General features: G+C 35.3%; 3 protein-coding genes and 1 pseudogene across 4 annotated transcripts; 2 read left to right on the forward strand and 2 right to left on the reverse strand.

The window, feature by feature from the left end:
• Positions 1–10,909: 10,909 nt before the first annotated feature.
• Positions 10,910–19,988, forward strand: LOC143569672 (putative sulfate transporter 3.4; annotated as a pseudogene). Its single transcript, XR_013141775.1, has 13 exons — positions 10,910–11,226; positions 13,457–13,505; positions 13,772–13,979; positions 14,899–15,070; positions 15,789–15,854; positions 15,948–16,061; positions 17,707–17,823; positions 17,911–18,037; positions 18,312–18,598; positions 18,705–18,895; positions 18,980–19,065; positions 19,169–19,245; positions 19,734–19,988. The product of XR_013141775.1 is annotated as a putative sulfate transporter 3.4 (transcript).
• Positions 19,989–20,104: 116 nt separating this feature from the next.
• LOC143569690 (uncharacterized) lies at positions 20,105–23,702 on the reverse strand. The gene is made up of 3 exons (XM_077055544.1): positions 23,251–23,702; positions 21,318–21,544; positions 20,105–20,374 (listed from the first exon to the last, which is right to left on the reverse strand). Exons 1-3 carry the CDS (start codon positions 23,472–23,474, stop codon positions 20,367–20,369), a joined length of 459 nt encoding a protein of 152 aa, XP_076911659.1. The 5' UTR covers positions 23,475–23,702; the 3' UTR covers positions 20,105–20,366.
• Positions 23,703–24,419: 717 nt separating this feature from the next.
• LOC143569674 (MAR-binding filament-like protein 1) lies at positions 24,420–28,157 on the reverse strand. The gene is made up of 4 exons (XM_077055528.1): positions 27,879–28,157; positions 26,549–26,589; positions 26,319–26,459; positions 24,420–26,108 (listed from the first exon to the last, which is right to left on the reverse strand). The coding sequence occupies exons 1-4, from the start codon at positions 28,141–28,143 to the stop codon at positions 24,435–24,437; spliced, it is 2,121 nt and encodes a 706-aa protein (XP_076911643.1). The 5' UTR covers positions 28,144–28,157; the 3' UTR covers positions 24,420–24,434.
• An 11,862-nt stretch (positions 28,158–40,019) lies between these two features.
• Positions 40,020–50,965, forward strand: LOC143569691 (regulator of telomere elongation helicase 1 homolog). Its single transcript, XM_077055545.1, has 24 exons — positions 40,020–40,204; positions 43,441–43,682; positions 43,960–44,108; positions 44,203–44,284; positions 44,369–44,516; positions 44,611–44,767; positions 44,955–45,131; positions 45,277–45,395; positions 45,525–45,570; positions 45,725–45,866; positions 45,948–46,102; positions 46,547–46,638; positions 46,718–46,822; positions 46,901–46,969; positions 47,087–47,173; positions 47,319–47,378; positions 47,474–47,589; positions 48,339–48,396; positions 48,751–48,856; positions 49,067–49,119; positions 49,498–49,968; positions 50,071–50,216; positions 50,609–50,699; positions 50,785–50,965. The coding sequence occupies exons 1-23, from the start codon at positions 40,103–40,105 to the stop codon at positions 50,691–50,693; spliced, it is 2,967 nt and encodes a 988-aa protein (XP_076911660.1). The 5' UTR covers positions 40,020–40,102; the 3' UTR covers positions 50,694–50,699; positions 50,785–50,965.
• The last annotated feature ends 21,124 nt before the right edge of the window (positions 50,966–72,089 follow it).

Consider the following 72,089-nt stretch of genomic DNA (forward strand, 5'->3'; position numbering starts at 1 on the left):
ATTAAGATCGTAAGTCGGGTTTAGTACCATATCCCTACATGCGCCTTTTAAATATTACTTAAAATGCTTACTTAGATGTTTGATATAACTATCTCACTTAGAATGAACATCATTTGTCGATCAAATGGTGTGATGATTATACATCGCTTGTGGTGGTGTTCATAATTCTAAGGTTTTTTATATTTTAAAGAATAAATGTTTTCTTATTACCAATAAACATGCGATGTCAAAAGGTAAATGAAAAAAATTGTAATCATAATAAATTTGATAACGTTATTTATATGTGTATACAACATATACAAATATACGTGTTTAAATAACGTAAAGTATGAGGTAAATTTCACTTCATCTGTAATACGAGAATGGGTGTATTCATTAAGTATATGCGGCCAACAATTTTATCAACGTGTTTTAAATGTTTCACTCATAAATGATAGAACTTAACATTTAGACATGTTTGGGTGAATGTAGTGCCATGATTAATGAACTCGTGCTTAAAGATGTACAAGTTGAGCCCACAAGAGCTCGTCAAAACTTGAGCTTGCCTCGTTTAATTTACAAGAGGCCGAGCACAACTCGTGATGATCTATATTTTTAAAGTTCAAGCTTGGACACTTGGCTAGTAGTTTTTCAAGTTCAAGCTTGGTTTATTTATATATTGAAGTTCGGCTCTTTTTTTTTTTTTTTTGAATTGATATAGACCTCACACTGCACGCCCGATAGTTAAATAAATAAAGTTAGAACCTTATGAATTTTATTTGACCAAAGTAGTAATTGAGTTTATGGCAGCCTTGATGTTTGAACACGAGTTGTATTTATATGACTTATATTTGTTATTTGTGATGAATAAAGCAATCCTCAAAATTTTAAGACCATTCAATTAAGTTTGCTTTTGTGGGTGGGTAGTCTTACATGCCACACCTAACACGAAACGATTTTAGTGTGGTTCGGGAATCCAAGGTTAATGGTTAAATCATATAACAGGTCCAAGGTATGGTTAAAGAGTCGCTAGGCTAACCCTAAGCATGCGACTGGGGAGTTGGGCGTACTTGGGGAGTACTCGGAGAGTACTTGGACATGGTAAATATAATAAAAATTCATTTTTGAATATTATACATATGTTAAATATCATTAATTTACTAGATTTATAACAAAATATGTGAATATCAATATAAATAAAAGAAATAATTTTTAAATAACAAAATATTCTAAAAATTGTTAAATCATTAGTTAAAAAAATGATATTTGTTTTTAATATTATATGAATACAAATTATATTTTATTTTTAAGTCAAAATCAGCACAAGTTTACCGACTATAAGTGATTATTGTTGAGGTTTACCACCTCCGATCGATTATTAATAACTAGGCGGACTTAAAGAAACTCCCCTCGGCAACATACCTTGTAGCGAGTACTCGGCCTTCTAAACCTACTTTTACAATATTGGTCCAAGGTTCGTCACTACTTAAAAGTAGCATATGATATGTATTACGTGTAAAATTATAAAGTCTAATAGTTACATGAGGATGTGATCGTTACCATAACGGTGGGAGTTCAAGGATGTGATGCTTCGATTTTGGTCCAAGTTTAAAGGCGGTCTTTGATCTGATAGTTGTATTAGAGCATACTTGATCAACTCGTGTAGGATTGAAAATGGGAATTAACAAGGAGAGATTTTTTTTATTGTCTAAATACGTTGATACGTTACATACGTACTTTCTGTATATACATAGATTTTTTATAGTTTGAATCAGTGTATAGTTTATATAACTTTATTAAATATTAGTTTACAAAAGTATAAATAAGTCACTCTTTTTAGTGTCGAAGAATGCCACAATATGAGAACATTTCAAGCCACTTAAGTCGTTTATACTACTTATTGTGAAAAGCTTGTTTATAATCGAAAAATTCATTGTAATTGGTGTCTTCATTTTATAACAAAATAGATGTTGGATATTTTAGTGTTATTGGATTAACTTGTCGATGGAGGAAATAACGTTAGAGATTAAACGAGTTAGGTGACGCGGGAGTGCGGGCTTGTTTAACAATAATGTTATTTGGGCTTTGTTATTTGGTTTTATATTTGGGCTTGAGTATAATGATGAGTGGGCTTATGATTAATTTTTTGGGCTCATGTGAGATATGGGGATTGATTTATATATGTCGATGATTTAATTCTCTGGATAATAACATATCATCTCATCGAATATTCAAAGAATAGATAAGACGGTTACTTCTCTCTGGTTCTTCATCATCACATGGAATCATCAAATCCAATTTCATCTACAGAAAATCTCTGTCTTATTCGATAAATCACTGCGTGTAACCCGCAAATAGGTTTATCTGAAAGTGATTCACGATTCAGAGATTGATCCAGACAATTATTCAAGAAACTAATATTGAAATCAAGATTACAGGTTTGCATCATTGATTGAATTCATCCTCCAGGTACGCAATTTATACAACAATAGATTTGTACAACTTAGAATCAAACTGATGCATAGATTAGAGCTGACGAAATTTGTCGCGTTATGTTAAATATGCCGTGTTTAACATGACATGTTTAACACGACTAATAAACTCAAACAAGACACGTTTAAATAAACTTATCATTTTCTTAAACTCTAGGACGAATATGTTAAGCAAACATATTAAATAACACAACACGTTTAACATGATTAAATATGATTAACATGACAAGACAAGAAACGTTTAACATGATTAAATACAAGCATTTCAATAACACGAATCACAATACACATTGAACATAACTATCCACATGATCCACTAAACAAGGTTAAGAAATAATAAGACATAATTAACACGATAAATAAAAGTTTCAAAAATTACAACTAAATAAGTATAATATATTTAATTATTTATAAAACTACACACCATGTCATTTTGACAAACATACCATAAATGTATCGTGTCAATCCATTAACCTAATCAACAGCTACAACAACAAATAAAAAAAATGCTAAACGGGTTAAAGCGAGTTGCACCCGTCTATACACGTTTTTAATTGTGTCATTAACGTGTTGACTCATATAAGACTCAAACCTATTTAACTCTGGTCGAATCATGTTGTGTTAACCGGCCATGTCATAAATTTTCTGGCCTAACGCAATTGCTTGTAATCTCGTTTTCTCTTTGGCTAACATTTTTTGTATCCTGTTGATGTAATATAAGAAATTTAGTATATGAACATCTTATGTTATTATGCCAAATCAAATTGGTTGCATTTGGATGACATCATCACATTTATAAATTGGCCCCACAGATTAAACGGTGTTTCTTAGAAGTGTTATGTATAGATAGGCATTTGCCAACTTTCAATTTAGTACAACAAATGTGGAACAGTCATAGGTTTGGTGGAGCAGGAAAGTGGAAGTCAACTACACACAAGGATTACACCATGTCACAAGTCAACCTAAGGTTTCCAAACACAAATGTATTTCACTGTTTAATGTTTATGAAATATTTTATATTTGTTAATTATACGTTACAATTATACATGCATTTTCAATGTTATTAAAATTGGGTTTCTGTTGAAGTTGCGGCTTTGATGGTTTATTGTCTAATCATAAAACCGATCAATACTCGACAAGAGGTTGGGGGTCGTGATGTAGTTTCATATGTTTTAACTCGAAACATATTGTTTTATCTGTGTACCGTTTGTCTGTAGCATGACGCCTCTCTTCTTCAAGTCGGTGCCACGTCTATTATGAAAATTCAAATACACCTCCATTGTTTCATCATGTTGAGAATTGAGATGCCAATTTGTATATTTATAAGAAATATTAAGAAAACTTTTATTTAATAAGTACACGTTTAATTAATTAATAATGACTTTCTGCATCTCATACGATATAAAAGAATAACTCTTCATGGTTACTTTTCCACTTTGGTGAGGTGGTCAGGAGATTTTCTTAAGGTTTCTTTATGGGGTGGTACTCAAGTTCGAATCTTGGTTCATGTGCACGCCCTGAAATATGGCAGCACCACTGTAAGAGGGGTTCAAACATGGATAAGGTGGGCTGCAAGCCTTTTGAAGTCTCCCGATAACCAGTTGCACGCCGTGTTTATTAAAAAAATTTATCGGTGGCTAATTTCGATTATTGGTTAAAGTGGTTGATGACAACATGAAAAATGTTTGACCTAAGTTGAAAAAAAAGTCAAAATAGGGATAATGAGTGATTGGAAAACGGCGTCGTTGCATGAATGTGAAGCACAAGTATCAAAAGAAAAGGTATATTCCATGGAATAAACTTCCACTCAAAAGCCCACGTGGTTTCTTCCTAATTACGTAATGGGCCTCATCAAGTACACATAGATGGACTTTTTATAGCTCAGGCCCATAAAGTTAACCACATTCCACCAACACCACTCAAATTCTACTTGTAAAAGATTAATTAATGATAAAACAAAAGCAGGTTCATACTTCGTAGTAAGAGCATCCACAACAACAAACTCGTACAAACCGATACCTCATCGCCATATCTGATTTCAATATTTTCTCAAAAACCTCACTTTTTTCTCACAACAACAAACCTCTACAAACCAATTAAAAAAATATTAAAATATATATAGTGTGTGTGTATATATATGTATGTGAGAGAAAGAGAGAAAGTGGGCCACATTTTGAAGTCCTTTACAAGTTTGCAGAATAGGACTTCATTCACAACTTTAATTGCTACAATGGTGAAATTACTTTTTTTATTAGTTTGTAGTGGTGCCATACTGCCATGTAGATTCAGACAAGGGGGGGGGTTTCCCCTTGTTGTAGATGCTCTAAAGAGGTGTACAAATAAGCCTGTCTGGGCCCCCAACTTGGTTTAAATTATAACCCGACCTGCTACACCAAAAACACCGGTTTGGCTCAAACCGATCAGGACCCGACCATACCTTCTAGTTCGTATATTGATTCGTAGTCTGGTTCCCTTAAACCGGTTTGGACCCAGACCTGATTTGAAAAACATGTCAAAAACGGGGTTTTTTCTAAAAAAAACTGGTTTTAACTTGATCTGAACCGGTTTGATTATATTCTTGCCTCCAAACCGGTTTTAAACCTAATCTGGTTTCTTCCAAACCGGTTTTGACATGCCTTGACTAACCCGGACCGGTTTTTAACTCGAACAGGTTGGGATATAACAAGTTCTATACATATCTATTCATAGTTAATCACTTAATCATGTGTAATGTTGTTTGAACATAACACATACTATTTGTATTTTCTAATCATGTGTAGTTTGGAAATTAACTGTCTGATTTTTTTTTATTTGAAGTCGTAAATAATCAGTTTCTTATACTTGAATAATCGAATATTGTTTTTGACCATAGATACAACTCTAGCAAAGCTAAAATATAATAATCAAAATCCGAATTATTATTTATCTTTTGTTTTAACTTGTTTAAGACGATTTACTCATTTCACAAGACCTACCCATCTATGTCATCTTGTGTGCAACTATAAACTATCTATTTTCGGACCCTATTAGTAGTTTTTTTATAACTAATATTTTACTGGGTACGTTGTTTGTTACAAGATGCTAAATTGTCTAATCCATTGTGGTGTTAACTTTCATATACGTGACATAACTATATATAATTTTTTTTTAAATTATTATTTAATTTTAAATCGCTAAAATGCAAAAATATGATGAAAATATAGTTTTGTAACCATGCCTTCTTGAGACTAGGCAAGTATAGTTTTGTACTTTTTTAACCGTTCTTCCACTTTGTCAATTGGTGATTCGAATATGTTTGTTTGTTTGCTAGAAAAAAAAACAGACACGTCACACGTTCTTAATCAATTGCTAGAAAAGATATAAAAAGCGAATGATGTTTTTATCGAACAACTAGTGTGCCGTTACTCATATTCGGTTCACATTCAACTTGAGCGAGCTCATAATTAATCGTTTTAACTCGTTTCCCTTTAATTTTGATGATTTTGTGTACTTTTAGTTTTCACACGCAAGTCTAAAGAGCAACTTAATATTTCTATTTCCGCATAAAAAATTAAAAGGCCACTAGTAATCAATGAAAACAAAAAATTTTGAGTTATATTTTATTTCCGGGTATAAGAAAAGTATAATCCATCAATGGTGCAAACAAGATAAACATATTTTCTTCATCTATAAATTGTAATAATAGCAACCACATAAAATGACTGATCAGGTCACACCACAACCACCAATCGCCGCGTTTGTTACTTGCCTAGCTAAATATCTAATCGACATGAAAGGAAATATATTCTTTCGGTTTTCGACAAGAAATGACTTCTCATGTTGTGTTGGAACAACACGAATCATCTATATTTTTAACGTCTATAATAGCTTATTTGACTATCTTCTATTAGTGATTCCTTCTCCACTTGCTATGATCCCTTTATTGTTCTTATTTTGAAAAGTTTATAAAATTCATTTGATATATGGAAGCTTTAATGTATGAACGAATCTATATAATTGTCAAGGAAACAACAAAAGTTTGTCGGCTGTTGTTTTAAAACGCGAATCACTTACTTACCATGTGCTCGATTGCAAACCGTATATGCAATTTCATAAGTTCTTGGTGTAAAGTCCCTTCCATCGTTGCATCCTCTGTACGGAATCTCCTTACTTTACACATTTCCGCTCCCCAACTAAAAAAAAATTCTTGACCAAATTACAATGACGGCTTGTTGGATCTTGTGGAAGCCAGGGAATGAATCCATCTACGATAATAAGGTGGCCACAATCCCAAAATTTTTTGGCGTACTTGTGAATAAGAATAGACTGTTATTTAAAAATTTAATCGGCAAAAATTGGTGTAATTTTTACTTTTCATTTTGTTTGTTTGTTGGCTCTAGCTTTTGGTTAGTCTCGCCGTTGTTAAATGAAAGTTGTCGTTTGAAAAAAAAAATAGATATTTCGGGTGTTATCGCTATTTATAAACATAAAACATGATTTAAGCCAAAAGAAAATAAGAAATGCTAAAGAGTTATGAGAAATAATTGTAGGATGGTATTATTTGAGATCGTTTAATTAAACGAGCTATTAAGTTAACCTTTAAATGGGTGGTGCATTTGTAAATATATGATTCTCTATGCTTGAGGTTTCATGTATTGGTTTTCTTACATAATTTCTTGAATATCATTTGTCATAATCTGATCCTATTGATTAATATGGTATTAACAAGTCATGTAAGTTTTCTAACTACTTGTTCTAATGGTTAAAAAATAGTAATCTATATATCGAATCTTTTAAGGGGCAGGAGGTGGCTCCCCCACCCACTTGTTTTTTGGTTATAAATTTATTTAAATAATTTTATGTCTAAGAAAAAAAAAATTATATGATACTTTAAATGTTCGAGTTCCGACCTCACTACCAGAGGGGCCGTAAGGGGTGTCACACACTATCCAGAAGGATGGAAAGAGTGTGGGCGGATGTTGATTAATTCTAAAAGGGGCAATGTGGCTCTAACGTGGATGGTGGTGACGTTCCCGACGTTACTCCACAACGTTCAGCCTTACAATGTCGTTTGGATCAATTTATGGCGTCAATTCATCATGGTATGTGACAACCACGGTTTATAGCATTTTTATAACTTCCAACATTTATGTAAAATTAAACACATTTATAGGACTATTTCAATAATTGATATAAATAGTTACCAATTTGTGTATATTTTTGACAATTTATGTAAATGTAAAAGTAATATGCATAATTTTAAAGTTTTAGTATGCCTATCATTGATTATTAATTTTCAAATAAATGTGTGTGTACATTTATTGGTGTTCTTGAACATCTTCACTAGAACCGTTAATTTATGGATCACTATTCACCACCGTCTATGCTTACTATTTTGTTGAATATGGATAATGTTTTATTTTCTAAAATTTAAATTATAATATACACAATCCTACACTATATAATTTTTCTTAACTAACTCTATGCCCAATGATTAAACCCTGACTTTCTATCAAGAGATATACACCTCTATCATTGGACTAACTACCCAGCTACACGATTTTTATGCACTACGAAACTTGAACTACCATATCTTATAATTCTTGATTATTTGAAAGTTATATAGACAATTTTTGTTGATGTGAATGATAAAGGCCTCTTTGATGACTTGGAATATATTTTCCAACAGATTTAAATATAAATATAATCTCTTTTAAATAAATTACATGTACTTGTATATTGAATAAATTCAAAGAATTTAACATAAGAAATTTGGGCTGTGATCTTTTTTTACAAAATAAAAATTATCTTGTTTTTAATGTATTAATATAATGACAAATATCATAAAATACCAACCTACTTTTTATTTATATTCTTCATAAAAATGATTCAACAGTTGTTCCACGTTAAAGTCTCTCTACTTGTTATATTTAAATAATATTCTGAACTTGAAACCGTTACATCCGGTTGTTTTCCTTACATGTCCTTTTTTTTCTTTTACGTGTCTTATTTTTTTTATCCTGGTTTTTATAACAAATTGAATGTACCGGTTCCAAGCTGTTTTAAACAAAAAATCACATTTTTTATAAAGTTAACATGCAGAGTACTTTAGGGTGTTAAAAGAAATCAATAAACTATAAAAGCCAAAATGTTAGAATGAATTAAATTTTAATTATTATTATTTTAATATATATAACAATAATACATGAGCAGAAGTCAGCTCAATGGTGATTTATGCAAGCTTCAGACAACTTCATCAATCGGTGAATTAATAACTTATCACATCGATGCAAGCTTTTGTCTTTATATTATTTACATTTAGTACCACATACACGGTTAAAGCTTACTTTAAGGCACTGAAAGAATGAAAGTTTCTTAAACTCATTTATTACATTAGAGTTGCAATTTTCTACTTCAAATTCAAAGATAGATTAATTAATATATTATGAGTAAATTAATATACTTTTGTTTTTTAGAAAGGCGGAATTTCATTAAACCAAAAACAAAACTAACGAGATGCTAGAGAACAAACGAGACCATAACATCAAGAGAAAGCACCAAACTAAAAAACATTACAAGAAGTTAAAAGAGTTCCAGACGACTCGTGGATAGAGATTCTTTTAGCTCGCTTTGCCACCATCTTTCGATAGTTGAAAACAATGTTATATCTCACTTTCCGTATGCCCTAGCATGCCTATAGCATCACCGATCACGCCATCCTTCTTGTTGTCTTTGATCTCTTCTTCCCTTCATACAAATTGAGGATATCACGAACTGAAAAGACAAAGATTGTGGGCAATTGACACCAAGACGCAATAGCTGCCCAAACCTCCGTTGTGAACAACAAGAAGTAAGGGCATGTAAGAAACTGAAAAAACTTATTTGAAACCAAAAGATTCAAACAGAAAAAACCGAACTGAAACAGAACCGACGATTTGGTTTTATATTTTTGTAAAAACCGAACCGACTTTATAGATTTTTATTTTAATTAATTTATACGGATTTAATAAAAATGAAACTCAAATACTTTTTGTCCAAATATATAACAGTATATTAGTTAACAATTAATAATATTATTTATGCCTAAATTCATTATTTTCGGCCAACTTTCTTTTCAAGCTCAATTGGCAAAAACAAAAAAACCGAAACCAAAACGAGAACTGAAAAACCGAAACCGAAATCGAATGATTTCATAAATCAATAAACCGAAGTTTTGGTTTAAGCGCAAATCTACACAAACCGTACCTCGCACACCCCTAGCAAGATGTAAAAATGTGGCAGTTGTCTTTTAACACTTCCTTACAAAACAGACGCAACTCAGTAGAGATTTGCATATTTCTTCTTTGTAAAGCCAACCGAGTTAACAGCCTCTAACGAGGAAACCTTGAAACCTTTAAACCTTCAACAAAAAATGTTAACATTTACTATTTTGCTCTAAAAAAATAATCTAATTCGTTTTTGTATATTAAAATTATGTTATTTTATTCAAAATGCAACAACCCGTAAACTAAAAAAACCCGGCTTCTTTTATGAATTAATTATACAAGACTTTATGTTTTTCGGTTTTTAATTTATTAAATCATAATTATATTCTTTGAATTTGATTTTATTAATTTAGCAAACTATTTTTTTATTCTTTGGAAGTTTGTGTAATTATCGTCAATAGTTTTACTTTTACATAGATATCGAAATTGATTAATTACAGAGAAGTGAGTTGGTGAAGTGGTTAGGTATGATAATGGTTAAAGCCTTAGTCAAGTCGTGATCACAGAGTATAAAATCCCCTAATAAGTCCCCAAATTTAACAATTTGATTAACTTTTTTAAAATTGAATTAAGTATTTAGTAAGAATAGTAAATAACTTATATTAACATTCTAACTTTTAAATTAATTAATAATAATCAACACAGATATACAACTTTGATCAAATATGCCATTCTAGTAATATTTTTATACACGAGTCTTTAAATAATTTATTATATGAAATTTTGTTCTATTTAATTTAAAATGAGACATAAAAATTTGTTTCAAACGTTAGTCAAAGTTTTATATCACTACTCTTTTAAATATACTTAGTTTTTGAGTTTTATTTCTTGTTTGTTATTATATGTGTACCCTACAGGTTATACTATCTACTATATCTTTCCCGTTTCAGCACGCATGTTTAATAACACCATTTATATTAAACTTATAAAGCCTTCTCCATTAAGCTAGCAAAATAAAAAGACACAACAATAAATTCTCTTATATACATTGTACAATCAAAAACATAATTTTAATTTTCTTGAATTTGATTTTTTAAAATAATTTCGAGGGGCACAATTAGGACAAGTGTGCACTCCATTTTGCACAATATGACCATAAATCCAATTTCCCAAACTACCCCAGTGCCACCCAACAAATTCCCATTTTACCCCCATACATCACACCTATATAAACCCTCATCTCACAACTTACACATGGGCATAAATTCAAACCGAGTTGATCATTATTCTAGTTCGGTTCATGCAACTCAACAATGACGTCGTTGGCGGTGCATGATGTTTGTTTGCCTCCTCCAAAAAGCACTCTACGCAAACTGCAACATCGACTGTCAGAGGTCTTTTTACCTGAAGATCCGCTACATGTTTTCAAAAACCAAACACGTTTCAGGAAGTTGATACTCGCACTTCAATTCTTGTTTCCGATATTAGATTGGGCACCTAAGTATAGTTTCAAGCTTTTGCGATCTGACGTTGTTTCTGGTCTCACCATTGCTAGTTTAGCAATCCCTCAGGTATACGCATTTATTAAAAAAATGTAATAGTTACCATTTTGATCACAATCTTTGTTACACACATTTGTAAGCTCAGTGTGTGTGAGAGATTGATCGGAATTGTTAGCTATAAATGTTTTTTTTTCTTTTTTGTTTTATGAAATCGAATATTCGATTTTTATGGAACAGAATATTCGGTTTTCCTGTAACCGAATTACGTATTACATATATGAAACAAAATCAAATACATTTTATTGTTAACATGAAAACAGTGAGAACCAACTTGCTGTTATCATTAGGTTTAGTTTTATAGTTGTTTGCTGTTATTCTTTGTTCGTATTTGCTAATTTTCGATTATGAGACGCTATAACTATTTGTTGATTTATATTTTGTTGTTATTATTAGATTTTTTTCTTTTGCTGTTATAAGTATTGTTGGTATTTGCTGTTATTATTTTGTTCTTGATTTTTTATTCTTTTGTTGTAATTTTTAGGGTTTTTCTTTGTTATTATAAGTCATTGTTTATGTAGATTGGTATTGTAGTTGGTATTGTTTCTTACGTTCTCGGTTTTTTATAAATTAGTATTATTTCTTACGTTCTCATGTTAAGATTAAAATGTACATAAACCTTCCCCTTACATATATCCCCTTGTAATTTGATGTTGGTTTCTTTATAAAGGCGTTGACAAAGTTTGTTTTTATTAATAGTTTGCCAATGCCTCGGTCTTTTCTTAAAAGAAAAAAAGAAAAAGAAAATGTTTCTTTTTATAAATGATAATCAATTATAAATATAAAATACATAGGCATCTTTGGAAATGAAATGAACATTGAAGAAAACACGGCAAACGAATTTAATTCATGCAGAATTTATTAACATTAATTAGTCATTATTTATTTATTTTATTCATTCACATTTGTCAATTTCATATATGATTATAGGATAAAATCATGCTAATTTTATATTGTATACACTTTTTTATAAATTTAATGCTCAATTAAAAAAAATTGATAGTTTAGAAAAATCATGAAAAATAAATGATTAAAAATTAAAAATGATACTAAATCGTGTTATTTTAACTTTTATATACTTTTTATAAATTTTATATGATAGTTCAAAAAATTATTAATGGAACCAACTGAAACAATAACTGAATCAATTAATAGGACAAAATCTCATTCTCTTAAATGAAAAAATGTTTTTTTAGATACATGTCAGCTTGATGCTTGTTTTTTAATGAAAATTACGGTTAAAAAAAAATAAATGCTTGTTTGATGTATGTACACGTTTATTGACAAAACTATCACTCTTTTTCAAATATGGGAAAGAGAAAACACACTTCAGTTATTATTTCTATATTTTTAAACGTAATTTTTTTATACTAGGCTATTTTTATAATTGTATAAATAATTAAACCTTCGTTACAAGATAAGGTATCACAATAGTGTTGTTAGAGAAATATGAATCATATGACTAATCTTATAAAGTGATTATTAATAATTTAATTACAAGATTTTGTTAGTTAAATAAAAATGTTAGTTGGATAATATTAATGATTATCACTTGCTATAGAAAAGATGCCTTTATTACCAGGAAGATTATCTTATCTTTCACACCTATTCTTCAAAATTAAGCAAGAAATTTGGTACACAAATTGTGATTCCATTATTAAACATATTTTGTGGTTCCAAATCAAATAATTATTTTGTTGTAGCATGCATAAAGCTTCTTAGTACTATTTATGTGGAAATGTTTAGTAAAGTGAAAGTGCTTAATTCTTTTCACAAGAATTAATCAAGTAATTAGATCTACCAAATCAACCTATATGTGAATGAACATATCTAATGCATATCACACACATAATTAGGGGCGGAACCGAGGTCTAGCTGACCCTTGAATGCTAGAATTTGTCGTTCATTTTTGTGAAAAAATTAAATTTGTCTGGTTAGTTATAGTTGACATAAAAGAAATTTTGTGATAACTCCCGACCAATAAAGTAATGGTTCTACCGTTACAAAATAAAATTTATAGGATATTTAGATCATATGTTATTAGATTTCTTTTTAATGGGTATTGGATTCATCATGATTCATGGTATTTAATATTTTTTGAGTGACATGTTTATTTAACATATAAATTGATTTTAAATAAGGTTCATTGACCAAATGAATATTGGCCCCACAACATAGATCATTTCATTCATGTTCTTTAAAAATATGTAATGTATATTTTTTTTTTTAATTTAATTTGCAGGGAATTAGTTATGCAAAACTTGCAAACCTGCCCCCTATAATTGGGCTATGTGAGTTTTTCTTCGTATCTTAATTCTCTAGTTATGCAAAATAATTATTTATCATAAAAAATCATTTTCCACAATAGTATTTTAAGTTATTACGGAATAATTCTACTTCCAGTAACGAATAATTATAATTTATAAATTCCCTTATCATCTGGTTCAATTTAACTGGTGTCTAAAATGTGTAAAAGATAAAAACCGGTCTCATTTTAAATATGTATTTGTCTAAACGTAAAACTAATTTGACTCTTTACCATCAAAAACTTGCTTAGACTCGAGTTTCGTGCCACCGCTTATCTACTCAGTACTCGGGAGTTCAAAACATCTAGCCGTGGGCCCAGTGTCCATAGCCTCATTGGTTATGGGAACAATGTTAAGCGAAGTAGTCTCGCATGACAAAGATCCGGATCTCTACCTTAAGTTGGCTTTCACCGCAACTTTCTTTGCTGGCGTATTTCAAGCATCTTTAGGACTTCTAAGGTACTTTTCTTTTAGCTCATTGGTTACTATTAAAACACCAACTTAGTTTACATCATCATATATCACCATATTAGAAGCTTTGGAGGTTAACAAAAACATATAAAAAAAACTACAAATATTTTTGTTTCAGTATATTATATAGTATATTATATGTAAATGCCGCTTTTGTTATTTACTGTATGTACACAAAATGACGTGACCCTTTTTTATACAAAATAAAAGATGGCTTAACGATTGTCACGTCATCATTTATCTGATACAGAGGGAACATAAATTTTTGTTATGTATAATGAAACTTTTGTTAAATAACCTCCGTTTCAAAAACCATAAATGTTACAGATTGAAAAAAAAAATGTAGACAGTTACTTTAATTTCTAAAGGTTAAAAGATAAATTATATAATTTACTCAAAGTTAAAGTAAAAAATTTATTTATTTTATCTAACAATAGTAAAATATCACTAAATATCAGATAATATAGCAATAATAATGGCTACATCATTAGTGATGAAAACATGATCTAAATTAATAAACTTTATGTAATGGGCACATAACTTTAAAAGGGAATATCCTTTGAAAACTAACAAAAGTGTCACCTGTTTACAAAAAGTGTTACATATACAAATATTTATTATTGTGCTTTATTGACTTTACTCTTTTATTACCATATAAAGATTCACTAGTAGTGGGAAATAATTCTAATAGTAAAACATTCCATTCATAATATATCTTATGGACCCATCAGTATTGAAGAAAATGCATTATAATAAATTTATGTAGAAAAAAAAATACTAAGTAAATTTTGATTCACTATTTGTGAGGTGACAATATCCAAAAGGGGTTGCAGCGTACCTTGCTGTCCATTTACTTAGCCTATTTATTGTAGTCGTTTGAATTTTAATGAAGTTTTATGTATTACAGACTAGGGTTTGTGATCGATTTCTTATCGAAGGCTACACTGCTCGGCTTCATGGGTGGTGCAGCGGTTATTGTATCGTTACAACAACTAAAAGGGCTACTTGGGATTACTCACTTTACAAATAAAATGCAAATAATTCCGGTTTTATCGTCTACTTTTCAACACAAAAATGAGGTATGCGACATAATTTTAATAATTATGTATATATACATATTTGTAGGCGCGTCAAGACCCAATTTTAAGTAGAAACTGTGAGAACGATATGTATAAGTACTTGTTACAATTTTCTGCTTAAAAGTTGGTTCATAGCTTAGTTAATAAAGTTATCATCACTTGCAGGCATGTTAACGATATGTTTGTTTGTGTTCGTTCGCTAAGAAAATGAGCAGGTTCACGCTCTATTATTGTGTACGCTAGTAGTGTAAACGAACATAATTAAAAATAGATGAACAACACAACTGAGCAAGCAACGGTTATAAATATACGAAAACTATAACCCGTTGGGCCTAAAAAATTATCAAAACTAGACTAAACTGTAATGGGCGATATTTTTAATTTCATAAAACCAAACTATTTTGTTATGGGCCCAAAAATGTAAATGAATATATAAATGAGTGTGAAAGAACAAACTTAAACAAACGTAAGTTCACGATCGTGAATGAACGTAAAGGAACGAACTTGAATAAACAAACGTCCACGAACATATATGAATGACGAGACATGTATTCACGTTAGTTCGTTTAACTATATGGAAAAAAAAGTATTCACTTTCGTTCGTTCATTAAGTAAACGAACTTTCCATTAAACTGTTCAAGAACGGTTCACTAAGCATTCGGTCCGTTTCCAGGCGTGATCACTTGTGTTTGCTAAGTTTATTTTTTTATTTATGCAGTGGTCTTGGCAGACATATGTGATGGGCTTTTGTTTTCTGGCATTTTTACTGACCACAAGACATATTGTAAGTAGATGACTAGTAACATGAATAAGAATATAAGATGAACCATTAAGGTACAAGTGACTAATGCATGTAAGGTACAACTAATCAATGCAGGGCATGAAAAAACCAAAGCTTTTCTGGGTATCAGCAGCTGCTCCTTTGACATCAGTCGTCGTCTCGACCGCTTTAGTCACGCTTTTTAAATCAAAGCTTCATGTCATTGCAACTGTAAGTTTTTTTTTTAATCGGACCATGTGTAGTCGTTTAACTAAAACGTGAAAAAGTAAAGGCTAGGCGCTCTCAAATTATTATTATTATTATTATTATTATTATTATTATCATTTTCAATTTTGTGTGTAATTGTTTAGTTTTTTTAACTAAATAAAATTAAAAAAAATATAAATTAGTGCGTCTGCACGGTGATGTGGCATGGGCCGTTACCCCATGAAGAGGTAGGTCCCAGCAGAGCCCAGTTGGACCCGCAAGACTCACCTTAAACAGGGACGTCTGCGCAGAGACCAACTGGATCCGCAGGACCAACCATGCTCAGAGACGTGACGTCCTTACGCGCAGTACGCAAGCTGGTCCCGCAGGAAATGCCTCCCAATGGTGAAGGACTCCGCCTGTCCCCGCAGCCTCGGATACAAGCCATTAGGGAAGGCCACCCGCGCAGCATGGCTACACGCACAAGGCACTTAGCTCTCGATCAGTGTCACCTGAAGGAATGAGCAAAGCCGGGAGCAATCCCGCACAGAGGCGGGAGGGGGAATACTCCCGCCCAAATAAGCCAGTCTGTATACTGAAGGATCTTTTACTGTACCTGACGAGGTATGGGCGAAAGATCTGATCAGAGATACGACAGCTCACTGATACAGTATGGCGAGCAGCATGCTCCTGTACTGTATCACTATTAGCCGCTGCCTACTCACCAACTACTGTCATACCACGTGCGTAGCCGGCAGTTGGTGGAAAGGGAATAGTATACAGCAGGCCTGGTCACTATCAGCCGCTGCCTACTCACCAACTACCAGCAAGGCACGTGCGTAGGCTACTGTTGATGAACAGGAACACTGTTGCAGCTGGCCATACCTCCTTGGAAACCTACCTTCGGCTATAAATACCCCAAATGGTATGATCATCGGAACAACATTACATTATCTTATATCATCATAATATACCTGATATCTGCTCTAGCAATCTCTTAATATACTTTTATATTTAAAGAGCAATCTAGTCTGATTCTCACGCCGGAGGGTGGTCACAAGGAGGAACCCCCCCCCTTCTCAGTGACGAGCTCACGGTGTCTGTTTTGCAGGTTATCAGAAGAACCATCTTCCAAGGGTCTAACCCCTCGTGGGAAACAGCTATCCAACCCCTAGGTTACCAGTAATCTGTCCGGGGTCCGGTTAGTGTTTCTTCATTGGCGCCATCCGTGCATAAAGCTAGAACTACAATTTTCTCCAGTTTTTTCAAACTTTTACAAAGATGGTTAGAGAAATTCCGGTAACCACAACCCCAGCTACTGGGGGGAATACCGGCAACACAGTTTTTACGAACACTACCCCGGCTACCGAAGCCGGGGCAAGTGAAGTAAATTTTACGAACACTACCCCACTTACCAAAGCTGGGGCAAGTGCAGTAAATGATCGCCTACTGGGATCCACCGATACCCAGTTTGAGAAACGAAGACTCCCCCGCCAGACTCTCGATGAAGTTAAGGCATGGGCGGAGGCACGACAAAAGGAATTCCAGGCTGAGTTGGACGAACGCTTGCGTTCCGTGCAACAGGCCGACGAATTCGAATAGTTTCAATTTAACCCCTCAACTTTTAATTTTGTTTCAATTAATATTATAAAATATTGACATTCAACAGATTGGTCACTTGGACAAGGGTTTGAATCCACCATCATCAAACATGCTATATTTTCAAGGCCAATTTCTAGGTTTAGCTATCAAGACTGGCATTATTACCGGAATATTGTCTCTAACTGTAAGTTTCATAAATGTTTTATATGTTAAAAAAAAAAAAAGGAAAAGAAAAAAAACACTGATTGTATAATAATATATTAACTTACAGGAAGGAATTGCAGTAGGAAGAACATTTGCTGCTTTAAATGATTACAAAGTTGATGGCAACAAAGAAATGTTAGCCATAGGCCTTATGAACATGGCTGGTTCTTGTTCCTCTTGCTATGTCACTACAGGTAACAATTTTTATTTTTTATAAATAAAAAATTTTAATGCACTTAAAGTTTCTTCCAATTTATTTTGGTACCATATAACTTGTGACACAACACACCATTGTCGCATCAGTCAGATTCAATAAAGTTGTACATGCTGAATAACATTAAATTATTTTTATACTGGCCCGTATAACAATTTTCACGTATCATGCATGCCGTATAACCTTAATAACTTGTCATTGGTGTGTGGATAGTTGGAACTTTTTTTTTACAAATGTAAATTAATTTTTTGCAGGCTCGTTTTCTCGATCGGCTGTGAATGCGAACGCTGGGGCTAAAACCGTGGTGTCAAACATCGTAATGGCATCAACTGTTCTTGTAACATTGATGCTTTTGATGCCTTTATTTTACTACACACCAAATCTTATCTTGGCTGCAATTATCATAACTGCTGTAATCGGATTAATCGATTACCAAAGTGCACTTAGGCTTTGGAAAGTCGATAAACTCGATTTCCTAGCATGTTTATCGTCGTTCATTGGTGTTCTCATGATTTCAGTCCCTGTTGGTCTTTTAATCGCGGTAATGTTTCACACATGAACTTTTATTATTATTATTATTATTATTATTATTATTATTATCATTTTTTGTTTGATGTATTAACGTTGTGCGGCTTTTTTTGTCGTAGGTTGGGGTGTCGGTTTTCAAGATTTTGTTACATGTCACAAGACCGAACACATGTGTTCTAGGAAACATAATGGGAACTCAAATTTACCAAAATGTGAGTAGATACAATGAAGCAAAAAGGGTTCCTTACTTTATAATACTCGGTATCGAGGCTCCTATTTACTTTGCGAACGCAAATTATCTACAAGAAAGGTACGGTGTACAAGTCGTTAATGCAAGAGGTACAAGCTGGAAATGCATTCCGTGCCGTTAAAAGTTTTTAGTTTTATTTTGCAGGATATTGAGATGGATTAGAGAAGAGGAAGAGTGGTTAGCAGCTAATAATGGTCCTTCTATCAAATGTGTAATTATCGACATGACTGGTAAGTTGTGAATACATAAGTCGGTTATGTAACTATGTAATACATGTATCAAAAAAGTTTTTTTTTTCGGCATAATATAATATTCCTTTCGCAAAATTTGTAGCCGTGACAGCAATCGACACGAGTGGTCTTGCGATGGTGAAAGAGCTTAAAAAGTTGTTAGAGAGACGCTCGCTTCAGGTTAGTAAAACCTCTAAAAAAATATTTAAAAAAATTATAAAACAAAAATAAACAAAAGTTTTAAAAAGGTAAAAAAACCAAAATTCTTATATTTTTCCGGTGTCATAAAAAAAATTCGTATTATACACATGTGTATAATTTAATTTAATATTTAGTTACGTAATGTACACATATGTACATTATCATTTACCTTAAATTGTACATGTGTATAAAAAAACATGTGTGTACCTATATGTATAATTTAGCTAAACCGAGACAGTTTTTTTTATGAAACCGGGATGATAAATAAAAATTTTGGTTTTTTTTTACTTTTTTTCATTTTTTTCGTTTTTTTTTTTTTTTTTGTTTTATGATTTTTTTTGTTTTGCGTTTTTCGTGGTCCAAAATGGTTCTCAATTTTCAAATAGTTCTCACATATATATATATACACACACACACACATACAGATGAGTCTTGACTTTTGACCGATTTAATTATTGAAAATGCAGTTAGTGTTGGCAAATCCGGGGGGGACTGTTATGGAAAAGCTGCACCAGTCCAACATATTGGAGTCGTTCGGGTCTGAAGGTGTGTATTTAACGGTTGATGAAGCGGTTGCAGACTTATCATCAGCATGGAAAGCTTAGATCAGTTTATTTTGTTTTTAGTTATTAAGGGTAGGAAGGGAAAGTAAACAACTAAACCCTGTTGGTGTTAGCTTTGTGAGTCGGTGCTTAACGATTAGGCGGTATGTAAAACTCATATTCTCCATAAAAACAATTATCTTAATCTTACTGGTATTATCTTTTAACAGATGCGATCATTTCGTCACGTAAATGCTAAATTGCGAATTGCAGTAACAAAAACGACAGTGATCAAAACGGAGAAAACGAATATCAAGAAACCGAGTATGAACAAAATGTAAAACTTATAAACACACAAGAACCAAAATGAAAACAGGCATCAATTATAAATGAACCATGTCTCTACCAACTCACACTCAATCTCATTCTTTAGTCGAGAAGCGGTCCATTCATCCTCGGACTACATTAAAGCCATGAATATTCTATTACTACTATTGTGAGCTTGTTTTCGTCTCCAAGAAATCCTATCTCTTGCTATAATGCGCTCGTTTCGTCTAGTCAAACGCCTGCATGATAACACCCTCAAAGCTAATTATGCAAGTTGTATGTAATTGCAGTATACAAAAACAACACTATATATTTTACACGAATAAAACACAGGAAAGAAACAGTGGACAGCATGCAAAAAGAATATAAACCAAAAGTAGAAGACAGTTATTATTATTATTGAACATTGTATAATCCATTAATTCTAATGAGAACTTATTCTAAAAGTAAACAATTACCTTTGCACCTTCCTTTACCTGATTATGCTAATGGAATATATTGTGAGTGATTTTGTAAAATATTTTAGTGTTTTATAAGTTAATTTTCTATAGGCATAGGTTGCCTTTGATACGGGCCAAACTAGCTTACTTTGAACCTCATGACCAATCACGTGGTCCACCGAACCAATTTAAAAACAGAGTAAATTTCCACTGCATATTTATTTATTTCCACCGTTTCTAGAAAAAAGAATATTACATCATAATCCAAATATAGTATGATTTGATTTAAATTCGCAACCACAAATCCTTATCTTTAAAAGTCAAGTTTATTGTTATCTTACGTTATAGATGATTAGTAGGTATTACTTTATGATTGTATAATTAGCTTGAGATAAGTTCATAAGCGTTTTCTCAAGTTTTCGCAAAACTATCGTAATAATATTTCTCTATAAGTAAAGAAGAAAAACTATGGGCAATAAGTACAGTGTCCTACGAAATTTGCAAAATATTACATTTGTGTCTTAAGTTTCTTTTAGACAACTTTCAAATTATTCGTCCACTATCGTCTTATTTCAATATGTGTAATTGTGTATCATCTACATTATCCATAAAAAGACATAGATTACATCAGGGAATGCATCAGCACACGTTCAAGAAGGAAAAAAGGAAAAACAAAGCATATGAATTATTATTATTATTATTATTTACCGACATCAAACTGTAAAAAAAGAAAATTACTTACTTGATCTGAGTCTTGAAATGGGAATTTCTCGTAATTCACGTTTTATACACAAATACTCTCCTAATAAAGCCATTATCGCCAGTCCAGTACCGTTGACAACCCACCATGTTATTGACGAAGGCCAACCTCCATATAAAATGCATATGCATAAATGGATTATGTAAACTGTCGCTGCGAAATCTAGGCACTTTTTTGCTCTCTCAATCAAATACAGCAAGAAACCAGCTCTGCAAAACATTTGAAAGAAATCATGGTTAAAAGTTGCTTTCAAAAAACAAGCATTTGCACATTAGATTTTACGTAACGGTTTTAAAGGCAAAATACTTTTCTAATAAAAACTAATCGTCATCTATACTTTATAAGGCCAAACTATGGTACTGGCCATATTATAAATCAGTTAGGACACAAGCGAGCAATAGTAAAATAATATTTAAATCTATGTTGCCAATAGCCCTTCGGGCGTGCGCCTAGGCGCAGAGAAAGCGCCTCGCTGCCATCCAGGTGATCCCGCAACCTATCGGAAAGATTCCGGCCAGATTTTGGTCTGATTTCGCCAAATCATTAATCTTTTTGCAAAATTTTACAAACACCAGGCAAACTGATCTGAAACATCCAAAATGGCTTGAAACCAACCTAAAACATGTCTAAAACAACAAATAGCGTTATGTTTATGTTATGCGCCTCGCTTATCTCGGACCCTCGCTTTTTAAGCACCTAGGCCCAAGGCGCACCCTTTGAGCCTTTGACAACTATGATTTCAATAAATAAAGTGAAAATATAAATCACCTATTGACAAGTAAAAAGTAAGACAGTATCCAAACTATATCATTCATTCGTCTTCGCACATCATTCATTGTGAACAAAAGCAATCCCAAACACACTAATTTGCACTAACAAATTAAGAATATAGCCTTGCATGGGAAGCTCGTTTAGGCTCGCCAAGCCTTAAGTAGCCTTGTGTATTTTGAAGTTTTACCTCTTTTCTACTTCTATGTATTAATTTCACACTACACAGCCGAGCTCGAGCCAAAGCTTAAGGTACTACACGGACTCGAGCCAAGCTTCTCGTTTATAAAGTTAATCTCAAAATATATAAGTATAATAAAAATGTATATAATTTACTTATTAAATAACAAATAAGCCGGGCCCGGAATTGAAAAAACGACTCACGAGCCGAGACCGAGCTTTAAAAAAACAAAAGAACTCGAAACAAGTCGAGCTCGGCTCGGCTCATTTATACCCCTAAACTATAGCACCAATGGCAATATAATAAAGGCATAGGATCTTCATACACCACCATGGATCCTCACACACCACCTTTCGCATATACAGCTCGTATAGGACCTGAGTTGTTGAAGATCTATACGCTCATAAAAGACTAAACGGGTCGTATAGGACATGAAATAGCTGTTTTGTGTGTTCCCTTCGTACACTTGTCAGTCAAGTGTGGCCTATACGGCCCGTATAGCCCTATACGTGTCGTATAGGCCGTAAAGTCACCATTGGGGGAGGGGGGGGGGGGGGTATGAAGGTCACATCCCAAAAACAAATTGTCATCTATAGGGCTTGCCTCGGCTCGTCTATACCCCTAAATTATAGCAACGGGGGCAATAAAAACAAATTGTCATCTATACCACTCGATGACCAAACTACATTATAAAACAAACTCCCTAAACTCAAAATTAAAAATCAAATCAACAATATTAATAGAACTAATAATAACCGAAGCAATATCATTCATTCGTCTCCGCACGTATTTCATTGTGAACAATAAGCAGTTTTTATAAGCAATCCCAAACACATACTAATTTCAACTAACAAATTCATTAAATGGCACATTGCAGATATCAACATTTTATTTTAAAAAAAAATCCCTAAATTTAAAACTAAAATCAAATCAAGCACAATATATAAATAAATAAATACGTCTTACCCAGCAATGGAGCTAATAATAACCGAAGCAATAACACACCAGCCAGTAACAGTAGCAACAGTAACCGTAGCATAATCAAAGAAATACACCAGGCTCATCCTCGAAACCCTAGTCCCAACAAGAGTGGCCAATAACACACCAAGAGTCAAATAATACAAACACTGAATACACACAATCTGAGCCACAATTAGCCATGGGTCCCACACCACTGAACCATAGAACATGACTACCGCCCACAAGATTCAATACCCAGATGGAAAAATATGATCTTTTGTTAACCGGAATTTGAAATCTTGAAATTGAAGGGTTTTGAGGTGAAATTCGGATGTGGGTTTTGTTGAATTGGGTTGATTTGATGTGGGTTTGAGAGATCTTTGATGGAGAATTGGATTTGAAGGTGTAATTGGATTGATTGCAAGAACCCTAGAATTTGATTTGGGGAAAATTAATAATATTGTGTGAATGAAGATGTTTGTTTTTACTTTAATAAAGTGTAGTTTGTTTACTTTTTTATTTTATTTTATTTTGTTGATTTTGGATTAATAACTAATTATATTTATTAAGAAATAATTTTTTGTTGTGACTTATAAGTTGTAACAACCTTAACCTTAATAATTATATATTTATTTAGGAAATAATCTTGAAATGAGGCCTTTTACAATCATTTTAAACATTCAAACACCTGCACATTACCCTTAAGTCCATGTCAAGCCAGTCCATAATCAAGAAGCCGAACAAACACAAAACCACACACAAACTCGATTAAAGCCATTAAAACCAATAAACCAAAGTAATCAAGACTCAACCTAAACCGTCAAAACCAACAAAGTGACAAACTAAGATAATCAAAATAAATTTCAGCCCGAACCATCGAAACAAGTAAACCGAGTAATAACATTAAAAGTGCTTAATTTAGACCAAGGTTGAATACCTCATACGTCTATTATAATATTATATTCTTTTATTTAAGTTATAAGAAAGTTATGTTGAGAGTTTAAGTTCTACCTCTATAATACAACAAACAAACGTACGCACTACACAGTATAATCACACTCATAGCAGAATTATATGAACGGTCTGAAGAAGTCGTGATGAGAGCAAACTTTACCTCTATAATCTACCCTCTAACAATCAAATATTACAAACACCTCCCTCAACTTTTAAGTAATTCCCAAAAGCCCCCATTAATCAAGATTTTTCTCTTGTGATACAACCCTTTTCCTCCTACTAACTTTCTTCACATTAACATTTTCTTTCTCATGCATAACATTTCTTAACCGTAAAATCTCGCCTTTGGCGGCTGCTAAATCTTTCTCGAGTTTGCTTACTTTATTCTCCAAACTCTCCTTTTCCTTTCCCAACTTAACAATAATATTACGAGCTTCCTCCATGTTTTCTCGGGCTACTTCAATGGTCCGTTTCTGTTCGTCGAGAGATTTGTACAAAACTTCTTTTTCATCTTCAAAAACCGAAATCTTGCTTTTCGAAATATCCAAATCTTGTGACAAAATCTTGATTTTTTGATTCATTTCATGGAGTGCTTTTTTCGCTTCTTCCAAATCACTTTCCGTTGACTTTCTTGATTCTTTGTCTTCCAAGATCTCGGCTTTTAACGAGTTGACTTCTTTAGTCAACGACCCGGCATTTTTCTTCTCTTCTTGAAGCTCGTGAGTTGCGTTTTCAAGCTTTTTATACGTCTCCACAAGTTCGTTACTTATTATATTGCGTTTTTCTGATCTCTCTTGAATTTCAACCGACACATGATTCAGTTTGTCTTTCGTTTTCTCATAATCATCTTTAGTTGACCCGAGGTTGTAAGTCAACGTCTCGATAGTTTCTTTCAATTCTTTGATGTTATTCCGTAACACGGTCTTAGATTCAGAATATTCGGTTTGAACTCTAGAAAGTTCTTCCTCGAGCTTCTTGCGTGTATTCTTGGAATGCTCGAGAAGTCCCGCCAGCTCAGCAGCCTCGTTTCTCGTCTCATTTAATGTTTTCTGTACGATCCGAAGCTCATTTTCGAAGCGTTTGACATTTCCAACTTCAATATCCAAAATTTTCCTTAAACTGTCTCCTTCATTGGTCAACTCATTGACTAATTCTTCGTTTTTTACCGCTTCGGTTAAAGTCAACTCTAGCTTTTCTTTAAGCTCTTCGATTTTCTTGCCATTTTCTTCCAAACGCTTAGCATCAAAATCCGCTTGCTTTCCCGAATAAAACTTCAACTCCTTGTACTCGTTTTTCAAAGATTCCAAATCTTTAAAAATAACGTCTTTTTCTTCACATAAAGAGCGAATTTCGGCTTTCAAAACATCAAGATTTGAACTTTTCAACTCTAATTCATTCTCAAGTTTCAAGATTTCTTGTCTTATTCCTTCAATCTCTGACTTTGACCCGGTCAACTCAGCCCGTGTTTCTTCATAACTAGAATTCAGTTTCTTCAACTCGGATTCTTTAACCGCAAGGGCGGAACGGGCATTTGCAAGATTGTCTTCTTTATCTTTAATCTCGGAGTTAAGCAAATTTATCCTTCCTTGCAGGACTTCAATGGAAGAAAGCTTATCCTTTAACTGTATTTTGAGGTCTTCGTTATCATCCGAAGCTTGTTTTAAGTCAACCGTAAGACGTTCAATCTGATTTTCAAGATCTTGGACTATTTTCTTCTCTTTTTGAATATCTTGTTCTAACACGTTAATCGTGTTATTTGCTGAACTTATTTGACTCGTTAAAGATTGTTTTTCTTGATTCGACTTTGTAATTTGCTCGTTTATTTCTTCCTTTTTGTTCTGTAGTTTTGACTCGAAGCTTTTCTGCAATGAAACAATTGCAGCTTCTTTTTCCACCAGCTTATTTTTAATCTGTATAGTTACAAGAAAGTTATATACTTTTAACGAAAGGTTACTTTTGTTGTATGAATCTTTACATAAAATCCTAATAATATGATTTTCTAGTAAGCATTATTATCATAGAAACTTTTAAAGGATTTACGCCGATAAATTTTCTTTTTGGAAGTTTATAGCATAAGGTTTTTTTTAAATAAGATAATGACACGAAAATTTAAGGCTTACAGATTCTATAGTTGCAATGTCAGTTGACTTCTCTTTCTGAGTCAACGCATATAAAGCACCAAGCACGCCTGAAGCAAGTATTCCAAGATCACCCGAAAGGGTAAGAACGGGATTCGGTGATGCATCTGCATAAGCTTGTACCTAAAAAGAAAAAAAGAAATCATTTCAAAGTATTTAAAATAAGTATTACAAATTTATAAAATTTAACGTTGACTAGCGAAGTCACGTGCCTCTGCTACTTGATTAAGCTCGTGTGCCCTTGCGGAGTTTACTGAAAAGTAACAGAATCAAGAAATAGTTAGTACATGCTTCGGTAACACGTGCATTAGTGCACGACAATTAACTTCATTCGGTTTTCGTCATGATATATATGAAAATCCAATTATGGTATGATAGGATTCCACACAGAAACAAACAAATTATTTTTTCGAGAAAGATATACCGAGTCTTGGTTAATTAGTTTAACAGAAATTTAGTGTATTTTTATAATTTTTTTCTTTTGCTCATATTTTCATAATCTATTTCTTAATCTCTAGATTATGTTAACTTGAGTTCTCTTCTTAATTTAAGTATTAAAAAACCATTTACCAGATTTTGCTAAAACTTACTAAATCAAACTAAAAGATATAAATATAAGATACAGATTGCAAGTAAACTTTGGAGGAAGGTAAAAACAAATGTACTATGTATTGAAAAATAACTTAAAATCCTACAAAATTTTCAAGAAAATAACAAATTACACTATACAATCAAAGATTTAACAAACCATTCACCAATTTTGCTAAATTTTCCTAAATCAAGCTAAAAAAATATATTTTGCAAGCAAATTTTGGGGAAAGTAAACAAAAAATGTATTTTGAAAAAATAACTTAAAATCCTACAATATTTTCAAAAAAATACACAATAAAAGATTCAACAACCCATTTACCAAATTTTGCTAAATATTCCTAAATCGAACTATAAATTTTGTAAATATATTTTGGGGGAAGGTAAAAAGAATTTACTAAATATTGAAAAAATAATTTTAAATCCTACAAAACTTTCAAGAAAATCACAAAATTTACACTACACAATCAAAGACTCAACAACCCATTCACCATATTTTTTTTTTCCTAAATCTAGCTAAAAGATACAAAACCTAGATACATAATTACATATTGAAAGTAAATTTAGGGGGAAAGTAAAAAAATGTTTTAAATATTTAAAAAAATAATTTAAACTACACTACACAATCAATTATCAAATATTCAAAATCCCATTTACCAAGTTTTCTAACTATTCCTAAATCAAGCTAAAAAAAACCACTTGGCAAGCAAATTTTTGGAAAAGTAAATAAAAAATGTACTAAATATTGAAAAAAATAAAAACTTAAAATCCTATAAAATTTCAAAAAAAAAATGCACAAATTTACACTACACAATCAAAGATTAAACAACCCATTCACCAAATTTTACTAATTTTCATGCATCAAGCTAAAAAGAATCAAACCCTACAAACATTTAAGCTAAAAAATATGTTAAATATTATAAATTCTAAAGGATAACTTGAAATCAAACATACCAGATGAATCACCAGGTTCAAGATTCTCAAAAGCTTTTGCCTTTAAGTTCAAGAATGGAAGAACAGACACAGTACCCATGAACAGAAACATTCTTCTGTGGCTACACATGTCATCTTTGGGATCATGATGTTGCATACAAGTGGTACAAGTGTAAAGTCTTGATCTTTTAGTGAGCATGTGTGGTTTTGAATGTAATAAGAAATGGGGTTGTGAAGAAGAAGATGAAAGTGAAGTCAAAACAGAACCTCCCATTGCAAACCCCATTGATATCAGATTATGTTTGTGGTTTCTTTTTAGTTTCAGTTTTAGTGTTCTGTCAGTCACTTTTTTTATTTTTTAAATTAATTTTTTAACCAAAAAATAATATTTCAGAAAGGCTATTGACTAAATACATTACATCGGGATACCCTTGCTTTTCGGTCTGGGAAAAACCTCATCTAAGACCAGCGCTCTTGAACACTCGTCTAAAGGTACAACAGTGGCGTGAGATAAAACCCGTTCAGTTCAAGAGACCAACTAGTATTCTCGTCTAGTCTTCATCATCACCAAGTGTCGCGTATTTAATTTTAATATTTGGTTTTTTTATTTTTATAATAAAATAAGTTTCTTTTTCAATTTAAAAAATATATATAGAATACATAATGGTGTAAATGTTATCAAATTAATTTGATTATTCGTTTATTTATCTAATATAGATATGTGTAACTAACTATATGAATGTAATCGTGAATTACTAGAGATCGGTTCATAGTTTGATTACTTGATATGAGCTCGAACATAAAAATAAGTTTGCTTAATAAATGAGCACATCTCGGACTAGTGTCTCGGTGATAAAGACAAATTGTCTTAAAAGGAGGGGTTCGAGTCCAGCGTATACGTATAAATTTGTCTAAAAAAATATAGTTGAGCTCAGCTCCGAGCTTTATTATCGAGCTCGCGCAACCTTGCGAGTCTAAACGAGGCTATTGTTTTATAAATTAATATTTAATATATTAAATATATGTTTATATAATAATAATTGTTATTATAAAACACAAGTATAAAAATAACTAAAAAATAATAATAAACAATCTGAGCTCGGGCTTATCTACACCCTTTACGTGTAGTAGTATAACTTAAATACGTGTACATAAATTGTATAAAATCGAGATATATAAACGAATTAGTTTCACAATTTTATGTATAACTTATGTTTGTGCACAATAATAAGCATACATTTTAAAGTATGCATCATTGATAACAGTTTTTCTAGAACGGCGAGTTTGTAGTGTTAGGTCACCACACTTTTTAATTTGATAGTCTTATTGTTTCACTATAGCCAGACTATGTTGTGTTAACCGAGCTCACACTGTCTTCAGGGTTTGGCTTGGACCTTCCCCCAGAAAACTATACCGCCGGCTGCCACTTAACAGTCATTGTGTCAACACAGGAGCAAAACTCTCTGGCGTAGCACACGATGAAACTAAAACTCGGGTGGGCTTGGGATTTGAATTGACAACCTCGTAAGGCTCAATATTCACCCAAACTGACACAAGTGGGGATCGGATTTTCCAATATTCTCTTAACGTTTTAATTTTTTTTTATTGATTTTTTCCTGTAATAACTTAAAGTTATATAATAATCTCAACTTAAAAATTAAATAAGACAAATATTGCGTCATTTGTTGTTACAAAATTAAATTATTTGCCGGAGTCCCGACACCCCAACATAGACAAAACCAATGTTGCAAAAGTTGCTAGGCGGTCCCTAGGCGGCCGACTACCTTGGAGGGAGTACTCGGAGTACTCGGGGCGTACTCGGAGAGTACTCGGACATGATAAATATAAAGAAAAATAGATTTTGGGTAATATATATATTTCAAATATCATAAGTTTACTAATATTTATAACAAAATAAATGAATATCAATATAAATAAGAGAAATACATTTTTAAACACTACATTATTCTAAAAAAATGTTAATCATTAATTAAAAATAATGATATTTGTTCTTTAATATTATAGAAATACAAATTATGTTGTATTTTTTAAGTCAAAATAGACCCAAGTTAACCGACAAGATGTGATTCAGCTAATGTTGACCACATTTGACCAATTTTTAGTAACTAGGCGGAGTTAAAGAAACTCCCCTCGGCACCATACCTTGTAGCGAATACTCAGAGTGTACTCGGCCTTATAGACCTACTTTTATAACATTGGACAAAACATGTGTTTTTTGTAACTGAACTTAGCATTTAATATTTAGTTAAAATAAGAAGATTTAATAATTAATTATGTTTCTGGGTCACATGATAAATATTTCTAGTGACAAATGTAATACTTTAAGCAGATAAAATGCTACTTTTTATCCGCATTGTGCGTTTGCTAGATTGCCATCTCATCCATCACCAATATTTTGTCTTTACTTATTTTGTAAAAGAAATACTGGCTTATAAAATAATTATTATTGTTTTGAAAGCCGAGTGTTTATATGATTCAGTTGCAAATTTAATAAACAAATACAATGTCTTATGTAAAATATATCTGGTGAGTCAAAAAAAAATAAGTAATCACAGTAAAAATTTGGTGCAAGAAATATGTTTTAAATTAGGGGTGTGTAAGAAAACAACAAAACCGACTCGAATCCGGAAAAAAAGAAAAATTCAAACCGAACCGAAACAAAAACCGACAGTTTGATTTTATGTTTTTGTAAAAACCGCACTAACGATTTGGTTTTGGTTTTCCATGTAAAAAAAACCGAAAAAACCGAACCGAATTCCTAGACTTTTGTTTTTTTTATATTTTTTATTAAGTAATTTATAAAAATTTAATAAATATGTAACTACAATATTTTTTATCAAATGTATAATAATCTATTATTTTACAATTAACAAAATTATATATATCTAAATTCATTATTTTTTGTCAACTTTTTTTCTGGCCTAAAACTTTCAAGCTCAAATGACAAAAACCGAAAAAACCAAAACCAAAACCGAAACCGAAAAACCGAAAATGAACGGTTTCAAAAACTCCAAAAACCGAAGTTTTGGTTTTCGGTTTGGTGTTAGCCAAAAACCGCACCAAATGACACTACACACACCCCTACTTTAAATATGAAAAGTTTAATAGAGATATATATGTATAGACTATAGTTATTTATATAAACTTATAAGGCGTTCTCATGTTTCTTAGCCTATGGTGTGTGATCTAAGATGGCAAATAATCACATCATGATACGCTCAATTCAAAATACCGAAAAATGTAGATTAGGGTGTCCAAATTTTGTGAATTGAATATTATGTAATAAGTTTTTTTATAAATACTAAACTACAAGATTACATATAAAAAACAAAATAAAAAACTAAACTACCATCAAATAATATCGTATGTTTAAAAAAAATTAATGAATGGTTATTAAGAGTTCTAAAATATATATACACACACCATGAGTGGGTCATTACTTCGTGTTCAATTAATTTATGTTAACCCAAAGATAATTTTTTTACTAATGATTACCGTTGACACTCATAATTATACAAAGGTCATGTACGGACGTACAACAAGTTCACGTAAACTAAATATCGTTCACGTAAACTAACTGTTTTGCATTAATTAATTGACATGAAACTTGGATTATAACAATAAATATGGAAATCTGACGATCGCATAACTAAAAGTTCAAACAAATCAGCATTACTTAGCAACTTTAGCGCGAAAGCCTTTGTTCTTCGCGTCTGATTCTTGGTTCCCTTGATCTCGTTTGATTTTTAACTCTGCTACTCATCATTGACACATTCGTTATTACATATACTTCCATCCTTATTTGTTTTAAATACATTATAAGAGCCTAAACATATGAAAATGATAATAGTTTTTTACTTGATAAATTAATTGACATAATATATCAATAAGAAGAGACAAATCCCTTTAGATTTGGGAACTCTCATAGTTACATCTATGTTATTAGAAAATATGTTGGTATCGTGTGTTTTAACTGTAAATAAATAGGTATACAAAACACGATTTCATCATTAATCGGTGACCATAAACAAAGCTAAAGCATGAAGTTATTATTAATGACTACCGTTGACACTCATAACTCATACAAGATCACGTTGAAACAGGTTCACGTGACCTCGTTGACTAGTTTTTATAACACTCACGTTAAAAACTAAAAGCCATACTGAAATCTAAAATACGCATATATAAAAGATCCAACATATCATCTCTAGATTCGCAAATTCAACACGAAGCCCTCTCTTCATGGCCTATGACTCTCGACTTCCTTGATCTCAACTGTTATCTCGGATTCACTGTTGTCGCACTCCTGGTTACGTAACCCTCCATCCCTGTTTATTAAATATTATAGGTTAATGTAAATAAATAATATAATAAACAAGTTACAAGAGAAAGAATATATATGTGTACCTATGTTGTATTTAAAATAAAAAAACTTACATGTGTATGGTATTGTTACTCATTTGCTTGTTTTTTCGGCAAATGTAACAATAGTTGAGGTACTCCCTAGCAAGAGGGTCGTTGGAAGATTCCCCGCGATGCATAGGACGATTGTTGTCACTACCAAGGAGTTTTGCTGCCATGGAACTAGGTATAGAGTGGCAATCAACGACGATGTTACCATAAAAGTGAGTCATTCTAGGGTATCCATCTTTGATGGATACAACACAGGTGTATTCTTCAGAGTTAGTGATTTCATCGGGGTTGGTTGGTATCACGAGTTCATCACGAGCATGGATGGTGCGAGTCGTTGGAAGGTCTTGTGGCTTGGGGTGACTCCAGTTCCAAAGCTCCCCTGGAGCGGTATACAAAATTTGAAGGGCAATGAGAGGAGGAAACACGATGGAATTGGGAGTCATGACAGGAATTGAGTCATGGATGATGACCGGGAGACCCGCTGATGGTAAGTTTTTTGGGACGAAAATGGACTTTTGTTTGAAAAAACAGACGAGGTATTCGTTGACCGAGTAGGAAAGGTAGAATCCCAAACCTGATGCTGGTGAGTTGGCTCGTTGACTCGTTGAGTTCCCCATTTCCTTCGAAAACCTTCATCAACCGATCTCAAATATTAAATTTCTGTATATCATTTGTAACTCTTACTAATATTTGTAATTTTTCATTGCATTTAAAGCATACTTTTTTTAAGATACTATAAATAGCCATTGCATGTATCATTTTGTGAAAAAAACTATCTTTAGAAATACTAAAAACAAACATATTTTATCATCAGAAAAGCAAATTTGATCTAAAAAGCTACACGAAAATTACACCGACATACATAAACTCCATCAAAAAATAATAAATTAGATATAAAAAAATAAAAAACATACTTTCTTTCAGTAACAAGTATTCAAAATTTATGATTTTTAAGGCAAATAATAGGGGGCTTTTTTTAAAAGTATTCTGTTGACATGTTTTCGATGCAAAAATTGGCCCTGTTATCATGTTTTAATGTTGAATTGGAGGTTTCCAAATGATTAACAAATTAGGTTTTTAATATATATATATTTTTGGAAAACAAATTTATTTTAACCTAAAACCTCTTTAATCTTGTATCTGCAAGAAATTGAACCCACCATCTTAAATTATAAAAATATGAACACAATATCAATAGACCATTAGATCATTGGTAATTTACGTTTTTAATATGTCTTCGAACTTAGATGATATATTAATTATTTACTGTTTTGACCATAAAAATAATTAAAAAAAAATTATTAAAGAAAGGTGTAAAAACACTACAAAATGACCTTCGCGTGATTTTTTTAATAACATGTTACCTGAACTACTATGGTGTGAACTTGATCTTATAGAAAATTGAATTGAAAATGTTACTTATAATTAAGTTTTCTCCTTACATAAAATTGAATTGAAAATGGTTCTATCACAAATTTGCCTATCATTTTTATAAATATTATTGAAATAAATTAAAAAAATCATTCATATACACAACCATTAGATCTAAAGAAGAGTGAGTAGAAAATCAACATGACTTATTTTTTTTACAATTGAACAAAACTGAAATATGTGTTTCAAGAAACATGGTTCAGTCTAATTCTTTTGTATATGTAAATGTTAGAAGTATTGGTTGAGAATATGAAATCCTTGAAAAACTTAGTAATTAATAAAATGAAAACTTGTAAATTTTATACCTGAACTCTTGCCTCTTGCTACACCTCTATTGAGATGGATTCACCCCAATACCCAAATTCTAAGTTTTGTGCATTCTATATATATAGACAGTTGTGACTTGTGTGTGTGTCTAATCCTTGTAATATATATATATTTTTTTTTGGTCATGTTTTCCGTAGCATTTTATGCATCATCCTTTTCTATTCACATTTTGCTTGTGTAAACTTATATTGTAATACTTAAAAGATTATATGTGGAATTTATAGACAAATGATGTACTTTGAATAATAAATATATATATATATATAGGTATTGGATCATTTCAGAAGTTTTTTTACAGTGAGAAGTGGAGAAGTGAAGGTGTAACTCCATTAATATCTAATTTCATTCTCTTTCTTATGTGTAAGGGCGTTGTGTAGGTGCATATGTATGTGTGTAGGTACGTATGTTTGTATGTGTGTAGGTACATAGGTTTGAATGTGGCTCGGTACATTTATATGTTTGTAGGTTGGTTTGAATGTGTAATTAAGACATAAATACAACCAACCTACATATATGTATGTAACATCATATGAAATGAAGTGAAATTAGAGATTAATGGAGTTATACATTCACTTCTCGCACTTATCGGGTATATATATATAATCCATAGTTAAATGTTTTAACTAAAATACACAATTAAATAAACATATTAAAAAATATTTTTAAACATTATTAATAAACAAACAGAACTTCATAAAAGAATATTAATTTTCAAAATGATTATATACAGGATTTTAAAAATGTCTAACAACTTAACAATGTAATAATATATAAATAAATAAATATATTAAAATAAATTCGATTATAACTGTTTATTATTTTATATGTTTTTAGACTCTCACCGATGAAGTCCAACAAATTCACACGAAATGTGTGACTACTTTTGAATCATGAGATGGATTATGTTAAAAATAGAATAATGATGATGTTACTAATTGATGAAAAAAGGTTTATTGATATTACGATAAATGTGACAAATGTAGCAAATGTAACATGCTTCTAGATATAACCGTTTTGTTTTTATCTTATCACATAATAAACATTACTTGTTTTTCTTTTTATTTTGTGGTTATTTGTTTTAGCAGCTATATTTTCCTTTTTAATTCTAATTTGTTAAAAATCATAATATTTTCATTCATATTCGTCTTTAAAATCAATTTCCAATTAAGACTCAGGAACTTTAGTTTTATAGTATTGCGTTTTAGAGGCATGGTAGGTTTTTTATTCATGATATATTCGCATTATGATATATTACTACGAGATAATGAGAATATAAATGCATCGGCTATGTTAAAACGGGACAGAATCTTGAGAAGTGTGAGTGTCAATTACGGCCCGTCACGTGTACCAACGGTTTAAAAGTAAATGCGCCTATCTTGTATTAAAATAAAAATCTAATAGCAAATTCACAAAATCTTGGGCGCCATTATATAGGATAAACGCACTGTGTTACACGTGGTCGCTAAAGTTAGACATGACGTTAAGAATTCAGACTCGACATTGTACGCATTGAGTCAAATATGCTTTATAAAACTTATATTTTTAAAAACATAACAATATTATACTTGATTTATGATTCATCATTCTCTAATTCGATACTAACATGGCTAATGACTTCATAAAAATCAGTTAATTATTTTAATTTTTTTTATTTATTTTGAAACCACCAAAAATGTTTTTTTTCCCCTTAAACCCTTTTTTTTTCTTTCAATTTTTTTATAAAGTGCTTTTAAAAAAAATAACTATAGAGATTGTTAACATTAAAAAAAAGCCGTATTATATTTTAAAAAATAAAAAAGTGTTAAATGTCTTGTTCAACAAGTTTGATTATGTTCTCAAATGTCATTAATCTTATGCATATGATAAGAAAATGTATACAATAAAGACACTATTATACCATTATTCTTTAAACATGTTTATAATTAATATTTTTATGTAGTTTAAAAAACGTTAATAAAAATAAAAAAAATTATAGGTTTCGATTTAATAAAAATAAAAACTTTATATGTTTTGATTTAATATTTTAAATGGGACTATAAAATGAAGAAAATGTTAAAGGAAAGTAATATGTCAAATAAAATTATTTAAGAAATTGAAAGTACAAAGAACGATACACTTAGCCTAACCCATTGCAAAATTCTCATTAAAATTGTCTTTATATTTGGTAATAACATGAATAGCTTATATTCGTATTTGGAAATGACATTAGAGATTCCTTCTTTTTCTTATGGATCCATCGCTGGAAAAGATAATTATATGTTATTCCTGTTTTTATATACTATACACCACCGTTATAGTTTTGGTTACATGTTCTTCAGTTTGTCTCTTTCCATTTTCTATTTTAATCTTGATGAGTGTCTGATATTAGCTTCGATCCAAACTTCTTATTAAGTTTTTATTTTTTATGGGTACCACTCAATAACCAAAGAAATGAAAACTCTCATCATAAGCATTACCGTTTAAAATATCCAACAAAATTTAAAGCACAAATATTTTTCTAATTCAATACTGCTAACATGGTTAATGACTCTAGTAAGATCAGTGAACTCTTCCACCGTATTTTAATTTACCGAATGCACAATGAACTAGCCATGGGTGTCAAAGACGTCACTTATCAAACACACATGTTTGTATGAGACCATCTAATGACGAATAATTCATGAACACACATGTATTACATATCCTATTAACGACGAGCTACTGTTGATCTGTAACCTAACGGGAGCAAAAAAAGTTTATAGACCAATGCATATTTGCACTTGATATGAATACAAGACTAGAGAAAAAAAAAAGTTAATAGATCAATGCACATTTGCACTTGATAGGAATACAAGACTATTTACCAAATGACTACCCATTTTATCCGGGCTCAAACTTGAAATGACAGTTTTCAAATGATAAAACATTTTTGTTTGGTAAGAACACAAGATCTATCATTTTTTATTTTCAATAATTTCCTTGAAACCAATTTACCAAATGGCTTAATTCTCTTTTATAACTTGTCTTTATATTTGGTAATAGCATGCCTTCAGTTTTGGTAATAGCATTAGAGCTTCATTCTTTTTGCATACATGTGAATCAAGTTAAGACTTTCCTATCTCAAAACACAAGATTACATTTACTTGAATTTTGCTTTTTATTTTATCCACATTTACCAGTTATATTGGTGGGATATACTGAGTACGATGATATAAATTTACCAGTTATATTGTGAGGTTTGTTTTATTTTTTCTTTTAAAACATGCTATTTTTTTAATATGTTAATTTCGTTTTAGATAAGTTATTTATTTATTTACACTTATAAGTTCTATGTGTCGTTTTAAATATATTTTTATTTTTTCTTCTTATCATAAACCATATAAAATATGAACATTTGACTAATTTATTTTTTTATATCTAGTGTTGTTACCCTTACAAACCTAACAAATATTGATCAAATTCGCATCGCTGCTCTGCCGTAACGTGACAGGTTTGTTACCTGGTTATTATTTATATCTACTAATCTTTGAAAAGGTGCATGATTATTAATTGTCACACTTCAATATTAAAACTTGGTTAAACCATCATACATGTTTATTGGTTTAGTTAGTGAATGCCTTTCGCCTAAGTGTTGGTGTTAGGACAACACTTTTTTTTAGTTAAAATCTAAATGCATAATTAAAAGGTCGTTTAAGTAAATTACCTTTCAAATACGTGATTTTTTATAATTAATTTATTAATTTCCTTTCGCCTAAGTGTTGGTGTTAATTATTTTTAATATTTACAATAACTTTATTTAATAGAAAATAACCATAAATCATATAATTATTTAGTAAAAAAGTTGGTTTGGGTGCGGATGTTAATGAATGTGGAAACTTTTTTTTTAACAGCAATGAATGTGGAAACTTAAGAGTGGTTTGGTTATGTAAGTGAAGGAAAGATAAATTAGTTTAGAGTAAAGTGTTTATTTTTATTTTTGTGGTTTGGTAAATAATGTGAATTTAGTCTAAAAAAAATATTTTTGCATACGGATCCTCCACGTTTCTCAGTTCTTGTCAATTACATCCAAATTACTAACCTCGTTAAATTTAATCGTTAAGTCAGGGGTAGACATGTCTTTTCAGCCTTTATTTATTATAATACATATTTTAGTGAACTACGGTTTTCGTCCCTATAGTTTGTCCAAATATGTAGTTTTAGTCTAGTAGTTTCAAATTTACAATTTTCTTTCCTATGATTTCATTTCACTTGCAATTAAACCCGAATTCCCTAATATCGTTAAATCTAATCGTTAAACCCATCAGTGTGCCCTTCACGTAAGGGGCAATTTTGTTTCTTGTTTTTTTTCCTTTTCCCCAAATACACCCCAAACCCTCACGTGAGGGGGCTTGCGAATCAGGACTGAAGTTTATTTAGGGAAAGAAACGACAAAACTGGTCGTCACGTAAGGGGCACGCAAATGGGTTAACGACCTAAATTAATGAGGTTAATAAATTCGGGCTTTATTGCAAGTAAAATGAATCTACAAGTACGAAAATTACAAACTTGAAACTATTGGACTAAAACCGCATATTTGGACAAACCACAAGGACGAAACCCGCAGTTCACTAAAATAAGTATTATAATAAAGAAACAGTGAAAAGACATGTCTACCCTTAACTTAACGATTAAATTTAACGGAGTTAGCGATTTGGATGTAACTGACAAGAACTGGGAAACGTGGAGGGTCCATATGCAAAAAGAAACTTTTTGGACTAAATTCGCATTATTTGTCAAACCAGAAGGAGGAAAATGACACTTTACTCATTAGTTTATAATAAGAGGTTGGTTTGGATTGTAAATCAAAGTAGTCTAAGGGCATGTTTGGCTAAGTTTTTTGTTTTTGTTTTTTGGATGGAAAGAATGTCCAAAATACCCTTCCAAAAAACAAAAAAGCTTCAATTTGGTGCTTTTGGAGGGGCATTTTGAACATTTAACCCCTCCAAAAAACAAAAAACAAAAATAAAAAGCTTAGCCAAACATGCCCTAAACAGTGAGGTTCAGCTTATGTTGTGAACCAAAAAAATGGTGTAATAAGTTGATGTTCAAAAGAAAAAAATAATAATAAAGTGGTACACTTATTAACAGCCACACTTTAATGTTGAAGAGATTTATGTTATAACCTGTCGTTTTCGTCCGTATGACTTGTCTAATTTCGACATTTCCTTCTAAAATATCTTTTTTACACGTCTATGCTTGTGGTTTCGTTTTTCTGCTATTCGTTTTTCTATGCTTCTGAAATATCTTTTTTCGACATTTCCTTCTAAAATATCTTTTTTACTCGCTTAGCATAACTAATGACGTCTTAGCATAACGTCATTAGTTATGCTAAGCGAGCATAGATTTACTAAAACACATGTAAATTTTAATAAAAATAATATATTTATATACGATCAATCAGAGATGAATCGATACACCGTCAATATTTTTACAACACCACACTTTTAACTAATCCACCCTTTAAAGGTTCGAAGTTCAAAATGAAGATATAAAAATAGGAAACATAGATATAAGATATGAAAAACCACAAACACACAAGCTACGGTCCAACCAATTTCAATTAAACCGATTAACGAAAACACATTAACCATACCAACCAAGTCGTGAATCATTTAATTTAATCCTCTAAATTTTGATGGCATGCTGTTGAGGTGCCCAAACCTGTTTAAAACTCGAAACCGGTTTATGATCGGTTTCGGCTAGTGTTGAAAACGGTTTCTTGGCCAGATTACGATCTGTTTTGGTTCGAGTTTTGATCGGTTTCGGTTCGAGTAACCAGTTTGAAACCGCTTTTGATGTAGAAAATTACAACATGGTTCTGAATTTACGGTTTCAATCGGTTTCAAACCGATTCTGTTTAGATTCGATTAATTTTTCCTACCTCTAGCGGGAAACATAAGTGAGCAAGCTTCCACTGTAAACATTTCTAGGGTTTGCGAACGGCCACTGCATTTCATCATCATCATCATAATATATTCATCTAATTATTATTATCTCTGTAATTCGAATACACAGAAGCAGTTAGTTAGTTATAGATGCCGACGTATAAGATCAGAGGAATCGATGTTGAGTTTCCATTCGAGGCCTACGATTGCCAGCTTGTTTACATGGACAAAGTCATCCATTCGCTTCAGGATGTACGCCTTTTCGTTCTCTTATTATTATTATTATTATTATTATTCATCTGGTTTATATCTAATTGTTACAAAACCGAATTGCGAGTTAGTTAGGAGGTGTGATTTGACAAATTCAATACAGCTTGAAATAACTAAACACTAGATGTGTGATTGCTGACAGTGGTACAAATGAGTCTCACTAGCTGCTCGAGGTCGGTTCGATAACAAGCTTGAAATGAGCTTAGCTTTTTCGAGCTTGAGCCTTAAAAAAAGCTCGTTTAGTTATCGAGCCTGACCTCAAGCTTTGTATGAGAAGCTCGTTTTGGTTTGTTGAGTCTTAATGAGCCTTTTGTGTTTTTATGCTTTACCTCTTTTGGATTTCTATGTATTAGTTTTGTTAGGAACAAAGCGGCGCGCGGAAGCGAAACAGCACACACATGCACAACGATAAACACGCATAAACGAAAATATAAACGACACAAGAATTTAACGTGGTTCGGTCCCCGCGAGGGGACCTACGTCCACGGGCTGCAACTAGGTTTTCTTATTAGCTCAGAACAAAGATTACAATTACATGATGGGATATATATAATAAACAATATTAGGGTTAAACATAATTAGGAACCAAAACTGGGCCTCCTAATAAAACCGGCCCAAAGGCCTTCATAACCCAACAATCTCCCACTTGAAGGCCTTGCGATAAATTCCAGCCTGCCATCCAAGTAAATATAACAATCTCATTCATCCAGTAACTCTAGTAATCTTCAGTAATAGAAATCTACCAAGCCTCCAGTTCCAAGAACAAGCTAAAACTTCAACAAAAGAAGTTCTCCAAGCCTCCAGTTCTCTAGGAACAAACTAAGATTTCTACCAATCCACACCCTGGTTGCATCCGCCCTTCTCATCAGTTACCTGAAAGGCCTATTGAAGCTCCCGAGAACTCCAATCCGGTCATCCCAGACCCAGCCATGACAAAACTCGCCAATGACTCATCCTCAATCTTAACCGGCCCTCACTTACTCACACTACCGGCTCCAAAGACTTCCAGAGGATAATCACTCTCCAAAAAATCAGCAGACTATACCAGGAGAGATTTTCACATTCGGATTTCCCAGTCTTCCGAACTCAACGTCCCTTTGGAAACAAACCTAGAACACACCGCGTGCTCCCACTGTTACCAAAACCCCGAACATGTTCAGACCTCCGAATACGCTCAAGCTAACATCACTGTGGCTCCAGGCTTCATGTCTGCAAACTGAAACCCCTTAGCTCTACCCGATTCAGCGAGCCAAGACCTTATAACTCGGAAGTTGGTTCACTTCTTCCGACGATACATAGACCGTATCTTCCAAAAGTCTTTAACTAAAAGATTCAACAAATGCTTCATTGAAGTGAGTAACAAGAAATAAAGCAAACTAGAATCTTGAACCCAAGAGTCTTCACCGCCTTCACTGAGTCTCAATGCATCAACCCCAGATACATTCTCAAAAGCAGAATTCCAAACCTTTCGACATCGACTCTTAAAATGTCTCACCTCTACGCAACCTACCAAGTCGACTATGCCCAGCTCCCACTGTTCCTGTTATCCCAACCCATGCCACACCTCCATGAGATGAACCCCACTCGTACTATCCCGGCAAATAACTTTACCCAACACGAGATTATGAACCTCTCAAATGGTGTACCACTGATCACCACCAAACAAGATATAACTTCACAATTCCAAACGAACAAGAAGTAATAATCACAGTTTCGAACCAGCTAACAGGCAAACAGCTATAACAACAGTAGAACTTTCATGAAATCAAGCGGTACCAAGGGTTCTATGACCGTACACACGATCAGTTAACTCAAACCCTAACCGAAAGATCATCCAAACGAGCAATAGTTAACATGACTTGCCACTAACCTCATTTTTTTTTTTCACTTATGCCGTCACCAGCACACCCGCTGGTTCCATTTTCTCCAAGTTTATCCATCACCAGTACTATATCCAAGTTCACATGACAAACCAATCAACCAAAATCCATAACCGTCAACATTCCGATCATAACCACCTCGTCTTCAGTTATAACAATAACAAACGAGAACAAATCGAAAACAGTGAACAGACACAACAAGGGCACGGGCCTAAACTTGACGATTGTTCAACAGAACACTGCCAAATAAACCGATTTGCTCTTGCAATAACCGATAAATCAACTAACTGTAAATAAACTATATAAAGTTACCTCAGACTAATCTCTTGCAAACAAATCTGAACCCGAACCTAAATGGTCTTCACAAAACCCGGTTCCCTAATTTACGGTTGATAATAAATAGTCAAACCCTAACTCAGCCTGACAGCCACCAATCTTGACTGTCGATCACTAATGAACACGAACCAGAAATTAACCCTGCGATCTCCAAGAGTTATTCACGGTGACGGACCTACCCAACCCTAATCACCAAAAAACAGATTCGAACCAAAACCTTCTGCGAAATCGTTACCAGTGCAACGAACCGTGTGTCCAACAAGCCAAAGCTCTGATGCCACTTGTTAGGAACAAAGCGGCGCGCGGAAGCGAAACAGCACACACATGCACAACGATAAACACGCATAAACGAAAATATAAACGACACAAGAATTTAACGTGGTTCGGTCCCCGCGAGGGGACCTACGTCCACGGGCTGCAACTAGGTTTTCTTATTAGCTCAGAACAAAGATTACAATTACATGATGGGATATATATAATAAACAATATTAGGGTTAAACATAATTAGGAACCAAAACTGGGCCTCCTAATAAAACCGGCCCAAAGGCCTTCATAACCCAACAAGTTTCACACTGCACAGCTGAGCTCGAGCCGAGCTTAGGCTTGTTTAAGGTACGCATGAGCTCGAGCAGAGCTTAGGCTCGTTTAAGGTACTACACGAGCTCGAGCCGAGCTTAGGCTCGTTTAAGGTTTTTCTTAAAATATATAAAAATAGTTGTAAGTTGTATAAAATAATTAATAAATAATAAACGAAAATACCCTGAACTTGAAAAAATGACTCACGAGCAAGTTTGAGCCTAGTCAGGCTCGGCTTGTTTACACCTCTAATTGCTGGTTAGGTGCTAACACACACAGTATGCTAACACACACAGTGTGACCGTGACACAGAGTTATAAGCAGGATGGAGATTTTGCATGTTGATTCTAAGCAATGAGACTGCCTTAAACTTTTGGTGTTTTTTTTGTTCTGTTATTCAATTGTAATGTTTATGACACGTGGCAGAAATCTAATGCACTGCTGGAGAGTCCTACCGGGACTGGAAAAACATTGTGTCTTCTGTGTGCCACTTTGGCGTGGAGGAAAAGTTTGGGTCCTTTCTCAACTGGTAGAGGTGCGGGTGCCAGACGCTCAGAAGGTTCATTATCACAATCAGAGTCACCAAAGCTGCCTACAATAGTATATACTTCACGCACTCACAGCCAGATTCGGCAAGTGGTTCAAGAACTGAAAAGAACTGTCTACAGGTCAGGGTTGATCTTTTTGTTCTGATAATAGTTGAATTCGACATTAGTTGGTTTGGTGCTTTTAAGCTGCTGTTATACTTCTGTAAAGTAGTTTTAGTATGTAGGTGACCTTAATATTTTTAAACTACACAGTGTTGTTTGGTTTTCTGTCACAAACTTTGGAAGCTTCTGCATCTACCATTTTTTCATCATTTGTATTCAATTAATATTCTTATTCATAACAATTGGTTGATATTATGCTATGACTTTATTATGAACATAAAAATTACTTATGCAGACCCAAAATGGTTGTATTAGGATCTCGGGAGCAATTATGTATTCACCCTGATGTAAGTTTACTTCATGGGAAAACACAGACAAATGCATGCCATTTTTTATGTCAAAAACGCACAAAACGATATTGTACTCATTTCCCACGCGTTGCAGGTAGTTTATGGATGCAACCTTTGTTTAAAACTTGTTTTTCATCATTTCATTGATGCAGTACTGATCTATATCTGTTCCTTTTTTTTCTTTGCAGAATTTGTGAAAAATAATCCTGGTCTCGGGGATGAACCTATTGACATAGAGGACTTGGTTAATATTGGAAAGAATAATGGCCCGTAGGTTTTTTCATCTTTACTTATAACAAATGGCAGTGATTTTGCTTCAAGATACTGCTAACTAACATTTCACAAACAATGCAGATGTCCCTATTACATGTCACGAGAGCTTCATAAAGTTGTTGATATCTTATTTGCACCTTACAACTATCTTATTGATCCTGGCAACAGAAAATCTTTGACTATTGAGTGGTCAAACAGTATACTAATATTTGATGAAGCTCACAATTTGGTAAGTATTGTTATCTCATATCTAAGATACATTTACACATGTTTATGTAATGCATGTGATAAAAAAGCTTATCATATTTTCTTTGAAAATATAGGAGAGCATATGTGCAGATGCTGCCTCTTTTGACCTACCTTCTTCGCTCTTAACATCATGCATTTCCGAAGCACAAAACTGTGTGGACATTGCTGTTTCCAGGAGAGATATATCAAATGACAAATCATATAATCCTGATAATTTTGCCATTCTTAGAGGTATTTTATCTTCCTTCTTTGATACAACTAAATAAAGAAATTAAGCTTGTGAAAATGCATGTGTTTAGTGGTATGGATGCACCAAAACATCCTTGGAAGCCCTTAACTTTCTTTGTTTTTTTTGGTTTTTAGTTGTTGCAAATAACGGATGATTATTGTGTACTAAATCCATGAGCTTTCTTTTCAGCACTTCTTTTGAAACTTGAGAAGCGGATTGCTGAAGTTCCTATTGTTTCCAAAGAAATGGGTTTTACCAAACCTGGCCATTACATATATGAGTTGCTTGAAGAACTAAATATAACACACAAAACAGCAAACATGCTTATTGATACAGTTGATGAGGCCATGACACTACTTGAGGAAGGTACACAGTGCACACCCCCTATTATGTCAACAGTTGAACTATTTAAATATATAATCTTTCATATTTTGTGTTATCTAGCATTTGAGCATCTGTAGCATGTCTTTATTGTGCTACTATTTTTACCTATTGGCTGTTTGTTTTACAGATGCAAAGACCTCTGATTCTCAAAAGACAAAGGGAACGGTGTGTAGGCTGGAGAGTATAGGGGACATCCTTAAAATAATCTTTAAAGAAGAAGGGAATGCCCATGCTAAAAATTATCGTGTAAGTTTGAACCTTGAGTAAAATACTTACTTTGTGACATGCTTATACTGTATGGTAAATATTTTTCTACTTTTAACATTGGGAACGAACTCTGTCGATGCATTACATTGCCTTTATTGTTAACTTCAGGTTCATGTCCAAGAAGTTGAAGTAAATTCGCCTGATACCTTTAAAGGTAAAATATATACATTTATATTTGGTTTCTTTATATCATAGTTTCAGTCATAGAAGATATACAAAGTATGGCTAGTAACCACACCATTTTTATAGAAATTTAGGTCTTAAAGAAATAAATATTTTTTTAACCTGTGTTTCTTTTGGTGATACAGCCAAGAAATCTAGAATCTTTAGCTGGTGGTGTTTTAACCCTGGAGTTGCTATGGAAGAATTTGCCAAAAGAGATGTTGGATCTATAATACTGACATCTGGCACGTTATCTCCTATGGACTCATTTGCTGAGGAATTGAAGCTGTAAGTCAATATCCATATGTTTGCTTACCTCATACAAATTCTGTTTCCAAACAATTCACTTTGTTTATTCTCTCAATCTAGCAAATTTCCCATACGCTTGGAGAATCCTCATGTTATATCAGACAATCAGTTGTGGGCTGGCATTGTACCCGTTGGTCCATCTGGTCGTCCGTTCAACTCTTCTTATAAGACCCGGGATTCTGCTGAATACAAGCTAGGTTTGGGCAATTCCATTGGTAAGTTTTGGGAAAGATATCTGTTTATTCGGGTCAAAACGGGATGGGTTCACCTGAAATACCTTTGTTTATCTTTCAATCTAAGTAGTTAGCTTGTCAACCATGATTACAAAAGTTATAATATTTGAGAATACTGTAGTTTTTTTTAATAAAATGCTTTAAGAGGTTTAATACATTTAAAACACACTCATTTGACCTGTTTATTATCTTACCCATACGGTTACTTTGAGATTTAGAGAGAAAACATAAATTGAATCAACCTGTTTATAAGTAAACGGATTGAAATGGCTGCCTATACTTGTAGTATGGTTTACTTTTTTTGTTTGTATTTTGTTGAAAGGATACATGCATACATTAGTGAATATCGACTTTCAAAAAGTTATTATCCACACACTGAATAGGTTGTTCTTAGTTTCTGATGATTTTTTAAAACCTGTTTTCCAGTCAATTTTGCTCGAATCGTACCAGACGGGCTGCTGGTCTTTTTCCCATCTTACTACCTTTTGAACCTGTGCATTGATTACTGGAAAAATACGGTATGCTATCTACTAAAACTCATGTTATTTATTAATCTGTTTGACAAATACATTCTGAAACTTGCCCCATGTTTCTCAGAGTGGAACTTCAACAAATTCTACTACAATATGGGAAAGAATCTGTAAACATAAGCGACCTGTTGTGGAACCTAGACAGTCTTCACTTTTCCCCCAGGCTATTGATGTTAGTAACTGCCTTTAATCTTTGTTTTTTATCAAAATTGTTTTTTATTTGTTGTAAGAGAATTTTACTTTTGAGCAGGATTACATGACCAAGTTAAGAGATACTTCAGCTAATGGTGCAGTATTTTTTGCTGTATGCCGTGGAAAGGTACGGTTTTACCCTGACATACATATTCATATGTGTGCATGTATATGTATGCACACACGTATGATAGTATATATTGCTGATGACCATTTAACTTTAGTTTATTTTAATATTGATTAGGTAAGTGAAGGGCTAGATTTTGCTGACAAGGCTGGTAGAGCTGTAATTGTAACTGGCATTCCATTTGCTTTGTGGAATGATCCTAAGGTAGTCTTCTGTTGGCTTTTTATGCTATCTGATTTTGTACATTAATATATGTTGCCATTTAGCAGAAACGTATTCTCACTTGTTTCCAATGCATAGTTTTATGTTCTTGAATTTGATCGTCTGTATTCTGTTTGCTTCATTGCAGATTCGGTTAAAACGTGAGTTCTTGGATCAGCAAGCACATTCGCAACGGACAGGATCTAAGGTATTTTTGATATAAAGGAGCAGTCCCACATCGAGTTTATTGTTGAATTATTAGAATTGTTTATTTTCTGATTGTAAGATGAGTTTTTTTTTTAGGTTTTGACTGGAGATGAGTGGTATAGCCAACAAGCATCACGGGCTGTAAACCAAGCTGTTGGACGGGTCATCCGTCATCGTCATGATCATGGTGCAATAATTTTTTGTGATGAAAGGTATCTTTTTTTAAAAAAAAACTATACAGTACTTTTTCCAGTAATGGTGAAATTTGGAAAACATAAATTAGGTTTGTTGAAACAAGTTTGACTGCATCCAACCCAACTGATCAACTTAAATGTTAAAACACTGCTATTGCACATACAAGTAGTCATTTTTTGATAGTTATATTCTCAATTTTACATTGTAATTATCATTATCATATATGGGTGCATCTCACACGAAAGATCCAACATTATTCAAAGAGTATTATATACAATTGTACAAAGAATTTTCAATAAACTTTTGTCTTGCCTTAGTTATTGTACTTCTTTTGTACATATAAGTGATTAAAGATTGATTTTGTTTTGTTTGGGTCAATCACAATAAGGTATTTAACGATGACCCAATTGGGAAAACTTTTACAGAAACTTGTATACTTTACCCAGATTGTAAAAAATATGCTTAATGACCAAAATGGGACAAAAAGGCATCTTTTAATGACACAAACCTACAACAAAAAAGGAAACCGAGTAAAATTGGACAAAAGTGAAAGCATTTTGGTATTATATGCGAAAAAACCCTACATATTACTAGTTAGCTCTTGTATTTTCTGCCTTAAAGCTATAGTTTTCTTTTGTTTAGATAGTGGGATATCAAAGGCTTGATATAAAAAGGTCAATGTAGTCAACCATACTGTTTTCTCCTAATATGTCAGTAAGATAAAGATTGAATATTTAACTGGTACTTTTTAATATGTGATGAACAGGTTTACAAAACCAAATCATCAGTCCCAGATATCACTCTGGATACAGCCTCGCATCAAGGTGAACCCTCCTAAACATTGTATTATAAAGATTTGGCAAACTTGATCTATTTACTTATGAATGGGTTGATTAGGGTTATGTTTATTTTTTAATAGACCAGGTAAAATTAGAAAATAAAAGCTTAGAAGGAAAAGGGTTGAACTAATCGAAAGCGACCTAATGCAAAGGAAACCTTTCTAAATCCATTCATTAAATAACATATTAATATTAAAATAATATAGTTTTTGTACACATAAAAAGTTCAATTTTTTGAACAAAGCAAGTTTCAAATCAACCTAGTGTGACTCGCCCATTGTGCCATCTTTGATTTATTATTCTTTTAGTGTCAAAGCTTCTCACATGTCCCCTATGCAGTGCTACACAAATTTTGGGGATGTGGTTTTCACATTGACACGATTTTTTCGAGATGCTGCAATCAACTATCCAACAAAGCCGAAGTTAACACAGATTGAGGAGTCAGGTTAATAATCTTTTTTTTACTTTTTCATATATTGACATGCAGGAATGAAACTAGTTATCTGTCAAGCTTTATAAGAACATTTTCTTTATCTGCAAATAGATAACATCAATTGTTACTTTCTTCTTGTTACTTGTTATATGCAATGATATTATAAAGTCAACGGCACTCTCACATCCTGAGCCTGATGGTTTTTGCATGTTGACTTTTCAGGAGTAAAAAGTAGTCTGGACAAATTTAACCCTGCCATTTTTCTTAAACCCTTGGTATGAACTTGATTATTCGGATTGCATATATTTGTCATGGGTAGGTTGGGTAACGGGTCATTTTTTTGCTACAAGTGTGCTTAAGTTGAGTTTACCCCCCAAAAAATGTTTTCATCACTTTATTAAATATTTGTAAAAAGCAACACGGTGCATAACGGTATTTTTACAATTCTAAATCTTTGAATAAAGTGACTTTCAAACTTCGTTCCTTTTTTTTGGCTAAAAGACTAATTTGACCCGTGCCTTTTTTGCTAAAAGATTCATTTGACCCGTTTGAGATTTAATATGATCCAAATCGACCAGTTCAAAGGATCAATTCTAGTTGCGTACATTATATGTTCATACATTTATCATTGTAATACTTGGTGGATATTTCAGGTTGATAAAACATTCTCTACCGAATCATCGTTTCCGACTGAAGTCAAACAAGGCAGCATTTCCAGACAGCTTCATGAAATACTTCCTGCTAATCGCTCACATCTTTCTTTTTATAACCAAAAACAGACTTCAAGCTTAAATTGTACAAATTATAATATTTCAGAAGAGAGACAAATCATAAAAAATGACGTGGTTGATTTGACCGAAGACGTGTTACCAGGTGAAGGCACGAGCAGTCTACTAACCGCACCCCATTTTGTAAAGAAACGTAAATTAGAAAACGCTTCATTACAACGGTGTGACAAATCTTGTGGCGGGCCCATGTCACAAGGAAAAAGTTATTGTTCGCAAGAATGTTCATCATCACTAGTCAAAAGTGAACCAAAAACTAGTCAATCTGTATCTTCAGTATCCCGAAGTAGTTCAACTTCTGGCAATGACGAGAAAAAAGGATCTAATTTTCTTATTCAGGTTAGCTATTTTATGAAGTTACCAAGGCTAATTTTGGATATTAACAAGTCTAAGCTTTTACTGTTTTAAAGATATGCATAAATTATTTAATTAATTTAACAGGTGAGAGAGAAGCTTAGTGATGGAGAATATAATGAATTCTTGGGGTTTATGAAGGCATTCAAGTCTAAGGCCATGGAGATAGGACATGTTCTTCAAAGTATAATTAAGATATTTTCTGGCACGGATAGACTTTCACTTCGCCTAAGGTACACACGGCTAAAATATAAATATTTACTAAAATGTAAAGAGGTTGAAAGTCGACCGAAGTCTACTTTTAATCATACCACCTACAAGATCTTTTTATTTGAAGATTTGATTGTATTAATGATATTTTTTAAACATAATAATGCTGTAAATTATATTTTACAAAGGTTAAATTGGACCGAGTTATTAATAGGGGAAAAATGTTTTTGTAGTCTTATGGGTCAACATGACCCGCTCATAGCAAAAACTGACTTGTATAAACCTGAGCGTGTTTCGACTTATTACCTGACCCGCCCGTCACGCCACATCTAGTTTTTGTACAATTATTTAGTTTCAAAAATCTTTTTCATGCATTTAACTGTACATTATCTAATATTCCTCTTACCATTTACAGGTTCAAGGATTATGTTCCTGAAAAGTACCGTTCGAAGTATGAGCATTATCTAGAGAAAATCGATGATTCAGCTGTAAATCTTTGACAAATGGTACTATTTAAGTATTTATTATCTTGCCCACTATTTTACACACAATTTTTTTTTAGTTTTTTCTAATGCTCCTTGAATCTTGCAGCTTCCATTTTACAAAGCAGCATCGGAGAAGGCAAGCATTTTCTGGATCTAAAACATCGTTTCTTACTGCAAAGATGACTGCCTGATATTTTGAAGAACACATAAGATCCACCGGTTAGTTGCAATATTAATGATTTATATATATTGCATTCATCAAAGTGATAATCAATGTGACCAATATCCAATTTGGAAGGATAATTTATATGATATTGTTTTGTAAATTGCACCTTGGGTAACGAGGGGTTATATATTGTAAGGCCCCGAACCCGGTAGCCATACTTTAGCGTTGGATTTACTCATAAACACAGTTCTTACAAATCAGAGTTCATTAAAACTTTCGCGGAATATATTAAACATTCTTGTCTTTCAAAATAAACGTCAATTACATTAAAACATCTTGAGTCTTCAGATGCCAGTCTCCTATTCGCCCACCATGTGCCCGCTCAAGCTAGCTGTCTCATTCTACTCACCTGCGTGCATACTAAAAGTCAGCTACGCTGAGTGAGTTCTAGTTAATCGGACGCCATACAATACATACACATACATACATATCCGAAGATACATATCCATACTTAACTAGTTACCCTTCTGTTCTACATACATACTTACTACCATACATACATACATATCTACAATCACTAACCTCAGTCTACCGAGAGTACGTTCATAGTCCGCCGTCTATACCTGTACTCAAGGTCGAGAACACGTAAAAGGGCCGCAGTCCTTACCTATGTTCATCATTTAGGGTACGTGCAAGGTCCGCAGTCCTTCCCTATACCATCCTACATCCACAACACGTACAAGGTCCACAGTCCTTCTCTATGTTGCAACCTAATTCATAGCACGTACGAGGTCCGCAGTCCTCCCCTATGCTACCACATCACAAATACAGCACGTATAAGGTCCACAGTCCTTTCCTATGCTGATGCCTATCTATAATACGTATAAGGTCCGCAGTCCTTAACTACGTTGTCGTCTATTATCTGTAACACGTATAAGGCCCACCGTCCCTATCTACGTTTACATCTATTATCTACATTACGTATAAGGCCCGCAGTCCTTAACTACGCCATCACCAGCCGAGTCTATGTCCGACAGAAGCTAGAGGGATTTGCCATCCTAACTTACTATGTCGAACGTAGAACTCACATACCATTCGTGTACCTGTATACACATACTTCACATATACAATAATTACATTATGGCATAAGAACACTCTAGGCGTTCTTTACATCATTCATTTAACAACCATACCCCTTGTCGATACGTGCAATATCAAAAGATCGTTCACGCCCCGACAAGTATTCATTTGTAATGTTCATACATCTTCGATATATAATATTCGTACCCTTATTTTTTTAACCTGACAGTACGCGCAATATCCGAAGATCGTTCGCGTACCGACAAGCAATCATTCATATCCATCACATATATCACATATGGCATACACTTATCACTTAGGATAAATGTGTTAACAACACATCGAGTATGCACACAGCCCCGAAAACATAACAAGGAACGGGGCTAGAAACTCACCTGAACACGGTTACGTTCACCGTTAATCGTAATCCCTTTCTTCAGTTGCGCACGGCTGACTGTATAACAAGTATACGTATCAATTAACTATCACTACTCATATCATCTTTCTAGTCTTAACTAGTACCCACAACGAACGGGGGTCCGGGGGCAGCGCCCCTGGCAGCGGGGTCTAGGGGCGGCAGCCCCTAGCAGGGTCCAAGGGGCAGAGTCCCTGGCTGGGGTCGAGCTGCCAGGTCAGCTTGGAAAAATTTTATTTACATTAACTGTCTTAACACATTTTTCATTAGGTTTTTAATTTATTTTCTAATCGAACTTGACTTTAGGCGAAGTTAAACCTTAGGCGAACCTAGCTTTAGGCGAAGTTAAACCTTAAGCGAACTTAGTCTTTAGGCGAAGTTAAACCTTAGGCGAACTTAGCTTTAGGCGAAGTTAAGCTTTGAAGGCGAAGTTAAGCTTTGAAGGCGAAGTTGTCGATTTGCAGGCGAAGTTGCCCTGTTTGCAGGCGAAGTTGCCCAGTTCGCTACGGGATTGGTTTTTATCAAGCATTTTGGCGATTTTAATACCCTTGTTATGGTTCGACATCACCCACTACGTTCCCTAACCGTTTTCGGTCGTATATATATCTCGTATATACTATAAAGCTTGGATCTTTAAGCTTAAGGACGTTCAATAAAACATAAACTTTAAAGGTCAAGAACATACCTTTTGTGCTCGTTCGATCTCGTTTAACTTGTTTAATCACAACTAATCGTTTACTCTTTCTCGGATCTTGCTCGTTTCTCTCCCTCGGCCGCCGGCCGTATATGGCGGTGTGTGGTGTGTGTGTGTTTTGGAGTGTGTTAGAGAATAAGATGGAAATGAAATGAGGGTCTAGGGTTTTAGGTTGGTTTAGGGGATATTTATATCCCTTAAAGCCCATGGACCTAAGGCCCATTCTCATTTAACCCATCTTAATTAATCTAAGTCCATGAACCGTTCTTTACTCGACATTAATTAATAACGCGAAATCACTAAACGTAACTTTCTTTATTTAACATTATAAATTTTAGGATGTTACATATATGTGGAATCAAGTTTCTGAATTCCTTTTGCATTCAACTTTTTTTCCCGGGTTCAATTGCCTTCGTTTTTTGAGAACTGAGGAAAAAAAACGATTTATCGCGTTTTGATGCAGTAATGAGTTGTTTTAATTGATTATGCAAACTAATTGTCTGGCTATTTGTGATTTAAGCGAGTTTTATATAATAAGCGGTTTAAAGTTAATAAGCAGATCAGTTTTAATTAAAGAGAAGATTGGTATCATCAGCTAGAGGTGCAAATTCAAACCTGTTCTAGTCGGATCCGACCGCCGGTTTGAGAATCAATATGTTAAACATGCTTAAACGAACCGGTTTTTGGCCAAAATGGTTATGATCATTTTTTAAATTTGACCTGAATCGGGTTTAAATCCAAACGTTTTGGCCCAAATCCGGCTTTGTACGTCTCTATCATGGGCCATACATTAAATGTTAATACATGGTGGCCCATATAAAGCATTGAACTCTATTGTGTTGTGTAATGTTATGATGGTTAGTTATCCACATAGATAACATTGGGCGGTGCTGAATTAGTGGTGTTCTCAACTTGATGCTGGTCCTGCAACATGACCCCTCAAGTAGAGTTGCTAACAAATGGGAAGGGACCATGAGTTAAAAGACATAGGCGCAAAACACGATTAAATCAAGAATATGAACACCGGGTCTAAACCCGTTTCTATCAGACTCAAAAACTCTGGCACAATTACAGGGTTTACATAATAACCACATTTATACTAAACTTTAAGTTAATCTTATTCTAATTCAAACCCAATTAAATAAATAAAAAATTATCCTAACTGATAAACTCATAAACCTAAACGAATTCAAATAATAAATTAAAACAAATTAATTTAATCTCTAATTTATCTTCAAATTCAGATCTTCATCTTCTCTTTTTATATTTATTTGTTTTTATTTTAATATACTCCTATCTTAAAATTCAAAATTAAAAAGCAGACCAAAAACCAAATTTTTTTACACACAAGTATCCGTTGCTACTAGTTGCTAGGGCTGTTCACGAGTCGAGCCAGGGTGGTTTCGAGCTCGGGCTCGAAATTAAACGGGGCAACTCAACTAAGGCTTCAGCTCGATTTTGAAGTTAAAACGAGATTAAGATCGAGCCAACGAGCCGAGCCTAGGTCGATTTTGGCTCGGTTATAAAAATGAGCCAACTCACCTCTGGATGTTTCAAATCAAGCTTTTTTAGCTAATTTTATTCGAGCTTTTATCGAGCGAGCCACGAGCCCGAGCTTCAAGCCAAACCCGTTTGCAGTATTACTTAAAATAACCATTGAGAAAACCCCTCTGCTAAGAAACTCATGACGTTAGCAGCAAGTCTTTTTCAATCAATTATTATATTTAAATTCCAAATAAAAACAAACCACAAAGACGTGGTTTGAATCTTTGGTTGGCACATCATCATAAACAAGCCTCTTTATAAGCCAAGTGTGGTTCAATCATATAACACCCAAAAATTAAATCAATCCTCTTATTCTTCCCATCACCACATATGTGCTATCCGGCCACCATACGGTTCATACCCGGTTTTAGTGCCAATGAACTCGAGACCCGAGTCAGGAGGTTGGCCATGGCTGTCAACCAGGCAGCCGTGGCACAAGTGGTTGTGGGTAGTGATGAAGAAGTAACAAGAGGGAATAAACAGTGTCTGTGTTCCCCGACTCATCACCCGGGTTCATTCAGGTGTAGGCGTCACCATTCGGAGTATGTGTGGGGGAGTCGTGTGTTGAACCCCCGGCCTTGACCCTGACCCACTTGGTAAGTTTACTTTGGGTGGGCCGGGGTGGGTAGGGATATAAATAGTTGGAGTGTGATACGGTAAATAACTGTTTCATTCTTTTTTTTTATGTAATGGTTCTGGTCGATATATCTTTTTATGGTTATATATTTTATTGATATATGTAAAACAAGTTCATGTTATGAATGATGCTTATGAAAAAGTTAGAAAATGAAGCAATTTTAAGTAATTGGAGGTTTTTGAGTTTGATCATACTTAATAAAATTGAGACATTGGGTCCAATTGAGTTTTTATTTTATTTTATTTATTTCACAACTATCTTTCATAAAAACATATAGCAACCCATTTTGGCCATAGCCCACTAGACTATGTGTGTAATGGTAAATCTAAAAAGTGAAAGTGTGACTATTACGTAGGTATAGGGACTCTCATAGTCTCACTAACGGTTAATATGTAATATATATATATTAAAAATGTGAGTGAATTTGATTGATTGGGTTAAATTGCGGTCCCACACCCAACGACTAGAAAGAACCCTGACGCCTGATCAAAACAAAGAATGCTAGCCAAAAACTAGTACGCCTGATCAATGTACTAACAATATGGCAAATATTATTAGTCTTGAAATTATTATGTTTTAAGAATCTTTAAAACATTTAATCTTGTTTACTTAATGAAAGTTAGTCATTAAATAACCTGCCTAATCAACCTGCAACTTTCATAATTATAAATGTATTTTTTTTTTATTATTACTACACATTATATAGATGAAAGTATTTATTGTCAATTATGGTACACCTATAGTCCCAACTGTTCTTACTTATTAATTTATTATGCAGTTAACTTCCAACTTTCAACAATAATTTGTTAGATATAGATAAACTAACATGACACAACCAATATTCCTCCAAATGAATGCTTGTTACTTAGCTATACAAATCTATTCATATGGAATCAAGTCTAGTAAAACTAACATTTAACAGCCCGGAACAAAAACCAACGGTTTGGTTGTATTTTTTTTTTTTTTGTAAAAACCGGCTTACAGTTCGATCTTGGTTTAAAATGTAATAAAGACAGAAAAAACCGAATGGAACTGAATTTATAGATTTTCATTTTTATTTTAAGTAATAATTAAGAGTTTAATAAATATGTAACTCGAACAGCTTAGTCAAAGTGTATAATAATCAATTAGTTAGTTATTAAGTAACAAAATAGTTTATGCTCAAATTCATTATTTTGGGCCAATCCAAAATTTTCAAGCTCATATGGCAAAAGCTAACTCAAAACCGACAACCAAAATTCAAAAACCAAAGTTCGGATATTGGTTTAGTTTTAGCCCAAAATTGACACAAACCGAAAACCGAAGTTTCGGATTTTGGTTCGGTTCTAGCCCAAAATCTACCTACACCGAAAACCAAATTCAAAAACCGAATTTTAAGATTTTTGGGCCTGCCCTAGCCCAAAACCGAAAACCAAACATTTTCAAAACCTCAGAAACTTAGTTTCGGTTTTAGCACAAGACCGACCCAAACCAAACGGTTTCTAAAACTTCAAAAACCCAAGTTTCCATTTTTTTTTTCCGTTTCTTACCCAAAACCGACCCAAATCAAACCGTGCACTCATACTAACCGATCTCACTTATCAAACATAATCAAAGAAAACATTTACCCAATCAAACGCATTCGAATCAAGACCGGTTCTAATAAGATCAGCAACATCATTCCTTAAGAACTTGTGCATTGCATTCCTCTTTCTCCTTAGTATCTCGATTCGCTTCATCATCAGCTTCATTTCCGACTTACTAATTTCACAAAAATAATAATAATAATATTAATAATAACAATAACAATAACAATAACAATAATAATACTAATTTCACAAAAAATAATAAAGATTTTTAATCATCATTCAAAATTAAGAACAAATAAACCCAGATAGAGAATAATAATAATAATAATAATAATAATAATAATAATAATAATAATAATAATCTGACCATCTTGAGTAAAACTTGCTCTTCAATAATCCATCCAACATGTTTAAGCTTCTGTTAATCCGATTATTATTATTATTATTATTATTATTATTATCAACTAAACACACACATATAGATTTTGTATCTATAGGTGTATATATGCATATATACGCAGGGTATCAAAATATTAAAGAAGAAGAATGAAGTTGGAGGGTGAAATAAGGTGAGCTGTACAATTCAGTTATTGTGGGCCCAGGTCAACGAGATCAACGGTCAGGATGAGTTTGTGAGATGGTGGGCCGAATATACCAACGGAGTGGGTTTGACACGTAGGACTACAACTTTTTTATTAAATGACGATAATACCCACCCCTTGAAGATATAGTTAACTGAATGGCGCGAAATAAAACTAGAATAATATATAATGCTGTTTTGATTGATATAGAGATATAAAGATAAATTAAAATTTGAAGTGTTTTGAAATTGTTTGATATTAATCTCCTTAGTTTGAGGGTAGGAAGTTTTCGCTATATGCATATCCAAAAAATATTTCAGGTTGTATCGGATTGTGTCATGTTGGATCGGGCTGGGTCGTGTCAGGTAATAAAAATAAGTTTTATGTTAGACCTATTACCTAATTAGTGTCTAACTTTTAAACTAAAAAGTAAAAACTAAAAACACGCACTTTAATATAAATTATAGTAATAGTTATAATAATAGTCAAAATCTACCATGTAGTCATTTAAATAAGGAAGTAATAAACACAAGTAATCAAATAATCAATAATTAATCTAATCAATTAATTTGGAAAATAATAAGCAAACAATTAAATATTAAAGTAGAATCAATATAAAAAGTTACAAATTAAACCTTAATTTAGGTTGATAAGACTTAGGTTAATTCGATAATAAGAGGGTGGTTTTTTGTTTCAAGTATGTTATAGATTTGTGGTTTTTTGTTTCAACTATGTTATGGGTTATGTATTAAGAAGATTTTTATGGTTGTTTTGAAATCTTTTGTTTCTTTACACATGTATTAATCATTGTGTTTTTAAACAGGTCTTAACATGTTAACCTGTTACTAAACAAGTTCGCATTCGTGTTTAGAAAAATTGACACGATTAGTTATCGTTTCGTGTTTGTGTTTGGTACCACAGGTCATCGTGTCTTATCGTGTCGTGTCTTATTGTGTCGTATCCAACATGTATGACAGCCCTACCAGATTGTCAAAACGACGAGGGTGAAAGGCGGTGGTGAACTTTGGGTTCAAGCTAGGGAGAGCGAGCAACGGTTCAATTAAACGTATTTAGTTTTCTTTATTAGGTTAAACAATGTTAGTGCACTTATATTGCTTAAACAATTTTCCAAATTCCAGCTCCAGGTCAAGCAACGGAAAATTAATATTTTGATATTGGCTTAAATGTTTTTGTTTATTTTATTTAAGTAAATTGAAAATAAATAATTTCACATTTTTGTGTATTATCCGATAATAATCCCAACTTTAAGAAACATTACCACGGCTCAAGCTTTCAACTATTTTGTCTCGATAGACCTACATTAAGAAACACTTAACGTCGTTAATTTGTTTGTCTAAGTTTCAAACATATGTTTTAGGGGCTTTGAAACCCTAATATATAAATATAAATTGTATGTATCAACAACATATATATACCGATTTGTGTTTTGGCGTTTGTGATTTCAAGTTAATTAGGGTTTTGCCTTCTTATTTCCCCCACAAAATAATAATAATGAATATGCTTTATGGTGGTGGTAAGTATTCTTTATTAACATTCATCATTTTTCTGTTGTTATGATTATATATATAGAGAGAGAGAGAGAGAGAGAGAGAGAGAGAGAGAGAGTATATGCTAAAAAGTCACTCCAGTTGCGAAAGAAACTCAAATAAGTGGCCTACATTGAGCCACATATACATATTTGTTTTTTTAACGTAAAGGGTATTCTAGTAATTTACAATTTATTCTTTATCATCTTTTCTCCTTCAATATTTCAAGCTTATTTTCCATTGTTTATGGAGATTTGCATTAGAAAATTCGGCCAACAAATCCGAGCAATAAACTACCATAAGAACAAACCACCACCACAAATCCGGCTGCAAGAAACGACCACCAGAATAGATGAAACCCTCATAGATCGATGGTATTATTGTTTAGGTTTCCAATGATGAATGGTTAGACCTTGAATTAAAAATAAGATGATGCATGGTTTGAAACCCTAAATTAGGGATGTTCGCCTTCTACCATCATAACCTCCACTCCTGCAATTAGATGCTAAAGGAAATAATAATCTTATATTCTGAGTTATCATATGTTATATTTTTGACTTTTTTATTTCTCTCACGTGCTCCTTTTTATTCATCATTTCTTATTTTCTTTTGGTCAAACATAAACCCAGTTTGCTTCTCTAAATGACATCACCTTTTAATTACATTGTTTTGTTCATAATTTGAGTTCATGTTGCAATTTTATGAATGTCCTTTATATTTTTCATTAACTCCATTTTTTATTTTTTCATGATTGTAAAATTAACATATGTTTTTTCTACCCAGTTATCACATATACAATTAACATATGTAACTTATTTATTTATTTTACTTCCAGATCAGAAGCCTGCCAAGAGATTGACGTGTGGTGCGATAAATTTCCAGAGAGCGCCATAAAAACGAGGATATGCTGCCCGTAAATCCGACAAGAGAGAGAGTATGAAAGAAGGAGAGAGAGAGAATGATAGTGACATAAAGAAGGAGTGAGAGTGTGATAGCGATATAAGGTTGAGGGGTGTGGGGGCTCTAATGGGGGCGCGAGTGGGGGCTCCAGCCAATAATATTATGACGTGTGGCAGAGAGAGAAACTGGATAAGGGGGGTGTTGGAGCCCCCGTTGGAGCCCCTGGCCCTGGTGTGGAGGGGCTCCAGCGGATTTTTTTTTAATTTTTTTATAAATATATTCAAAAAACGTATTATTAAAAAAACTCATAAATTATTAAAAAAAACACACATTAATGAAAAAACACATTAATATCTAAAAATAAAATAAAAATAAAAGTACTAAAAAAAAACATTATTCTTATTCTTCGGCTTGGTCTTCTTCGATCAACCTCTTTCGGATACGTTCCTTTTGCTTTTCCATTAGCATTTGATCGACCGGATTTAGGTTACTGAAGTCTCTAATAAGGAAGTCCAAATCTCTCATTCGACTTTTTTCCTTTTTGTCATTAGAGACCACCTCCATGGTTTTATGTTGGATGGTTAGGAGACGGTTGTATGTTGGATGGTTGAAAGCCGGATGATTGTTGCGGCTCCGAATAAAACATCGGTTGGTGCGGTGACGACCATAAATCGTCGTCAATATAATCTGAATCTAGGTTTGGGTACCAATTTCCAGCCATTTTTTTAAAAAAAAGTTTGGAAGATGGGTTGATTTTGGGTTTTTTTTTGAAGTTGTGGTAATTGTTTTATGTGAAATGGGTTATATATAGGAAGAAAAAACTTTTTTTTTTATTAAATAAGAGCCCAACGGCTCATTTTAAATGTCCAACGGCTAGATCACACTTTCCCATGTCTCTTTACGCCCATCCTCACCCGCTAACAGGCTTGCGCCTGCTTTGTTTTTCGTGCTCGCGCCCCGATAGCGCCCCTCTCGCGCCCCGGTGATGTGGTGCTAGCGCCTGGGGGCGCGAGCGGAGGGGCTCTAGCGCCCCCGTTGAAGCCCCACACCCCTCAGCCTAAAGAAGTAAAGAGAGTGTGATAGTGACATAAAACAACAAGAATAAGTAATTTGACTTGTTTACCCTTTTTGTACTTTTTACTATTTAAATAATAAAAAGAAATGAGAAATTCACAATGATTCATATAGGGTAGGTAATAACAATAATGGGAAACAAGCTTCTGACAACAATCTAGGGAATGCAGTCAGAAGAACAAAATCACTTACTCAGGGTATGTATGTATGCATGCATGCATAAGTTTTTCGATGTATGTACGTATGTATATTTTGAAATTGGTTAACTTGCAGGAAACCTGCTGCAACACTCAGTCTTGGTATGCGCCGTAGATTCTTATTCTTTAACAAACCACCGTCTTCTAACAACACTAGAAAATCACTTGCTCATGGTATGCATGTAGTCATGTACTCACTTGTTTGTTTTGAATTCAAGTACCATGCCAAACATGTAATAATAATAATATTTTGTTTGGGGGTAATTGTTCCTTAGGCTGAGGGGTGTGGGGGGCTTTAATGGGGGCTTTAGTGGGGGCTCCAACTAATAATATTATGACGTGTGGCAGATAGAGAAACTGGATAAGGGGTTGTTGGAGCCCCCGTTGGAGCCCTGGCCCCTGGTGTGGAGGGGCTCCAGCGAAAATTTTTTTTTTTAATTTTTTTATAAATATATTCAAACAACGACATTTTTTTTTGTTAGTTTTGAGAGGATTTTAGGAGGAAAGGTGTATAATTGTGAAATGAAGTATATTTTATAAAGGTATATATTTATAGTTTAAGAAAATAATTTTTTTTTAATTTAATATGAGCTCAACGGCTCTTTTCCGTAAACCTATATAGAAAATATATTTTTTTTTTGTTTTTTTCGGCTCCCAACGGTCCAAAATACCTCAAAATGTGTGCTGCTCTCTCTCTTCTCCCGCTAACTAGCTCACGCCTGCATTGTTTTTCGCGTTAGCGCCCCGGTGGTGTGGTGTTAGAGCCTGGGGGCGCGAGCGGAGGGGCTCTAGCGCCCCCGTTGAAGCCCCACACCCCTCAGCCTTACGGCTAACAACAACAACAACAATAATAATGATGATGATGGGAAACAACCTTCCAACAAGCACAACAACGCCGCCATACAAAAAAAATCACTTTTGACTTATGGAGAAGATATTACTTGAAAATTGATGGGATACAATAATTTTTGTAATCTAATCATGCTCTATGTAATCAACTATCTAAACTCGAACCACCACTACGAGACCTCATCGAACAATATATGGCACCTGAAGAGGTAGGTCCCAGCAAAGCAGAGTTGGACCCGCAAGACTCACCTAAAAGAGGGACGTCTGCGCAGAAACCAACTGGATCCGCAGGACCAACCATGCTCAGAGACGTGACGTCCTTACGCGCAGTACGCAAGCTGGTCCCGCAGGAAATGCCTCCCGATGGTGAAGGACTCCGCCTGTTCCCGCAGCCTCGGATACAAGCCATCAGGGAAGGCCACCCGCGCAGCAAGGCTACACGCACAAGGCACTTAGCTCTCAATCACTCAGTGTCACCTGAAGGAATGAGCGAAGCCGGGAACAATCCCGCACAAGGGCGGGAGGGGGAATACTCCCGCCCAAATAAGCCAGTCCGTACGATACAGGAAGATCTTCTGTACTGTACCTGACGAGGTATGGGAAAAAGATCTGACTAAAGATACGACAGCTTATTGACAACAGTATGGCGAGCAGCATGCTCCTGCACTGTATGTCACTATTAGCCGCTGCCTACTCACCAACTACTGCCATACCACGTGCGTAGCCGTCAGTTGGTGGAACAGGAATAGTATACAGCAGGCCTGGTCGCTATCAGCCGCTACCTACCCACCAACTACCAGCAGGGCACGTGCGTAGGCTACTGTTGGTGGAACAGGAGTACTGTTGCAGCCGGCCATACCTCTTTGGAAACCTACCTTCGGCTATAAATACCACAAATGGTATGACCATCTCATCTTATCATATCTTATCTTATATCATCATAATATACCTGATATCTGCTCTAGCAATCTCTTAATATACTTTTATATATTTAAAGAGCAATCTAGTCTGATTCTCACGCCGGAGGGTGGTCACAAGGAGGAACCCCCCCCTTCTCAGTGACGAGCTCACGGTGTCTGTTTTGCAGGTTATCAGAAGAACCATCTTCCAAGGGTCTAACCCCTCGTGGGAAACATCTCTCCAACCCCCAGGTTACCAGTAATCTGCCCAGGGTCCGGTTAGTGTTTCTTCATTGGCGCCATCCGTGCATAAAGCTAGAACTTTATTTTTCTCCAGTTTTTTCAAACTTCTACAAAGATGGTTAGAGAAATTCCGGTAACCACAACCCCAGCTACTGGGGTGAATACCGGTAACACAGTTTTTACAAACACTACCCCGGTTACCCAAGCCGGGGCAAGTGAAGTAAATTTTACGAACACTACCCTAGTTACTCAAGCTGGGGCAAGTGCAGTAAATGATCGCCTACTGGGATCCACTGATACCCAGTTTGAGAAACGAAGACTCCCCCGCCAAACTCTCGATGAAGTTAAGGCATGGGCGGAGGCACGACAAAAGGAATTCCAGGCTGAGTTGGACGAACGCTTGCGTTCCATACAACAGGCCGACGAATTCGAATACAGGGAGGATGACTCGGAGGAATCTGACTCCGACGCGAACCCTCGCCATAGGGCAAAAGGGAAGCGTAAGGAAATGGAATCCCAACCAAAAAGGCATTTTGGACAAGCCTTCAAACCAAAAAGCACAGGTGGAAGTCCACGAGACTTCTCCAAAACGTTCAGACCAAACATTGCAAATTCAGGAACGTCCAAGTTTGCAAGGGACATTGCGGAAGCAATCGCCCCAAAGAGTGCCAAACAAATGCCTAACATAGGCACATATGACGGTATATCTGATCCAGACGATCATTTGAACAGGTTCATAGTGGGGGCAACCGTCAGCAATTGGACGGAACCCACCTGGTGCTACATGTTCCAAATGACGCTTGTTGGGGCTGCTAGAGCTTGGTTTGATCGTCTACTGGTCAACCACATCTACGACTGGGCAGACTTCCAGCAGAAGTTTAGCCAACACTTCAGCCAGCAACGGAAGTATACCGAGGAGCAATGGACAATCCTCAAATGCATACGAGAAGAAGATGAATCTCTGCCAAACTTCATCACTCGCTTCAACTCAAAGAAGCTAAGTTTGGGCAATATCAGCGAAGATCTTGTTCGCGCTGCCTTCATCCAGGGCGCGCATGACCCAGAGCTCATCCGCACCCTAACTGGTAAAGATGGCATGCCATCCACATGGGATGCCATCATGACAGCAGCAAAACGCTATGCGGAAACGGAGAAGCAACTGGGTAGAGATCTCCCCCAGAGCACAAACCTCTACACTCAGAAAACGAGAGAAGACAACGTCCTCACCGCCCGATTAAATAAAAAGCGGAAGCTAGGCATTTGGCAGTCAAGGGTAAACTTTGACACCTCATCCGGCTTGCAACATCGATTGGGCGGAAGGGATAATGTACATCCGCACCGGAACTCCAGATGGACGCCACTCACCAAGAGCGTCACTGAGATATTCGCTACTGAAGAGCTCCCGTGGCCAAAGCCTCCAATAATCCGACATCGTCACGATGCTGATCGGAGCAAATACTGTGACTTTCACAAGACAAAAGGCCACAACACTGAAGAATGCACAGACGTAAAAGACATGGTTGAAGCATTCGTCAGAGATGGGACGCTCGCGCACCTCGTGGCGCAATAAAGGCTGAGCAGGCGGGTGCGTGTAGAACCCCAGCTGGGGAAAACACGAATCAAAATTCCAGCTTCAATATCGAGACTACATGTTGCGTAAAGAACGAGATCCCGAACCAGGTGCGTATCGGCTCGATGGCACTCCCATCCCAACAACATGGAAGGGAGCTCATTTACACAGTTTGCATGTAAATCAATTCCAATTTGTAAAGAAAAGGCCAAGAGCCACTTCTAATGGAAATGATTCTCTTTAAGAACATCGAAGCTGATGATTTTACATTTATACTTTTCTGAACACTAATATGCCGGTTTTCACCGCATAATTACGTGAAGTCGTTGCGTGGGAAGGCGGTCCTACCCGCACGAACCCAATAACGTGGCAAACCTTCACGCAGGTCAGTTGAAGGGGAAGAGTTCAATTATCCCATTAAATAAAAGTGCCGGTCTATCCGCATGAATCATTAAAGGAAACTGAACACTAACCTATTGACAACCGCGCGTCGAACGGTTCAAAACAATTCTTAAAAAGATGAGGAAAACCTACACGCAGGTCAGATAAGGGTAAAGTTTTGCCATCCTACTAAGTGCAAGTGACGGTTCTACCCGCACAATCACGAAAGAGGAAGCAAAACTTCACACCTATTATCAACCACGTTCAAAGGTTAACTTATCCTCAAAAGATGAGGAAAACCTACACGCAGGTCAGATGAAGGTTAAAGTTTAGCCATCCTACTAAGTGCAAGTGACGGTTCTACCCGCACAATCACGAAAGAGGAAGCAAAACTTTAACCCATTATCAACCACGTTCAACAGGTTAACTTATTCTAAACACTTGGAAAATTGCTAATTTAAACTAAGTATGCAAGTCATAAGTTTATAAAGCAAGGAACCCAAAGAAGGAAATAACAATCTCATACGCAAAAAGATTAATATTTCACAAATGAATTATTACAAGAATGGCCGGGTAACTACCCGCCTACGAAAAGAAAAATAAATACATCCGTACAAGACTATCCTAGCAATGGGAAGGGATCTTCAGGATCAAGCCTCAGGGCCGCCTCCACTTGGACCGGCTCCATCAGAAGAACGAGGCGGTTCGAGGAAGGCTTTAAGGACAGCTAACCCATCATCAGCAGCAGCTACTTGGTTCACCTTCTCCACCACTGAATGCGGGAAGGCGGCGTATTGATTTACTGCCTGGTCATATATGGCTTCAGTATCAACATTGTACAAAGGGAAGTTGGAAGGCGGGAAGCCTTTCTCAACGAACCCTAGACCAAGCAGGAAGCCAGCCCGTTCCCCATCCTCGTGAGAAGCATTGAGGGCTGCACTCATAGCATCGTCGTAGGATGTCTCTGAGAAGACCCGATGCACAACCTACAAAGAAAATACAAGTGTCAAACACCTTTTCTATGTACAAAGGAAAGCGTGAAGACGTAAAGCTAAAATACCTGAGGCAACGCTTCTCGAAGAAGCCATTCCTTGGCAACCAGGGCTTGGGTGCAGGCGCGTTCGGCTTCGCTTTTATTGAGGTTGCCAAGTTGCACTTCCTTTGCAGCAGCCTCTTCAACGCCCTTAAGCTTCCGCTCGGTGTGGTCAAGCACGCCCCTCTGGTCCAGGATCTCTTGGAGCTTCTTGGCATCTTCCATGGCCAAGGCATCATGAGCACGTTGGAGAGCCTCTAATTTGGCCTTGAGCTCCTCGTTCTTCACGTGTAAAGGCTCAACAACGGCCTCAGCCTTGGTGGCCCTCTCAGTTGCGTTCCTCGCAGTCTCCTTAGCCAGCCGAAGCTGTTCGTTAACAGCTTGGGCAGCCTTGGAGCGGGCCTCGAGTCGCGCTTGAACTTCAACCTCGAGGGCCTTGAAGGCCTTCTCCTTCTCCGCAGCAGCTGCGGCCAACCGTTGGTTCTCCTCCCGAAGAGCCCGCGCCTGAGATACGTCTTTGGCGCGAGCTGCTTTCAACTTGTCGTTTTCACGACAAAGCAGCTCGACGCGCGGCTGCATCCGGGCTTGGAGAACCCGAAGCTCATTGGTTAGCCTACCCTCCTGGTAGCTAGCCATGGCTTCCCCCAACGCACCATGGGGAGCAGCGTGGCGAGCCCATTCCACGCACTCCACAGGGGTACGAAGGGTTGTTCCTCGGCGTATGTTCCATCGCGGAACATACACTTCATTGGAATCCGACACTGCAAAAAACAAAAAAGCAGTTAGGAAAAGATGATAAAAATAAAAGTGAAAAAGGGCCAAAGGAACCCTACGCACCTGTAGGGTCTATAACAGGCCGATAGCCGCCGAACCCATCACCTGAACCCAAAGGAAACCCATCCAAAAGGTCAGGCAGATGGGAAGGTGGCAAGGATTGGCGAGTACTCCCATGCGTACCTGATGAGCCGGCCGTCGGTGCCGGTGGCGGGGGCATGGTGGCAGCCGCCGCAGTCGCTGCCGCAGAAGCCGCAGCAATCGTAACCGCCGGCTCGGTGAAGGACGCCGTAAAAATCGCACTCACGGCCGGCGGTGGCGTAAACTCGGCTGGAACAGTCGGCTCAGAGTGAGCAACTGAACCAGCGGGACTAGGCGCAGGCGCCTGGGTCGACGCCTCAGGTAGGCTGACCAAGCCTACCGTCATCGGCGGAGAGATACTACTCGGCACTTCACCCTGGAATGCGTCAACATCCACGCCTGCACAAGAAGATAAGTGTTTAAATAAATTTAGTGAAATCTACAAAGATAAGGATGTTTCTACTTACGGGTTTTCTTGAGCCTGAACGTACGGACGGGCGGGGACAAGCCCGATGGGGCCGGTCTCTTGACGCCGGTCACCGTCGTCGTCGTTGGTTCTCCGGAGGTAACAGTCGTAGCCTCCGGAGCAGTGGTCTTCTCACCACCGGGGTTCCCCGCCACCTCTTCACTATCTGACTCGGTGTCAGATAGAAGCACCGGATCAGCTGTGGAGGCCACCTTCTCCTTCCCTTTCCCGCCGGCAGCCTTCTTCTTCCGCACCAGCGGAGGACCATCTGCGGATTCCTCAGAAGAAGACAGGATGTAAGGAAATCCAGCAGCGGGTACAGCATTGAGGGGTTGAGGATAGAATATCGCCTTACCTGGCCGCCGGTGGCTCAGGATCTCTTGGCCCGGCGGATAGACCTCCACAAACCGATTCGCCGTTTGCTCCAGGATGGGCAACTCATTCTCGTCTAAAGCATGAGTGCCCACCCGCACGGGACCGTCAGCTTCCCGCGGGTACAGGAGCGACTCCAAGTCATTCCCCTCTGAAAGAAAAGAAACAGTTAGAAGACAAACTAATATCAGCAAGAAAGACAAGACATACCATAAGGAATAGAGTTCAAACCGTATTCGAGAAGGATGGGAAACCGAGACGCCTCCTTCCATACCCGGCTCATCCCCAGCATCACCATCCCGGACTCCGCAAACCGGTAAACCGGAGATTGGACCCGGGATATCTTCGCGAACCATTCCGCCTCCTGGTAACTGGAAGCGTGAAGGCTCGGAAGCGCTTGACCCTTCTTAAACTTCATGGCAATGGGGATGGCGCGGGCAGAGATGTAGAAGAACTCCCGCTTCCACGGTCGGAGACTGCGCTCGGTCACGCAGATCTTCAAACCCTTAATACGGGTTGTCAGGGTGTACCACCCCTGGACGCACCTCCAAGTATAGAAGGTCATCAGGCGGTCCACGTAGGGCTCAATACCCAGAATCCGGCACACCCACTCGAAGTGCCGGACCTTGGCAATCGCCATCGGATGCACCTCGGTCAGGTGCACACCGTGCCTCTCCAGGACACGGTACACAAACTTTGTCAATGGGAACCTAAGGTTCCCATAAACAAAGAATGCAGCATATACCCCGATCTTGCCACTGGGGGCATCGTACACAGTCTGGTGGGATTCAGGAAACTCAGGCTCAAGAGACTCAAGCATGAATTTCCTGACGATATACTGGTACTGATCGACAGGTAGAGCACACTGGCACTCGCCAGCAGTACTCCTATCGTCGGCTACAGCTTCAGCATCGTGGGAAGACATTTTGCAGAAAGAAGAAAGTGATTTCGGGAAAATGCTTGCCTGAAAAGGGGAGTATTTGCCGGAAATCACTAAGAAGAAGAAGAAAGGTGAAAGTGTGGATTACAAAGAGGCCTCTCCCCCTTTATATACTAATCGCAATTAATGCGGTGAATTTAATGCGGAGGAGAGAGAAATCGAAGGTGCAATGAAACTATGACACGTGGCAAAAAGCAGGCTGGCAACAGCTGTTGACAGGACGTGTGCCAGTAATTTCGCGGCCACGCGCCCGAAAAATCGCGCCCACGCGCCGTAAAAAGCGTCTGGAATGACCATATAATGTCACGTCACCATAACTTCCTGCACGTCCTGACACAGTCAGAAGAAACTGTCGCACGACGTTTCAGAGGTTTGGACTGTTCCTATCTTTCCACCAACCTTTCGAATTTCAAAATTCAAAATTTAAAAAGTAAGCGGGAAAATACCCCCTTACCTTGGCGAACAAGTAACCGTAAGACGGATGCGGGTACTGTGTTAAGGCAAAACCCTTCACATACCTAGCACCCGCAGGGAATTGAAGCCAAGTACCTCGGCAACCAAGTAACTATAAGACGGGTGCGGGTACAGTGTAAAGGCAAAACCCTTCACATACCTAGCACCCGCAGGGAATTGACGCCAGGAATACCTTGGAAGTAAAGTAACCGTAAGACGAGCGCAGGTACAGTGTTAAGGCAAAACCCTTCACATACCTAGCGCTTCGCTGGGAATTGAAACCAAGGATCTTCTGGGCAATGCTTGCGGAAACGGAAATAACATCCCCGCATAGCGGGAACGTCGAGAACTACGTTGTTTGAAGCTCCAGGATGGAATTGGTGGTTTTAACATAATTGATCACTATGTTCAGAACTACCAAAACCTCATGGAGAATCCACACAAGTGGGACTCAACGCTCCTGACTTGCGAGGAGGTTACAGACTTGCCCGCATCATACCCAAAGACCAAGCAGGAAACTCGGGCATTTCTGCAAGTGACAAGGACTTCCGCGGAAAGAATCCCTATGGAAAACCTTAGAAAAACCCTTTTCAAAACCCTCTGCTTAAGTCCAAAAGTTCACCTCACTTTATTAAACACTCATGAGAAGAACATTGGACTGGGGGGACTTGAAGAGGTAGGTCCCAGCAAAGCCCAGTTGGACCCGCAAGACTCACCTAAAAGAGGGACGTCTGCGCAGAAACTAACTGGATCCGCAGGACCAACCATGCTCAGAGACGTGACGTCCTTACGCGCAGTACGCAAGCTGGTCCCGCAGGAAATGCCTCCCGATGGTGAAGGACTCCGCCTGTTCCCGCAGCCTCGGATACAAGCCATCAGGGAAGGCCACCCGCGCAGCAAGGCTACACGCACAAGGCACTTAGCTCTCAATCACTCAGTGTCACCTGAAGGAATGAGCGAAGCCGGGAACAATCCCGCACAAGGGCGGGAGGGGGAATACTCCCGCCCAAATAAGCCAGTCCGTACGATACAGGAAGATCTTCTGTACTGTACCTGACGAGGTATGGGAAAAAGATCTGACTAAAGATACGACAGCTTATTGACAACAGTATGGCGAGCAGCATGCTCCTGCACTGTATGTCACTATTAGCCGCTGTCTACTCACCAACTACTGCCATACCACGTGCGTAGCCGTCAGTTGGTGGAACAGGAATAGTATACAGCAGGCCTGGTCGCTATCAGCCGCTACCTACCCACCAACTACCTGCAGGGCACGTGCGTAGGCTACTGTTGGTGGAACAGGAGTACTGTTGCAGCCGGCCATACTTCTTTGGAAACCTACATTCGGCTATAAATACCACAAATGGTATGACCATCTCATCTTATCATATCTTATCTTATATCATCATAATATACCTGATATCTGCTCTAGCAATCTCTTAATATACTTTTATATATTTAAAGAGCAATCTAGTCTGATTCTCACGCCGGAGGGTGGTCACAAGGAGGAACCCCCCCTTCTCAGTGACGAGCTCACGGTGTCTGTTTTGCAGGTTATCAGAAGAACCATCTTCCAAGGGTCTAACCCCTCGTGGGAAACATCTCTCCAACCCCCAGGTTACCAGTAATCTGCCCAGGGTCCGGTTAGTGTTTCTTCAGCACCTCAATACATTGTTAATCAAAATCATGATCTATGTAATGATCAACTACCTAAACCCAAACCAATTCTACGAGACTGCATTGGACGATATATGGTTGCTCCTTCCAGTCAGATCATGCAGCTGCTTCTGATCAGATCCATGTTGGCCGAGACTCTAACGTCAGTTTTTTTGATGATGATACCGTGACCGATGAGGAGCAGCAGCAGGAGAATTTAACCGACCCAAAGTAATTACCATCCGAGGTACATTAATTACCCGTTTATTCTTTTTTCATTTTTATTTATTTATTTATTTATTATTATTTAAATCTTTTATGATTTTCAAATTGTTGGAACAGGCACCATTCTATCGGCAGCAGCAGCAGCCGGGTGTTGTTTTAGCAGACTTAATGCATTTTACACAAGGACCTGTTCTTGCTTTTATGCACAGATCCAACATTGTTCTAGTGACATCAAGAATATCATGATTTACATTTCATAAAGTAGAGATTACTATAGGGGATCCAACAAACAAATAACTCAATGGGGTGTAAAAAGTGATGCATGGGCCTTTCAGTCGTAAACATCCACTCTGACAACCCATTAGCATAGCAGCCACACAACACTCAAGATCTTGAACCATACGATCAGGAATATATTGGCTCCTGAAATCGCGTAACAAAAAAATAAGTTCAAACTAGAGAAAAATATACACCAATATGTTATGTTTTCTATTTGCATAATCTCCACTTTCGACTTTGCTTCCATCGTTAATGCTTTCTACCAAGAGCATGCGCTTCCGTTTCCGACTGCTACAACAAGCTGCTCGCGCGTTTCTGATGTAGATAATATCACAGCAACAGAGAATGAAAAAAATTGTCCATTTAAATACAAAGCTTAAAACTATTTTAAAAGATAAATGATTGGAGTATTTTTTTTTTTCATAAAAATCCAATCTTTGATATTGTAAGCATATGGTATGAAGTCTCACTCCAAAAAGTCGAAAACACGTTCATCAATCTTATCCATCCGCTTTATAAACGTATTTAGTTTTCTTTATTTGGTTAAACAATGTTAGTGCACTTATAGTGCTTAAACAATTTTCCAAATCCCAACTCCAGGTCAAGCAACCGAAAATCAATATTTTGATATTGGCTTAACTATTTTTGTTTATTTTATTTAGGTAAATTGGAAATAAATAATCTCACATTTTGTGGATTGTTCAATAATAATCCCACATTTAAGAATCATTACCACAGTTTGACCTTTCAACTATTTTTGTCTCGATAAACCTCTGTTAAAAAACA

The sequence above is a fragment of the Bidens hawaiensis genome, unplaced genomic scaffold (assembly GCF_021521415.1).
Source record: "Bidens hawaiensis isolate Kalapana, Puna unplaced genomic scaffold, B.hawaiensis_p1.1 tig00024637_1, whole genome shotgun sequence".
Lineage (NCBI taxonomy): Eukaryota > Viridiplantae > Streptophyta > Magnoliopsida > Asterales > Asteraceae > Bidens > Bidens hawaiensis.

Bases quoted from the DNA above. Each gene is read 5' to 3' on its own strand.
- LOC143569691 (XM_077055545.1), top strand. From the start codon at position 40,103: ATGCCGACGTATAAGATCAGAGGAATCGATGTTGAGTTTCCATTCGAG. The intron at 44,109-44,202 runs GTAGTTTATGGA...TTTTCTTTGCAG, and splicing joins TCATTTCCCACGCGTTGCAG to AATTTGTGAAAAATAATCCT. The intron at 44,285-44,368 runs GTAGGTTTTTTC...CAAACAATGCAG, and splicing joins ATTGGAAAGAATAATGGCCC to ATGTCCCTATTACATGTCAC.
- LOC143569690 (XM_077055544.1), bottom strand. From the start codon at position 23,474: ATGTTCTATGGTTCAGTGGTGTGGGACCCATGGCTAATTGTGGCTCAG. The intron at 21,545-23,250 runs GTAAGACGTATT...AATGTTTTGCAG, and splicing joins ATTATTAGCTCCATTGCTGG to AGCTGGTTTCTTGCTGTATT.
- LOC143569674 (XM_077055528.1), bottom strand. From the start codon at position 28,143: ATGGGGTTTGCAATGGGAGGTTCTGTTTTGACTTCACTTTCATCTTCT. The intron at 26,460-26,548 runs GCACGTGACTTC...TTTTCTTTTTAG, and splicing joins AGCTTAATCAAGTAGCAGAG to GTACAAGCTTATGCAGATGC. The intron at 26,109-26,318 runs GTAAGCCTTAAA...GTAACTATACAG, and splicing joins ACATTGCAACTATAGAATCT to ATTAAAAATAAGCTGGTGGA.